This window comes from Girardinichthys multiradiatus, chromosome 23 (assembly GCF_021462225.1).
Source record: "Girardinichthys multiradiatus isolate DD_20200921_A chromosome 23, DD_fGirMul_XY1, whole genome shotgun sequence".
NCBI classification, from domain to species: domain Eukaryota; kingdom Metazoa; phylum Chordata; class Actinopteri; order Cyprinodontiformes; family Goodeidae; genus Girardinichthys; species Girardinichthys multiradiatus.
The window spans coordinates 42096023-42158441 of record NC_061815.1 but is presented as its reverse complement, the minus strand read 5'-3'; the positions used below and the strand labels follow the sequence as shown (position 1 = coordinate 42158441).

Sequence of the window (62419 nt, the reverse complement as noted above, 5' to 3'; positions counted from 1 at the left end):
CCAAAATGCCTGAAGTCCAGTGTCAAGTACCCACAGTCAGTGATGGTCTGGGGTGCCGTGTCAGCTGCTGGTGTTGGTCCACTGTGTTTTATCAAGGGCAGGGTCAATGCAGCTAGCTATCAGGAGATTTTGGAGCACTTCATGCTTCCATCTGCTGAAAAGCTTTATGGAGATGAAGATGTCATTTTTCAGCACGACCTGGCACCTGCTCACAGTGCCAAAACCACTGGTAAATGGTTTACTGACCATGGTATCACTGTGCTCAATTGGCCTGCCAAATCTCCTGACCTGAACCCCATAGAGAATCTGTGGGATATTGTGAAGAGAACGTTGAGAGACTCAAGACCCAACACTCTGGATGAGCTAAAGGCCGCTATCGAAGCATCCTGGGCCTCTATAAGACCTCAGCAGTGCCACAGGCTGATTGCCTCCATGCCACGCCGCATTGAAGCAGTCATTTCTGCCAAAGGATTCCCGACCAAGTATTGAGTGCATAACTGTACATGATTATTTGAAGGTTGACGTTTTTTGTATTAAAAACACTTTTCTTTTATTGGTCGGATGAAATATGCTAATTTTGTGAGATAGGAATTTTGGGTTTTCATGAGCTGTATGCCAAAATCATCCGTATTAAGACAATAAAAGACCTGAAATATTTCAGTTAGTGTGCAATGAATCTAAAATATAGGAATGTTAAATTTTTATTATGACATTGTGGAAAATAATGAACTTTATCACAATATGCTAATATTTTGAGAAGGACCTGTAGTTCATTTGGCTCACAAATTGGACAATGACCCAGTAAGATTAAACGGTTTGAAGCAGCATTTGCATTGAAGCCCAAATTAAAAGTGATAATTTGATCAGTTCATCAACCTTTACTTATGGTCATGAGCTGTTGGTGATGCCAAGAAGAAAGAGGTCACAAAACTAAAAGATGGAACTTACTCTGCACTGTGAACAGACTCAGCCTTAAGGATAAATTAGGGAGTTTAGCTGTTATGGAGGACTTCAGAGTAGAGTCACTGCCTCTCTGGAGAAAAAGAAGCCAGCCAAGTCGATCTGGGTATCTGGTAAGGGTGCCATCTGGATGCCATCCTATAGGATGGTGTTTATTATTATTATGATTTTCAGCGTATAGGTAATGAAAACAACATTTAAGATTAGAACATTACATATTAGACTAATAAAAATGCATTTTAAGACCGACATAAATTTTGTGCACACGTTGACTAGTGCTCATTAGTGTTTTTAAGTAAAACTTTTTATAGATGGTATAGAAATGAAAAGACAGAAGAGCAGTAGAGACTTCAAAATATAATTTCACCTTGAAGCAAACACAACACCCCATGGCACAAATTAATGTTTCCAAGCAACAACCAAAGTTTGTAACACAAACAAAATTCTTAGCCAACAGTGGAAACTCCTTCATGTACAAAAAGATGAATCATTTATATTTTCTGTCCACAAGATAATTATATGTGGGAATAAGTTTCAATCTTGTTCACTGAGATAAAAAAAAATAATAATTTAGGAATGGGAGACTCAGTTTCAAATACAACAGCAATGCTTCTTCATCAGAACCAGATTTTTGAGGCCAAAAAACTTATTTTCTAGCTATCAAGAGACATTTTACCCCACTGGGCCTGAGGACCACCAATAAAGATATAACAAAATTTGTCTTTAGTCTGTCCTTGCTTTTATACATTTCTGATCAATTAAATCTCAACCAAATTACAAAAAATTCACAATTTAAAGTAAAAGTTTTTTTTTTGAAGAAATGTATTAAAAATACCAAAAAAAATCACATCCAAAGAAACTAAATACAATTAATGCCCTCAGTGCAAATTAGAGTGTGAGAGTTCACAACTCCAAATAAGTCATTGTAAAATGACTTGCACAGCAACTGCTCACAATCACATACAGCAACTGATGTGGCCTCAACCAAGGCAATCCTGTTATGCAGGTGCAAAGGACAATTCACATTCTTCACACCCACAGACATCCCAACCACAGGTCCCTTGCACATAGAAACTTGTATGCACTGAATTCCCACTGCAGTAGTGCTGCAGTAGTTTCTGCCAAAGAATATCAAAGATGAAGTTCTAGGATTCTATTTCAGAATGAGGTTGTGGCGATGGGAGAAATGAAGATGGATGAGTATAAAAAGTGATTTAAATCAGTTTATATTAAAACATAGTAAGTTTTATTAACTTACAAAAGATGCAGTGCACCTCAAGGAAATCATTCCATCAGGAAAATGATTCAGAAACATTACATCAAAAACAAACGGTTTCTTTCCCAAAGCTGTGAAGTCAATCGTTCCCCTGCAGGCAAACACAAAACATTCCTGCTGAAGATCAAACAAACCACCAGTCCATCTCAGACTGTTTCAGCACAAGCTGCACTTTATGTAAATACTACATGCCACATTCCATGTACATATTTTCTTGTTTCTACATTTTTCAAGTGTCCTCTAAGGATGTTCTCTCTTCGTTTTTCAATAGGTGTCTATGTAGTACATGTGTCGGGGCTCCATGAAGGGCTTGACCTGAGAAACGTGGAACGTGAGGTGAATCCTCATGGAGTTGGGTAATCTCAGTCGTACAGCGACAGGGTTGATGATCATAGAGATTGGGAAAGGTCCAACAAATCGGGGTGCCAATTTCCAAACTTTCTGCCCCACCTGGTACTTAGGGGCAGGGATCCGTCTCCGGTTGGCCGTTCTTGACTGAACCAGTGACATTCTGATCATCGATCTCCTGGCCTTTCTCCATATTCTTTGGCACCTTAGGGCAGCCGCTTGGGCGGACGGAACATTAGCTTCTCTCTCCTGAACTGAAAACATGGGTAGCTGGAAACCAAACATAACATGAAAAGGGGACAAACCAGTGGCACTTGATTGCATAGAGTTCATGGCGTATTCAACCCAGGGCAAATTTTGTGATCACTTGGTCGGGTCAGACTCACATAAGATACGAAGTTTGGTTTCAGCTTCTTGGTTGGCTCTCTCGGTTTGACCATCAGACTGAGGATGAAACCCTGAGGAAAGACTAACAGAAATTCCCAAGAACAAAACTCCTTCCAGAAATTGGGGTCCTCTATCGGAAACAATGTCATTTGGAATTCCATGGAGCCTGAAAACGTCTCGAGTCAATATATCACCCATCTCCTTAGCAGATGGAAGCTTCTCCAAGGGCACCAGATGAACCATTTTTGAAAATATGTCAATTGTGGTTAGTAGTACAGAGTGACCATTAGAAACCGGTAGACCTGTCACAAAATCCATCGCAATATGTGACCATGGGCGAGAGGGAATTGGCAAAGGGTGCAACAACCCCGCAGGGGGGGCAACGAGAAGGCTTGGCTCGACAACATTGAGTGCATTCAGACAACCTGACGATTTCAGGAAGGATAAACTCCTCTTCACCTGCAGACTGAGATTCTCCAGGCTCTTGAATAGGGATAGGGCATCAGGTTTGCCATTTTTACTCCCTGGCCTGGAAGACAGGGAGAAATTAAAACGACCAAAAAACAAAGCCCACCTAGCCTGTCTGGGGTTTAGCCGTTTTGCTGATTTCAGGTACTCCAAGTTCTTATGGTCTGTCCACACCATAAATGGCTCCTTAGTCCCCTCCAGCCAATGTCTCCACTCTGTCAACACCAACTTGACAGCCAATAACTCTCTGTCTCCCACGTCGTAATTCCGCTCAGCCTGTGACAGAGTCCTTGAAAAATAAGCACATGGGTGAACACGATCATCCTCACCTCTTTGGCTTAATACAGCTCCGACCCCATTGGTTGAGGCATCCACCTCCACGATAAACTGTCTCTCTGGGTCAGGAGACCGTAACACTGGAGCTGACGTGAAGAGTTCCTATAACCTATTGAAGGCCTTCTCTGCATCCTTATTCCACACAAATTTCACCTTGGAAGAGGTAAGAGCATTTAGGGGAGTAGCAACCAGGCTGTAATTTCTAATAAACCTCCTATAGAAGTTTGCGAAGCCCAGAAATCTTTGAAGCTGCTTGCGATCAGTTGGAACAGGCCATTCCAATACGGCCTTAACCTTGGAGGGGTTGACAAGCACTTGATCTGGGGAAATGATGAAGCCCAAAAAGGAAATGGTAGTTATGTGGAACTCACATTTCTCTGCCTTGACCAACAACTGGTTTTGGAGAAGACACAGGAGAACAGCTCTGACATGTTTTCTGTGGGTTTCCAGATCTTGAGAATAAATCAGTATGTCATCAAGATAAACAAATACGAATTGACCCACCAGGTCTCTTAGAACGTCATTGACCAATGACTTAAAAACTGCAGGAGCGTTAGTAAGTCCAAATGGCATGACCTTGTATTCATAATGGCCCGTAGGCGTGTTGAAAGCCGTTTTCCACTCATCTCCTACTCTGATTTGGACCAGATGATATGCATTCCTTAGATCCAGCTTAGAAAATATCTTGGCTCCCTGGATCTGATCAAAATCTGTGTTCATGAGTGGTAAGGGATATCTATTTTTAACTGTTATCTCATTAAGGCCTCTATAATCAATGCATGGTCTCAATAAACCCTCCTTCTTCCCAACAAAAAAGAAACCAGCACCTGCAGGAGAGGAAGAGGGTTGAATGTGCCCTGCCTTTAATGCCTCATCAACATAACTCTTCATGGCCCTGTGCTCTGGACCAGACAATGAATAGGTTCTGCCTTTAGGGGGTGATGTGCCAGGAAGCAAATCAATAGCACAATCATAAGGTCTATGGGGTGGCAGAGCTGTGGCCTTGATTTTATTAAAAACCTCCTTTAAATCATGGTATTCTTGCGGTACCTTGGATAAATCCGGATAGGTCTCCTCAACCTCATTCTCCACACTGACCTCCATAGCAGCAGACAAAAGACAGTCAGCGGAACATGACTCAGACCAACCCAAAACTTCTTTTTTCTTCCAGTCGATGTGAGGGTTGTGTTTCTGCAACCAGGAGGCCCCTAGGACTACAGGAAGTTCAGGCGAATTAATGATCATGAAAGTTACTTTTTCTTGATGATTACCTCCAACGGTTAAGGTAATCTCCTCCGTCTTGAGATGTGAATTGTTCATGCTGTGACCATCCAAAGCTAGCACGTTTCTTGTGTCAGCTGACAGAATAAGTTTTATGCCGTTCTTATTTGCAAATGTTTCTTCCATGAATTCAGTATCTGCTCCTGAATCAATAAACACGACCCCCTGGAGAGACAAAGAAGGGGTTTGAAAATGGGCAGGAAACAAGGAGGAGGCATATAGTTGACTTCGGCTCAATAGAGACCTCCCTTCCTCTGCTGAGCCTGTCCTTTTAGTGGACACCTGAGTGCTAAATGTCCCTTCTCTCCACAATAAAAACAGAGCTTGAATCTTCTCCGACGATCTTTCTCCTCAGGGGTAATCTTGGTTCTGCCCAATTGCATGGACTCACAATTATCATTTTCCACAGTGAGAGGTGACCGACTCCTTCTCTCATACCGGTGTGCAGAAAGCTGAGTTAATGATGAGCGACCCTTCTCATGGCACTTCTCATTCCTTCTCTCTGCCAGCCGAATATCAATGCGAGCAGCCAAATCCTCGAGTTGTTTCATGGAAGAAGGATATTCACGGGTCGCTAGCTCATCCTTGATGTCTTCGTTTAATCCTTTCATGAATGCATCCATTTGTGCTGCCTCATTCCAACGGCTCTCTGCAGCCAACAAATGAAAGTCAATTATATAGGTCGAGACAGGTTGATCACCATGTTTGAGGGACAATAATCCTCTTGCGGCCTCACGACATGGAATGACCGGGTCAAAAACTCGAATTAGTTCCTTGGAAAAAGCTTCATAAAGATCACACTGTTATGCCATTCAGCAGTTCCCCACTGTTTTGCCTTTCCTGCCAGGAGAGATATAACAAACGCCACCTTGGAACGTTCAGTGAGGATGACGGCTGAAGCTCAAAATGAATTTCACACCAAGTTAGAAAAGCTCGACATTGGTCTGAGTCTCCCCTGAACATTTCAGGCAGAGAGAGGTGTGGCTCCCTTCCTGTTGTCCGTGTTACTTGGGCGGGGTTTCTTTGTGACGGTGGCGGCTCGAAGACCAGATTGCTAGAACGTAATGTGGAAATTATTTCCTCCATGCCGGAACCCAACCAGGAAAGGGTTTCATCAACGTGGGTACGCCACTGTTGTGCTGGCGATGGGTCCATTTTTGGCCAGATTTTTCTGCTATGAATCAGAAAAAGGTGGACCCAAGATTCAGCCAGACACAGTACTGAAAGTTTAAAAGGTTTATTCAGCCTCAGGAAAACGTCACACAGGTAAAACTCCTCACAGCTTCCAGGAATCATTGAGGCAGAAAGAGGGATTAGTGACTTGTAGTCTCTCCAGATTTTACAGGGATCAGAAAAGCCACTAACCTGCTTTTGTCTTGAGTGGAACTTGAAACCCAGAGGGGAAACCTCAGTGGGCGGCAGGCGGTGATCTCCACAGCACAGGTAAGAAGTGACTCCAGGCTGAATAATCCAAGGGCTTGGCTGCCTCAATAATCCAAGGACAGAAACAGGGTCAATGATCGGAACAAGAGGCGTCAGGCAAGGGGCAGGCAGAGCCAAAAACCAGATGCAGGAAACAAGGTCGACAACCAAAATCCAAATAGTCCGACAGGGAGCAGGCAGAGGCATAAATCCAAAAGGCAAGGTCAAGAATAATGATCAGACAGGAAGGAACGCTGGATATCTACTCACACAATGGCTTTCAAAAATCTGGCACCGTCTGCTTGTCAGAGTCGGTATATATCAGGGAAGACACAGGTGTATGGCATTCCACAGATTGCACTGCACAGCAGCAGCCACCAGGTGCATCTAATCTGCTGATTGCAGCCAGGGAGACAGGGTAGAGCAGACATGCCAGAATCATAACAGATAGTAAAGAATTACAATAGTCCAGCCTTGATGTAACAAATGCATGGAGTAGTTTTTCACTCCTAAATAGGATATTTAAATATTTTGCAATATTCCAGAGGTGAAAGAAGGAAATCCTTGAATCCTGTTTAATATGGGATTTAAATAACATGTCCTGGTCAAAAATAACATCAAGGTTCTTTACTTAATTACCGGAGATCGAGTTAATACCTCCACATTAAACGATTGACTGAGCAATTTTTTTTCAAAGACTCCGGTCCAAAGACAATAAACTTCTTGTGTTGAATTTAAAAGTGAAACATTTTAAGTAATCAAGGTTTTTATGTCTTCAAGACATGCCTGTAGTATACCCAACTGATTGGATTTATCAGGATTGGATCATCATTGCGTTCAATTAACATTTGCAGGGTCATGGGGGTTGTGGACCTTGGTTGGTCTTTATCCAGCGGGAATTTGGCCAAAGGATAAGTTTGGTCTTCTTTGCATGAAAACAAAACCAGAAAGAAATGTTTGTAAATCTGTCTGAAATTTGGAAAATGTAAATTGCTAGAGGGCTCTAATTAATTCCTGCTAACACGATCCTCCTGCTGCCTTTGTCTGTAAAACAAATCAGTTATCCCAGATCACCCAACAAATCCCTATCAAAAACTAAATTATGACACTTGTTAAATTAACCACATTTAACGTAGTTTCTTAGTGAAATGGTCTTAATTCTTTTTTTTTGTTTTTTGCTCCTATTTGTGCTGATTGTTGATTCATTTAGGCCATGAGTAGGCAGACATGGTGTGCAGACACACTCTAAATGGATATCAGTGCTGCATTTGATACGGTTCAGCATAATTTTTTATTGATTAACTCAAGAAGTCGGTGGGACTTTTTTGGTACTTTGAAAACTGATTCTAATCTTACTAGAAAGACCAACTCTATTTTTAGTCATATGGGAAATACAGTATAAATCTGAGCAAACAAAGATCACGTGTTGCGTTTTGCCCTTGGCTTCTGAAAGCCCAGGACACATTTCAATACAAATTTACCCAGGTAATTTCACTTTCCTGGGGCCTTACTTTCAGGTAATGGTCTAATGGGGTAGGTTTTTCCCAGGACTGTTAAAGGGGTGGGGTTGTGTGCAGCAAGGCATTGTGACACTAGCAGCGATAATGGCGGAGGTGAGTTTACAAAGTTAGAATTTTAATAGCATTAATTTGTCTCAAAAAGTAGTTTTAAGATGTTTTTAAGCAAAGCATAGACCCCCAAAATTACTTCTGTGCAGTCAGTTGATCAAGATTATGAGCCTAATTTGAAATGTGTTTTGGAGCAGCCAAGCTCCGCTTACAGACTGGTGGGCATGGCTGCTCCCATTGAGGACACTGAGATCCGGACCTGTTGTGTATATGATAAAAAAGGAATCAAAACAGTGCTTTCGAACAAAATGGTTATCTGAGTAGCTCCACCACGTTACTGTAAGAGACGATACAACTGTGTAAGGCAGCCAAACTCAATGTTTACGAAAAAGAGTGCAGCTTTGCATAACCTACCGCCAAAATAAAGACCAGAAGAAAAAGAGTGCAGCTGATGATGAAACGTAACAGAGGTAACTTGCTAAAAATATTTTACTTGAATTCCGTTCTTCTCCAAATAACAGTTCACTGGTCTTCATCCTTCATAACACTGTTTAAGTTTAGTTAGAATAGTTACCCCCCATTGACGACATTGTTTGATTTGTGTTGGCAAATTTTTTGTGAGCATCTGTGACAGCTAATGTTTACATCTATGAAATTAAGACAGACAGTATTTTTCTTTTTTTTTAGTTTGACTTTTTTTTACTGGTTTTATAAATAAACACTGATCATTTGTTTATTTAATCCAGACAATAAAAAAAGATTAAATAGATAGGGCTACTGTCCATCCGCTACAGCCAGGATACATTGCTGCGACGCATGTCCCTGTGTTGTTCAAAAAAAAAAAACTGACTGGCCTTTATTATATTCACTCTAGACTACTACTGACCAGGGATAGATGTGTTAAGTTATTTCAACCTGGAAAGACTCACAAAGAGAAGACAGGGATGCAATTAGAAAAGTTTATTAGAGAATGTATATTTATTTGACGCTCCGACCCCAGTGGAAGACATGAATGCTGAGAATGACATGTGCTTGAATGAACATCTTAGGGTTAGAATTAAAGATGTCTTCCCACAAAAAAGGGCTGAGGCAGGGCCCGAGGCTGGAAATAAGAAAGGAAGGGAAGTAGTGAGGTTGATAAAGATTTGAATAACGGGCATGAAGAAGGAATAGGTCAGTGTGCCTGACAAGACGTAAATGGGGCTGTGCCTGACAAGGCAGCAATGGGGCTGAAAATCTAAGAAGAAAGGAAAGAATTGATTTACGCCCTGAGCCTGGAGAGAAGGAATAGGTTAGTATGCCTGATAAGGCGTATATGGGGCAGTGCTTGACAAGGCGTAGATGGGGTTGAAAATCTAAAAGAAAGGAAAGTAAATAATTAACGATGATGTAGGAGAGAAGAATGAGGTGGAGAATGAGACGAATAGGTGTGGAGATGGAACAGATCGCAGCTGATGGATGTCGGGGGATGAGGACCTAGGATGATAACCTAAAAGGAAAATACAGGCTTGAAAGGCCATCCAGCACCAGTTAGTGCAGGGGCTCTTAGCTGATAGACTGTTGAGCAGCTTGCACAGATTGAAAGTCTGGTCGGACATACGAAGAGAAAGCAGTAGATGACCAGCGGCCGAGTTGTTGGAGAGAGGCGGATGAGACTCCATGATTCGCAGCTGATGTGGCTGCTCCAATTCTAAATTAATGACCTGAAAACTGGCTAGAAGGTAGCTTGCATTGAACTAGAATTTGTCTCAGATACTTAAGGAACCAGGAGGTGGACATAGGAACTGTGTGAGGAAGAGAGGCAAGCTGGATAGGTTGAGTTTGTGACGTTTATGAGCAAATTTAAACAAGTTTTTAAAATAGGTAGAGTGATGGGTCTTCGGGAGTCAGGCTGAGTAAGACTGTGTTTAGCAATGCCTTTAAGAAGAAGTTTAATAGAATGGTTTGCAAAAAGACTTGGAGTGGGTTCGGTGAAGGAGTCCTTAGAGAAGAAATTAACACCAGCCAATAAACTCCTAATGTAGGGGAGTTTGAAGTGGCGACGGTCAAAGCAATAAGTTATGAAAGCTAAATCAGTAGGAATACGGACAGGGAATAGAGAAGTGTTATGGGAAAGCCAGAATTTTCAAATGTTTGCCATGCAAAGGAATAATACCTAAAGGTGGAGGGAGCTAAACCTGATTTGTGATAATAATTGGCTGATTGAAGTAGAGGGAGAAGAGAGGGGCTTAATCGAACTTCAGATCTTTGAAGGGTGGAATCGGAGTTGGAGAAACATTGGCTGAAGGGCCGAGGCGGTGGAAAACTTAACATTTGGAAAGAGAGAGAGCATCGGCAAGTGTGTTAGAAAGGCCTGAAACATGACGGGCAGAGATGACAAAATTCTGAGAAACAGCTTGTCAGGTGATGCGGCGGAGGTAAGGCATGATGGATTTTGAGGAAGAGCGACCTTTATTAATTGCTTCGACCACTGCTGCATTATCACAGAGAACGGCGATGCGTTTTCTTTTCCAAAGATGGCCCCAAACACAGCAAGCGATGGTGATGGGGATAATTTCATAGAAAGCTGAAGATTTAGCTTGGGGAAAAGAGGGCGGCCATACACCTGCAAACCATGCGCCCTGAAAAAATCCCCCAAAACCCACAGACGGCACAGCGTCCGTGAAAAACTGAATTGAATCAGCTGAAAGGATGACATCGTCATGAAAGAAAGATATGCCGTTCCAGATTTGAAGAAGACAGGACCAGAAAGCGAGAACAGAACGGGAGCCTTCATCTAAAGAAACCAGATCGAGCAGAGAGGGGACTGAACTAGCTAAGTCCAGCAGACGCGAGATGAGAGAATGACCTTGGAGAATAATCCGCATGGCAAAATGAAGGTGACCTAAACGGGACAACAGCTGAGGATTAGAGATGACAGAGGAAGAAAGGAAAGACTGAGAGACCTCTCTAATGTGGGACAGCTTATCTTCAGGCAGAGAGGACACCAAATAATCAGAGTAAAGGGTGATGCCTAAGAACTTAGGCTTTTTGGCCAGGCCACGGTCTTTTCCAAGGACAGGGGCACACATATTTAAAAACTGCCATTAAACCTTCTGAGGAGCCGACATGGTGGTCAACATCAGGGGACGGAAGAATAAGGGAAACCAAATTTATGTATTGACCCTGGAGGATTTTTGAGCGGAGCCTGGGCGATACATTACCAAATATGGGAACATAAGGCCTACCTAAATACACAGGCAGGGGTGGAAAAAAGATAAATTAAAGAAATGAGTGTGAGTGAGCACCGTGAGGGGAGAGAAAGAGAAAAAAAAGAGAAAAATGGAAAAAATATGCCTCACCTAAAGCGGAGCCCGGTTAATGCCAGTGGAAGGGGCCAAGTAGCAGACTTAGCGTCAGGCTGAGCAGGGGGAATGGGGAGAGCTGACGTGGCGGGGATAGCAGATAAGTCCTGAAAGTGTTGGGTAAGGGACGCAATAGAACATTGAAGTGAGTCCATGGATGCTATGGACGAAGCGATGAGAAAGCTTGTTGTGCTGGGGGCTCTGGGAGAGGAGTGACTGACACTGAAGACGGGCCAGGCAGAGAGGCAACGGGAGCTGGAGAGGATGCTGGGCAACCTCAGCGGCGCTTCACCAGGGGGTTGGCAGTTTTCCTGAGGCGTTTACCGGAGGAAGTGAATGGTGGAGGTGGTTGCGAAGGAGAACCACGAGGTAGGGGCTCAACGAGCTGGTCAAACTGAGAAGTGTCCTGGTCGGAACCGGGAGAAATTCTGCTCACCCTGAGCTGGGATGAAGGGGAAGGATGGACACGAGAAGAACCCAGGCAAGTACTCCTTCGTGGAGGAACAGGTGGAGGAGGGCAAGGGCCCGACAAGAGGCCTTGCGGGGAACCATTAATATCAACGGACTCACAGTCGGACATGATGCTGATTGTCAAAGTTCAGCTAAAGAACAGAGGGTTCCATGGATGAAGATCTTTTAAAGCGGAGCCTTGAAGGGTGATTGGCCCGGGAGAAATGCGCACTTGATGCTGATTGGTGGAATAATTAGATGAAGCTGGAGGTGATGCTGAGTCTTCCATGTTGAATTTTTGTTTAAACTCCATTACAGTGATATCCAGGCTAAATTTGACTGCAAAGAATACAGTACAGAATTGCAGTTTCACTATTAATTGTGTATTGCTTAATAAAGCTTTATTTATGTTTGCGTTCTATTAAAAAAATATTTCAGTGAGTCAAATCTAAAATTAATTTAGACTTAAAGACAGACAAAGGCAGGTGGATAGTTTTAGTCTGTTTTTGATTTGTCAGGAGAGGAGTACAGAGGTAAGAACTATGCTCAAATCTTGTGTTTTGAATATTGGTGCAGTGTGAACAATCAACATTCATATAACCTAATTCATGTCATTTCAGTGAGTCCTCATGGTTTTGCCCCGAGTCCCCTGGTGCCTCAGATGATGTTGTTCCCCATGAATTCAAACACACAACCACATGCACACACACAAATACATGTTGCATGGCTCTCTGCGATTTCTTGTTATGTGTTTGTGGTGGCTGAAAGTGAATATAAAGCGTTTAGTAGTGTTGGGACCCACAGCCATGGTTACAACAGGAAATGCGGTACCGACTTTTTTGGAACTTCCAAAATAAATTGCATTAACCTACTTCCGGCACAGCCAGGGAAAAGAGTACTTCCCATGAAGCCACTATCTGTATAAAAGAACCCCCTTTCCAAGGAACTGATCTTTTCTACGCAGGTTCCTCCAAGGGGTCCAGACAGAGAGACAAGCGCGCTAATGTCTTTTTGCTGGCAAACAGACATGACTCTTCAAACTGGATCCAAGGGTGCCATACAATCAGCCGATCATATGCACTAAGTTAAAAGCGAACAGTTTCCAGAGAGTTCCCAGCAAGCCGAGTGAAGCAGTTTCCAAAAGGAGGACAACAGGGACCGCATCACCGTGGTTACAGTAACTGTGCAGTTGGTTGGCGGACAGAGTAAGCCGTCCTTCACCCACAGCTGCTGAGGTTAGCTGAAGCTAACTCTTAAATATTTTACTATTTCCTTAATAATATTTCTTTAAATATTATTTGAATAAATAAAGGCAGCTAATGAGACACCGTTGAGAATAGAAGGTTGGTTTTATTCAGCAGATCATTCTTTAAAACATTATTTTATTAAAATAATATTTTATCTGATCTTGCATTGTGAATGGTTGTCTAAACGTTTTCTGATTATTGCCTAAGTTGGTTTCAAGACTAACTTCACTTCATTTCCAGATTCTTCAAGATAATCCTTGCTTCTCAAACATAAACATTGCATGGTAATGTTGCATCACTTTTCTGGTCATGGTTTCAACCATCTTTAATCAACTTGTTTATATTGTACATAGCCCATTAGTCTTCGTTATTCTTTAATTCTGCTTGGTAGTTTAGTTGGATTGTTTTAGCATAGTAAAGAGTTTGTTGATTGAAATATGTTTGACTTTGAGTTGACTTATTTTTGTAAATAAATTCTTGTATTTTAAGAAATTGTGTGAATTCATTCCATGTGAGTGCAGTTTTGCTGTTCAATAATGTCAGAGCTTGGCTCACCGTTTTCGATTTTGTCCTGATACCACCGCCTTACTGGGCTGGTATTCACAGGACAACCCTTAACAGACCGAAATATTATTTGATAAATTATTAAAGTATTAATATTAAATATTAAATAATATATTCAGATTCATAGTCACAACAGTAGGTATGTGAGAAATAACTGCAAGTACAAGAATATAAAATGTAAGAATTTTCACTGTGAATTTTTGACATTTTAAGTTAATGTAGGCATTATTTTACCACAGTTCTGTAGGAAAATATTTTAACTGAGTAACACTTAATGATCAAACAGCGCTCTTTCACTTTTCCTGGTACATAAAATATACACATTTCCCTAAAACTGGCATTTCATATAAACCTAACGTAGTGGAGTGTGAACTCTTTATTATTTTCCATTTTTCATGATTTTATGCAGACAGCTCAGCAGGAAGAGAGACCACAGCTCCAGGTTTGTATGCAGTTTCTTAAGCTCCTCAAGGGAGTAAGGGAGTATAGCCATCTGCTGGACTCAACATGTAGTGCAGTTTTCTTTACAACTTCCCCATATGTCATCAGGCTGATTTAAATAAAAAGTCCATGGCCTTTCTGAGCAGTGTGAACAGAAGGCACCCAAATTCCCCAGGATTTACCTGGGTAAAACAAATCCTGGGGCTTTAAATCCAGGGACTTTCATTGGAAAAGGGCCTTATGTTTTTTGTCACCACAGTACCCATCAATCCCTAAGTAAGTGCACTATTAATATCAGTGAGTGGACAGAAACTCCTACATAATGGAAAAATGACATAATGTCATTGTTTTCTGTCCAAAAATGTTACCAATATTAGAGATCAGCGATGGGTTAGACTCAACTGGCTAAAAACTACAGGGCAAGGCAAATAAAATAACAAGTGTGATTATGGACTCAGATTTAAATTTGAACAGTCACATCAAGTTTATTACTAAATCATCCTCTCTATCACAAATACATCAGACAGCTGCAGTTTATCCAAAATGCTTCTGCTCGAGTCCTGAGCAACACCAGGGAAATGAATCATATTACACAAGTCCCTAAATCTCTTCAATGACTTCCTACACAAATATCCTATAAGTTATTATTTCACAGGGCCCTGAATGATCTAACACCATCTCAAAGTGACTGTCAGGTACGAATCATTCAGCCCCCTTCGGTCATTCGAAACCAGATACCTCAATTTTTTAAAGACTATAATGAAGAAAGGAGAGGTAGTATCTATTTGCTCTGGAATCAACTCCCTGAAAACACAAGATGTGCAGAAAATGTTGACTCCATTGAATCAGAATTGATTATAATACAGGTCCTTCTCAAAATATTAGCATATTGTGATGAAGTTCATTATTTTCCATAATGTCATAATGAAAATTTAACATTCATATATTTTAGATTCATTGCACACTAACTGAAATATTTCAGGTCTTTTATTGTCTTAATACAGATGATTGTGGCATACAGCTCATGAAAACCCAAAATTCCTATCTCACAAAATTAGCATATTTCATCCGACCAATAAAAGAAAAGTGTTTTTAATACAAAAAACGTCAACCTTCAAATAATCATGTACAGTTATGCACTCAATACTTGGTCGGGAATCCTTTTGCAGAAATGACTGCTTCAATGCGGCGTGGCATGGAGGCAATCAGCCTGTGGCACTGCTGAGATCTTATGGAGGCCCAGGATGCTTCGATAGCGGCCTTTAGCTCATCCAGATGTTGGGTCTTGAGTCTCTCAACGTTCTCTTCACAATATCCCACAGATTCTCTATGGTGTTCAGGTCAGGAGAGTTGGCAGGCCAATTGAGCACAGTGATACCATGGTCAGTAAACCATTTACCAGTGGTTTTGGCACTGTGAGCAGGTGCCAGGTCGTGCTGAAAAATGAAATCTTCATCTCCATAAAGCTTTTCAGCAGATGGAAGCATGAAGTGCTCCAAAATCTCCTGATAGCTAGCTGCATTGACCCTGCCCTTGATAAAACACAGTGGACCAACACCAGCAGCTGACACGGCACCCCAGACCATCACTGACTGTGGGTACTTGACACTGGACTTCAGGCATTTTGGCATTTCCTTCTCCCCAGTCTTCCTCCAGACTCTGGCACCTTGATTTCTGAATGACATGCAGAATTTGTTTCATCCGAAAAAAGTACTGTGGACCACTGAGCAACAGTCCAGTGCTGCTTCTCTGTAGCCCGGGTCAGGCGCTTCTGCCGCTGTTTCTGGTTCAAAAGTGGCTTGACCTGGGGAATGCGGCACCTGTAGCCCATTTCCTGCACACGCCTGTGCACGGTGGCTCTGGATGTTTCTACTCCAGACTCAGTCCACTGCTTTCGCAGGTCCGCCAAGGTCTGGAATCGGCCCTTCTCCACAATCTTCCTCAGGGTCCGGTCACCTCTTCTCGTTGTGCAGCGTTTTCTGCCACACTTTTTCCTTCCCACAGACTTCCCACTGAGGTGCCTTGATACAGCACTCTGGGAACAGCCTATTCGTTCAGAAATTTCTTTCTGTGTCTTACTTTCTTGCTTGAGGTGTCAACAGTGGCCTTCTGGACAGCAGTCAGGTCGGCAGTCTTACCCATGATTGGGGTTTTGAGTGTTGAACCAGGCTGGGAGTTTTAAAGGCCTCAGGAATCTTTTGCAGGTGTTTAGAGTTAACTCGTTGATTCAGATGATTAGGTTCATAGCTCGTTTAGAGACCCTTTTAATGATATGCTAATTTTGTGAGATAGGAATTTTGGGTTTTCATGAGCTGTATGCCAAAATCATCCGTATTAAGACAATAAAAGACCTGAAATATTTAAGTTAGTGTGCAATGAATCTAAAATATATGAAAGTTAAATTTTCATCATGACATTATGGAAAATAATGAACTTTATCACAATATGCTAATATTTTGAGAAGGACCTGTATATCACAGGTTTCAATTAAAGGCAAATGCTTATTTGAGCACTTCATGACTTCATTTTACTGCCATTTTCTTTTAATATGAGGAGAAAGGTAATCTCTTAAATATTTTTCAATTCTCAGTATAGCCATCATAGTTCCCTGGTCATCACGAAGACAACAAACATTCTGTATAGGTTTGCCCACATAAATTATGTAATCTCTAGCCAGTGTTGCAAATGAAATTGGTGAATCAACAAACACCACAGATTCATCCATTGATCAACTTTGTCACGAAGTTGTTGCTGACAGCTGAAGTTAAAATCTATCAAACTGCTAGCATATCTGAAGTCAAAAAAATCCCTTTATATACAGGTCCTTCTCAAAATATTAGCATATTGTGATAAAGTTAATTATTTTCCATAATGTCATGATGAAAATTTAACATTCATATATTTTAGATTCATTGCACACTAACTGAAATATTTCAGGTCTTTTATTGTCTTAATACGGATGATTTTTGCATACAGCTCATGAAAACCCAAAATTCCTATCTCACAAAATTAGCATATCATTAAAAGGGTCTCTAAACGAGCTATGAACCTAATCATCTGAATCAACGAGTTAACTCTAAACACCTGCAAAAGATTCCTGAGGCCTTTAAAACTCCCAGCCTGGTTCATCACTCAAAACCCCAATCATGGGTAAGACTGCCGACCTGACTGCTGTCCAGAAGGCCACTATTGACACCCTCAAGCAAGAGGGTAAGACACAGAAAGAAATTTCTGAACGAATAGGCTGTTCCCAGAGTGCTGTATCAAGGCACCTCAGTGGGAAGTCTGTGGGAAGGAAAAAGTGTGGCAGAAAACGCTGCACAACGAGAAGAGGTGACCGGACCCTGAGGAAGATTGTGGAGAAGGGCCGATTCCAGACCTTGGGGGACCTGCGGAAGCAGTGGACTGAGTCTGGAGTAGAAACATCCAGAGCCACCGTGCACAGGCGTGTGCAGGAAATGGACTACAGGTGCCGCATTCCCCAGACCTGGGCTACAGAGAAGCAGCACTGGACTGTTGCTCAGTGGTCCAAAGTACTTTTTTCGGATGAAAGCAAATTCTGCATGTCATTCAGAAATCAAGGTGCCAGAGTCTGGAGGAAGACTGGGGAGAAGGAAATGCCAAAATGCCAGAAGTCCAGTGTCAAGTACCCACAGTCAGTGATGGTCTGGGGTGCCGTGTCAGCTGCTGGTGTTGGTCCACTGTGTTTTATCAAGGGCAGGGTCAATGCAGCTAGCTATCAGGAGATTTTGGAGCACTTCATGCTTCCATCTGCTGAAAAGCTTTATGGAGATGAAGATTTCATTTTTCAGCATGACCTGGCACCTGCTCACAGTGCCAAAACCACTGGTAAATGGTTTACTGACCATGGTATCACTGTGCTCAATTGGCCTGCCAACTCTCCTGACCTGAACCCCATAGAGAATCTGTGGGATATTGTGAAGAGAACGTTGAGAGACTCAAGACCCAACACTCTGGATGAGCTAAAGGCCGCTATCGAAGCATCCTGGGCCTCCATAAGACCTCAGCAGTGCCACAGGCTGATTGCCTCCATGCCACGCCGCAGTGAAGCAGTAATTTCTGCAAAAGGATTCCCAACCAAGTATTGAGTGCATAACTGTACATGATTATTTGAAGGTTGACGTTTTTTGTATTAAAAACACTTTTCTTTTATTGGTCGGATGAAATATGCTAATTTTGTGAGATAGGAATTTTGGGTTTTCATGAGCTGTTTGCCACAATCATCCGTATTAAGACAATAAAAGACCTGAAATATTTCAGTTAGTGTGCAATGAATCTAAAATATATGAATGTTAAATTTTCATCATGACATTATGGAAAATAATGAACTTTATCACAATATGCTAATATTTTGAGAAGGACCTGTATTAGGTAACCGTGCGCAGCTCACTTTGAAAATCTATTCAAAGTCACATGAGAGAGGGCCAGAAGCCTAGAGGTGTAAAATTAACTTGACACGTTACAGTGACCATGCAACTTTTTCTACAAGCTGATGAGGCATGTTTCCTGTGACAAGGATGGAACGAGTGTCCCATCAGGCTCTGAGTCTGATGGGAAAACAAGACAAAGATAAAAGAAGTGGTTGCACAAACTTCCATCTCAGAGGATGAGAAAAAGACACAAAGACTCAAATACAACTACATACACACCATCAGACAGAAATAGCAATTTTTTTTTTTTATATGTTTTAGAATTTACATCATTCATGTATGAGTTAGAGAAGCAATTACATCATACCATGATTCTACAATACTTTATACTTTTAGTATCTTACAATAGATTTAAACTAAAAATATAAATTCTACAGTGAATCTTTCTTATAGTGTATGGTTCTGAGTATTGGGGGGCTGTGTTGTCTTGGGTTCCCACTCCTGGTAGGTGTGTGATCTTGCTTTTCCCTGAAGCAAGATCACAAGAAAAAGGACAACTAATGCAAAACAGGAAAATTATAACTATCAAGCTTGATTTGTACCTAGTGGTCATGCTTTGGCTGCTGAGGATTAGCCTATAAAAGCTACAGGATGCCACCTCCATGTGGACCTCTTTCCTGTATGGAGAGCTGTTGAATACAGTGTAAACTGATTGGGAAGATGAGCTTGAGAGTCTGAACATGCTGATCTGTGGTGACGGCACAGCTGCCAACCTGCCCAAAAGTGGATGGTCCAGGCCAACTGGACCCATGGTCTAAACATACAAATCTGAGAGAGTACAAAAAAAAACTCAAGAGCTCCATCTCAGTAGCTACAATCCTCAGTTAACATGTTAAATTATAAAGTAGATAATAAGATGATTAGAAAAACACAGAAAAACTGTGTTCTTCTGAAATTGGTGAAGGACAAAGCTTCTTCTCTCCAAAAAAAATATGACAGCACCATTTAAGTTTGCAAAGTTCAATCTAAACCATGTTCAACTTTGCAAACCTGATTTATGTTCAATTGTGCAAACTTAAAGGGTGTTGTAATATTCTTTTTACATATTTGTTTTCTTTTTACCAAATTTGCTTGCTTGTTTTAGAATAAGGCAGCCAGATTTGCTTGTTCTAAAAGCAAATCTAGCAATGCTTTTAGAACAATGTTCCGTGGACTGGTAGACAGTAGGTCAAATGATGCTCAGTAGCATGTTTAGAGAAAACCAAACACCTCATACAAACAGTCAAGCATGGTGGTAGAGGGGTGTTTCTCTGGGCTTGTTTTGCAGCTGCAACCCTGGGCCCCTTGTGAAAGCACTGCAAGTCATTGAGTCGACCATGAACTCCTCTGCATATCAAACTATTCTCGAGTCAAATGTAAAGCCATCTACAGGTCCTTCTCAAAATATTAGCATATTGTGATAAAGTTCATTATTTTCCATAATATCATGATGAAAATTAAACATTTATATATTTTAGATTCATTGCACACTAATTGAAATATTTCAGGTCTTTTATTGTCTTAATACGGATGATTTTGGCATACAGCTCATGAAAACCCAAAATTCCTATCTCACAAAATTAGCATATCATTAAAAGGGTCTCTAAACGAGCTATGAACCTAATCATCTGAATCAACGAGTTAACTCTAAACACCTGCAAAAGATTCCTGAGGCCTTTAAAACTCCCAGCCTGGTTCATCACTCAAAACCCCAATCATGGGTAAGACTGCCGACCTGACTGCTGTCCAGAAGGCCACTATTGACACCCTCAAGCAAGAGGGTAAGACACAGAAAGAAATTTCTGAACGAATAGTCTGTTCCCAGAGTGCTGTATCAAGGCACCTCAGTGGGAAGTCTGTGGGAAGGAAAAAGTGTGGCAGACAACGCTGCACAACGAGAAGAGGTGACCGGACCCTGAGGAAGATTGTGGAGAAGGGCCAATTCCAGACCTTGGGGGACCTGCGGAAGCAGTGGACTGAGTCTGGAGTAGAAACATCCAGAGCCACCGTGCACAGGCGTGTGCTGGAAATGGGCTACAGGTGCCGCATTCCCCAGGTCAAGCCACTTTTGAACCAGAAACAGCGGCAGAAGCGCCTGACCTGGGCTACAGAGAAGCAGCACTGGACTGTTGCTCAGTGGTCCAAAGTACTTTTTTCGGATGAAAGCAAATTCTGCATGTCATTCGGAAATCAAGGTGCCAGAGTCTGGAGGAAGACTGGGGAGAAGGAAATGCCAAAATGCCAGAAGTCCAGTGTCAAGTACCCACAGTCAGTGATGGTCTGGGGTGCCGTGTCAGCTGCTGGTGTTGGTCCACTGTGTTTTATCAAGGGCAGGGTCAATGCAGCTATCTATCAGGAGATTTTGGAGCACTTCATGCTTCCATCTGCTGAAAAGCTTTATGGAGATGAAGATTTCATTTTTCAGCACGACCTGGCACCTTCTCACAGTGCCAAAACCACTGGTAAATGGTTTACTGACCATGGTTTCACTGTGCTCAATTGGCCTGCCAACTCTCCTGACCTGAACCCCATAGAGAATCTGTGGGATATTGTGAAGAGAACATTGAGAGACTCAAGACCCAACACTCTGGATGAGCTAAAGGCCGCTATCGAAGCATCCTGGGCCTCCATAAGACCTCAACAGTGCCACAGGCTGATTGCCTCCATGCCACGCCGCATTGAAGCAGTCGTTTCTGCCAAAGGATTCCCGACCAAGTATTGAGTGCATAACTGTACATGATTATTTGAAGGTTGACGTTTTTTGTATTAAAAACACTTTTCTTTTATTGGTCGGATTAAATATGCTAATTTTGTGAGATAGGAATTTTGGGTTTTCATGAGCTGTATGCCAAAATCATCTGTATTAAGACAATAAAAGACCTGAAATATTTCAGTTAGTGTGCAATGAATCTAAAATATATGAATGTTAAATTTTCATCATGACATTATGGAAAATAATGAACTTTATCACAATATGCTAATATTTTGAGAAGGACCTGTACAGTGATGTGACAGACAGACAAAGTCCTGCAGAAAAAGGAATAGTGAGAATTATTGTTGCTTCGATGAGATGCTGGATTATAGGTGTAGTTAATTTTTTACACATCCTCTGGACAGACGAACAATGTTTAGAATCTTTCTGATGTGTTTGAAGATAATTACTTGTTTCTGAACCCAAGCAGCAACTTTTTTTACTAATAATTATCTTGACTAACTGCCGGATTTTTCACTAAAAGTAGAATGACTCCGGAGCTCCGTCAACCCATCCTTTTTTAAACGTTGGTTATTAATTCAACTTTGGATGTTTCCAACAACATATGCACCAAAATTCCCTAAATACTTCGAAGTCTTCTGCCAAGAACATGAATGACTGAAATTTGTCTGTGACTAAGTCTGTGACACTTTTTATAAGAAACCATCCATCATCCCTGCATGATTTTTTGGCACACAGACTAGATAAACATTTGGACTTTCACACATCCCAAACTCCCAATGTTTACAGCAGTAAAAGAGTTTGTTGTCACCGGCTGTACTTGAGGGAGTCAACGCGTATTATAACATTTTCTTCAGACTATTCTTATTTAAATGCACATTCCCAACTTGGGACCCTTACTATTCAGCAGGCTCTCCTTTTCCAAATGTTAAGTCTGCTCACATTTTATACAGTGCACGAAGCAGGGATTTTTCTGAAATTATGGGCAAACAGTGTCACCTTCAGAAACAAAACAGCATCAAAAACAAACAAAATCAAACATGTTAAAGTGCTGCCAACATGCTTAGAGCAGTAGCTAAAGGTGATGTGACGATGGAAAAATTGAACTAAACAAGAGCAGCTTTGCAAGATTCTTCAAAGGCAATTACAGTGAAAGGTTGTTTTAAATAAAAAATAAACATCAGGTGCCTGGCTGTCAAGAGACAAATTTCCCAGTGTGTGTGAAGCAATTGGTAATGAGTTAACAGCGTTTGTAACGTTTGATACTTTTAATCTGAAAAGGCAGTCAGAGACTCTGCTGCTGAAGTCTGAATTTAGATTTTCTCCTGAGGAACATGTTAAGGAAATAAATGTTAATTAAAGAGGAAAAGTGTGTTTACAATCACAGCTGGAGAGAAAACATACACATGTTGGAGGAATATAAAATCGACCCACACAGAAGACACAGAGAGGAATCAAAATAAATTGAGAGAAAAAAGGCAAAAACTATATCTTGTTTTTCAATAACTTTACAGCATAAGCTTTTTATAGTGGCAGCTTACACCATGTTGTAGAGTATCAGAAAGGGGCAAATGATTAAAAGGCTAATCAAAATTAAATCACATATGCACTGTTTTTTAGTTCTACCAAGTAGAACCTGTGATAATTTCTTTGATCTTATTGTTAATTCAGGGCAAAGTTTTAACAAGGAGAGGGCAGCTTATATCACTGAAACAGAAGAGCTGAATTTTAGTTGTGTTTGAACTTACTCTTCTGTAGTCGACCATGATTTGACCCCAAGAAAACTGCCATTATCGCATTGTAACCAAAGGGCTTTACAGACAGGCATATTGGTGCTAGTACTATTGTGTCCAAATCAACCTGACTGATATTCTGCAGGAATTACTAGTATTGCTCTGAAGAAAATCTGGCTTCTTTATCTGAAGAAGACTCCTTCAGACTGCTTGGGATGAATGAAAAAGAAAATGTTAAATCACCATGACCCCCGTGTCATGCCAACAGTAAAGCACCCTGAGCCAATTCATATGTGGAGTTGCCTCTTGACCAAGGGACGGGGCTCACAAACAGTTTTGCATAAAAACACTGTCATGAATAAAGAATGCTACCTAAACATCCTCCTTCAGCAACCTTGCCCACAATGCCTGCAGAAGCAGCATGGTGATAAACAAAATGTCACCCTGGGTATCCTGGTGTTCATTGATTTGGTGAATTGATTATTAGAAGTTCTAGAAACTTGCTAGATGTGTACTAAACTTCACTGTGTCATAAAAAAATAAGATCTAGAAACACTGTAGGAGTAAACTTTCTAATAAGCTAAATTTCTGTTAGTCTCAACACTTATTGCAATGACTGTAGACTAAATATTAAAGTCTTGAAGTGCTGATTCAATTTTTGTCCGGTTATGTGGGTTGTTTGTGGAGACTGGAACTCAAGGGCAGGATGGTGAGTTTAATGATTTAATAGAAACAAAAGACAAAAACATTCAGCAAAGCACAAGGAGAACAGGACATGGAGCATGGACAGAGGAACAATGAGGTAGAGTGGAAACAGGGAAACTGATGGAGGGAGACTAATTTACACTGAGGGAGCAGAACTAAGACACAAAGAAACAAAGAAACAATCAAAGCAAGGGGAAAAGTCTAACAGAGATCTAACAGAAACACTTCCAAATGTACAAAGAACAAAAAACAGGAATAAACTAGGAACCTAAACACAAAGGAATGAACTGATATGGCAAAACGCTAATAAAATTAACAGCTGGGTATGGCAAGACCTATTAGGAAAAACAAGAAAATGAAAATGCAAACATCAAGCCAAAACCTAACACCCAAAGAATTGTAACAATTTTGGCCTTTTTTTTTTTTTTTTTGTACAATTTCTGAGGATTTTTCACTTAGAATGGAGGAATTTTCAGTTTGTTTGTTTTTTTTTTTTTTGTTAAAAAGAGGCAAGAAAACTCCAACAAAAATCAATAACATCATTAACTTCAAGAAAAAGGAAGAGGTGCTCAAATGGCAGATTTTTGGACTGCTCAAAATCTTTATTTTTATGGTATGCTATTATTATTATTTATTATTATTATTGTTACTATTAATTGTATTATTGCTATTATTATTATTATTATTGATTGTATTATTATTATTATTATTATTATTATTGTTGTTTATTGCATTATTACTGTTGTTATTATTATAACTTATTGTATTATTTTTATTATTATATTAACTATATTTAAAAAATAATTATTACTTACACTTAATCTCTGTAAATTAATAATAGGCCAATTATATAAATAATAAAGATGTTTTTACTACTAAGTTGGATAGCCTTTTGGTTTTCTACCAAGCCCATGTTTAATATAAAATGTATTATGTGTGTAGATTTTATGGAAATCTTCTCCAGGAGGAACAGACAGGTGGAGAATGGTTTACCTGTGGAGGATCTCTGATCAGCACGTGCACTCTCACTAGCATGATCACATGCGTAAGAAAAGGTAAGGTGAGAGAGCGCGCGGATGCTTAAAGGCGCGTAAACGTGCTGTGCTCAGACTCAGGCGCTCAGAGAGGACGCTGAATGATGTTGAAGTCTGCAGACTGAATGACTGATGGAGCGCACATGTGAAGCTGAATGATGCTGAGATCATGAACAGCGGAGCAAATAGGTAACCGATAACAGGACACGATTCACAATGGGTCAGCTGAGCTGCTGTTGTCCAGTTTAGATGGCAGATGTCTCACAGAATGACTGGGGAGATGTTTGGCGTCACAGAATGTGTCTTTGCCACTGAGCTTTAGAGACTGTCGTTAAACGTTCGCAGGTGGGATAAACCAAAGAAAAGAACTTACGTCTCCTGAAGTGTCCTGTCACACCTTTGGAGACTCGGGCGCGTAAAGACCGAACCGCAGCCGAGCGCGAAGCTATGCGCACACTTTAAGGCTGCACCTAGTCTGACCTCCCTGCATTATGCTGAATGGACCCACCTTCCGCCGCTACGACCCGATGCGACTGGTCGACCCAAGGCACCTCCCGCAACTGATGTCCCTGGAGGACCATGTGCCCACCATGGCGGTAGGGACCCTGGAGCCGCGTAACTCCACGGCGACGGTGGGCGAGGAGGGGGCCCCGGGTCAACAGCAGCACTCCTTCCCGTGGGTGGCCACCGTGCTGGCCGGCGTCCTCATCACGACCATTGTGGTGGATGTTATCGGGAACCTGCTGGTGATCGTGTCCGTGTTCAGGAACAGGAAACTCAGGAAAGCAGGTAGCGAAACATGGCAGAGAGAGTTGAACAGACTGAGCTGAAACGTGCAAAATAACCTCAGTTTGATTATGTTTATAGCCCATTTTATTCACTTGTGATTTTATATAGTATTAGAAATCCCCTATAATAATAGTTTAATTTAATAATTAATCAAGAAAGGCATTTTTTCCCCCTGCAAGATTCATTTCAAGATGTTTTGTTTAACTCAAAAAACATCCTGTATTAAAAATAAAAAATATGCAATACAATTAAAGTATAAAGTGTGGAATAATGCTGTACTCCCTAAATTACATTAATTATATATACTTTGGAGTTTTGTGTCAAAAGAGAGTTGCTACTAATTTTTTAAACATGCAACATGAGTGATGAGTCTTGAGATGATCCTCCTGAAGGATTGGTTGCAATTTCATCTTTCCTCTTTGCCCTTTTTGTTGTCTACCAAGAGGAGAGATCCCCTGGCTGGCCAAACAGTTTCATGACGGTTTAAACTTCTGAAGCAGCTCTTATTGTCTTGCTAATAAGTTTGTAAACCTGATAGTAACCTCATCGTGATTAAAATGCTCCACCACTGTGCACAGGAATACGAAGATAATTACAACTAATTAAACATGCATGAAAATGATTCCTCTATCATCTCTCATTAAGCAGCTGCAGAACAATCTGAAGCAGAACATATAACATTAAAAACACTTAGAGTGGATGCTCTTCCTCTTATTGCTAATTTGACAAAATCAAATAATGATAAGTAACATTTATGAGTTTGGCAGCATGCAAACAGTGAGGGAGGCTTGACTTTCATAGTAGCTTTGCAGGCATGAACAAAAATCGAATCAATCCATCTTTTTGTAATAAATAAGAAATAAAGTGCATTAAAGGTCATACTAATTCCAAAGACAACAGAAGAGAAGCAGAGGAGGAAAAAAGCTATGTCTCCTCCCTGAAAGCTCAAATCAAGAGGCACTTAGTGAGACACTTTACCCAATCTGTGTTAACGGAGATTAACAGGAGGTTGCACATGCAGCAAGGGTCGTGTGCTAGCCAAGAGCAGCACAACCTTTACTGCGCAAACAAGAACATTTCTACCATAAAAGTATGAATAAACAGTACTTTAGGGGAGGTTTAACATTAACTGAGAAATAAAAAACTGAATGAAAACCTGATTTGTATGCATGTAAAAATCAAATATTTAATCCCACAGTTTGGGTTAAAACTCTGTATGTTCATCCAGGATTTATAAATTCTGTTGTTGTTTTAGAGCAGCTTGAAAGTAGAGATGCAACAATTATCCTTTTCCCGGCCAATACCAATTTTCTTTGAGGTCTGAGCTGCCGATAACAACTATTACACACAAAAGAGAAAAATGCAGTTTTTTTATACAGGTTGTAGCTTTGAATGAAACAGAAAATAAAGAAATTACAAGATTTTTTCCATAGATGCATAAAAACAAATGTCCATTATCAAAAAAAGTAAATTCTGATAGTTGATGCATTTCTACTGAAAATGGTGCTACTTCTTAGTTTTGAGGCATTTAATCAACAGGAAAAGAAAATCAGTAAGACCAGCCAAAAACTGATCAAAGATGATGAGGAAAAACATACAGATTAAGATATCTCACTGATTAATGCATGATTGGTGAATCTTCATTTTAAAGGTTTCAGTTGCTCTGTAGTTGTGCGATCACACTCTTTAGAAAACAAAAGCAGAGACCCTGGCAGATGTGAAATACCCACCTGAAACTGGAAAGGTCAGCTCTCCTCCGTGAACTGGCTCAATTGCTCCATGAAGAGAAGTGTCTGGCAGAAAATTTCACACCTATGAGAGACTGAAAGGTCTGTCTGAAATTTCTCTGCAGAGATAGAAACGAATAAATAAATTCTGCACTGCATGATCCAAATATGTGTATTTTTGGATAATAATGAACATTTTTGTCGAATAAGCACAGAGCAGCACTGAATCATATTTAAGTTATTAAAAAATGACAAAATAAAGCAATGCTCCAACTTTGCCTGAGCAATGAACGTTTTCAGGTATTTTAGTTTGCGCTTCCATTCTCCACAGAGACCCACAATATTCTGCTGTGTTTTATCATTCAAAAAATACATGCACTGTTTTATTTTAGTGTCAAGATAAAGAAACGATCCAAGAAATCTACCCCAGAGATAATCATTCAGGAAACCAAAGGATAGAGGTTCTGGGAAGTTTTGGGAGTTTTCTTGTTTATCCCAGACAATTTTGTGGTGCCCTAATCTCTGTTCTTCTAATACTGCTAAACTATCCCTAAGTCAATAGATAAAAGCTAGTATGTATCACTTCCTCAATAGCTGTAGCAGCTCCAAATATGTGAATTCAATTTCTTTGTAGTCCTTGAATCCAAGGGCAGGAATGTTGCGACCAAAACTGGAAAACTTTATGGACTGCTTCCTACTTTCATACTTTCATCCTGTAACTTTGCTTTCTGTTCTCTCCTCTCATTTGTTCTCCACACTTTCTTTTCATTCATCTCCTCAACCCATCCTTCAGTTAATCTCATTCCCTCCTGTTCTGTCTTCTCTTGTACTTCCAATTTCATTCATTGCTTTAAGACTCTCCTTTTCAGCCACCCACTCAGATGTCATTTTCTCATTTCAATGACTCTCTTCAATGCCTCTTTGCTTCTTTCCAAGGTGCCCAGTCTCTCCTCTCAATTTCAAACTGCACCTGTTGAATTATTCTCATCATTTCTTTCTTTTCAATGCATCTGACATATTTCATCCGATCATCACAAAAGTGCTGCTACTTTTCATCATGTAACTGCCACCAGATCTATGAAAGTCTGTTAGAGTACCTTTCTTCATAATGTGCAAACTCTCCTTTTACTGGCTTCATCTGCAGGAAAAAATGAATCTGTAATTGTTAACATCCAACGGGTCAGAATACTCAGCTCAGATCTCTGTAAAATCGGATGAGGGAGGATTGATTTGTGTTTAGCATGGATCGGTCCTGGCTCGCTGCCCGATCCCGCCAAATTAAACTTGTTTGCTGTGCCTGAAACTATGAGCTGCTGCGCTCTAGCTTGATATCAATCCGATCGAGTCTGACTGTTTTATTGATCTTCTGGCCAGTAGATCAGCGGCGCTCAACCTTTTCAGAGGCCAATGACAATCCTGCCTGGATAGAGTAATTCTTAAAAGACTAGGCTGGTTGATGAACTCACGATATCACCCAGAGGTACCCATAAGCATGCGTTTCATCTGTCGCTGCTGAACAGCACTGCCTCACAGAAGGACAAAGGAATTTTTATCCATGGAAATATATGTTTAGATCGTTGAGCTTGTCAGGCAGTTTCCATGTGGAATGACAAGTGGTGGATGGTAGGTGCGATGTGGCTCTCTGCCCAGCACGGCACTGCGTAAGGGGCCCCATTTTGTTTTATATAATGCACCGTATGAAAATGTTGCCCTACACTGTGGCAGCTTGCAATTTGGCATTAAATCAAAGAATAATCACTGCTTTTAAACAAATTTACAGTGCATTTATGCAAAAGTCTTTTTTAAAATGTAAAATATTTACAATAATCAAACCTGAACTGTATTTTTCTACTGAAAATTCATCTTATGACGCACAAGACCAAATGTCAAACAGATGTTTTTATTGACATATCAGAGTATATTTTATAACCACAACTGTCTATTGACAAATGCAAAATATAGTTGAACCTCAGAATAAAACTTGCATTGCTTAAAAATGCTAATTTGTGTCAAAATTGGCAATGTGAAATATTTTTTAAAAACGAAGGACATTTAATTAATTTGTGTCAACGTTTCACATATCAGACCTAAATGTGCACAACCCTCAAATCCCTTCAGTTTTCAGCATACCGGGGGAATCATTCCTCCATAATGACATTGCTAGAAGTGCTTTATGGTTAAATTTTCATGAAACATGAAATAATAATTACAGTAAACACTATGTTTGTGAAACACTGTCCTGTTCGAGGAATTTTTACTGGCATGATGAAGACAACTGAAAAATGGAGGACGTTAAAGAGCTATTTGGGAGGACAAACTCCGTCCATTACGACTTCACTCAAGTGATCACAGAGTGCTCTCCATCATATCTTGCTCCGGCCAAATAAAATGGCCTCAAATTTTAGCAGCACCAGCTTCCCTGATGTTACTTTAAAAATGTTTACAGTAGTTGCAAAATCCTTTCCAGGCTTAAAATTAAGGGCATGTTCCACACTTGAAATGACAAAAACTAATCAAGAGTATTATAAATAAAGCATTGTTCTTATTATGGTCCGTCATTTTGGCGCTAGTGCTGCTGCTTCTTCTTCTGCTGGCGGTACGCAACAGATTCAGAGGTGCATACCGCCACCTACTGTACATCATTGTATAACTCCACCCATTATATTCTATGTTTTAGTTTTGTAAAAAATAAGAACAATGCTTTATTTATAATACTCTTGATTTCCCCCCCCCCCCCCCCCCACCCCTTTTAGACTGAATTATCTTTCCGTCATCCAATCCCGGCACTACGTTTACTGGCGGTGAGGAGTGTGACAGCGCATGCGCAACGCAAATCGACTAACTCTGTGCTCCACTAACCTGCCAGAGATCACGTGACGCCAAGTCGCTGATGTAAATCCGTATTCTCATAGAAAAGAAATCGTCTTCACAAACTGTTATAGCATATTGTATTCATAAAGAATAAACCACAACTGTAAACTTGAACTTTGTTTTTGAAATTTCTTGAAGCTGTAACATTTTATTTTGTATTCTTATAGAGAAAATATACAATACCTCTTTTGGATTTTACTTATGCACAACTATTGACTAATATGCACACATTTCCGTCTTTACATACACATTGTTTTTGACAGCGTTCTTACCCCATATTTTTCAACCACACTTAGACGTTCCTTGACAGCAGCGGCATCCCTTTCTAAGTATATTCCACAAAATCTTTAAAAGAAGGTGGCAAAATTGATTTGCCTTTGTGGAACATTTCTAATTTAAAATGTTTACTGAAGTTTACTTTGGTGATCCGAGTCCAATTACATCACGAAATTGGTTGCAATCTTTATGTCTTGGCTTGTGTGAACGTTTTTAGGTGGAGAGTAATAACATGCCGATAATATAAAGCATCTGTAATCTAAACACATCTATATATTTTGTATTTATTGTTTTTAACTCCTAAAGTACAATAATAGAGTCCGATAAAAGTGGAAAAAAATGCAGAATTGCAAAATCAAGATAAAAAATGCAATCCTTTCTTCTTCCACCTCCGAAGGCTTTCTGATAAATACTGTTTCACAAGTAAAGACCTTTGAAGAAGGACCATGTGACAGGAAAAAAAGAAGAGAGAGAAATTCTAGGAAGGAGAAGAACGAAAGCTGAATCAGACAGCTGCAGAACAGCAGGGCATTGGGTTCGTTACAGAAATACCACAAACTGAGGGGATTCTTCATTGACCTTCATTTCCTTCTTTACATCCTTGGAGCTCTCTCTGAACATCTACACAAGGCCCTGCAGCTCTTAGCCAGGGAGATTATTCTGTAAATAAGTTAGTTCTCTGCAGAAGATGGCCGCCAGTCATTTGGAGGCAACTGTGATGACCAGATTTAAGCATATATGAACAAACACACCGACAGCGGATGGGATTAGATTTGGAGGCTTTAAAGAAGTGAATCCATCCATCACAGCATCCTTTTAAATCTTTTGTTTTTTTATATTAATGCATCTATCTAATGGGTAAGAATATTTTCTGACAAAGCAAGAAATAAATTCAATACTGGTAAAGCAAACATACTGTCAGGATCAGTCTCTGTTCTGGGTTTTGGTTCTTCGTTGGTTTCTCTGCACTTTTCTTTCTGTGTTCTTCAAGTTACTGTTCATATTGGATTAGGTGCATGATTTATTCTTGTGTTCAGACTACTGTCTGGATTCCTGTGTTAGAGGTGTTCGTTTATATTTTCCTTATAGATCTGGTTCCCCCGTGTTAATGTTCTTTAGACTCACTGTTCACTTGCTTCTGTTTACTTAGATTTTTCCTGTTACCTCCCTGCACTCCCTTCTCATTAGTCAATCTACCACAGTTAGCTCCTATCTCTATGTTCCACCAGCTGTTCCTGATTCTCTCCCTGATTAGCTTCCTTAGTTCATTGGTCCATTACCCAACCTACAGTGCCTTGCGAAAGTACTTGGCCCTCTTGAACATTTCAACCTCTTGCCACATTTCAGGCTTCAAACATAAAGATATAAAATAAAATTTTTTTGTGAAGAATCAACAACAAGTGGGACACAATCATGAAGTGGAATGATATTTATTGGATGTGTCAAACTTTTTTAACAAATAAAAAACTGAAAAGTGGGCCGTGCAATATTATTTGGACCCTTTACTTTCAGTGCAGCAAACTCACTCCAGAAGTTCAGTGAGGATCTCTGAATGATCCAATGTTGTCCCAAATGACTGATGATGATAAATAGAATCCACCTGTGTGTAATCAAGTCTCCGTATAAATGCACCTGCTCTGTGATAGTCTCAGGGTTCTGTTCAAAGCGCAGAGAGCATCATGAAGACCAAGGAACACATCAGGCAGGTCCGAGATACTGTTGTGGAGAAGTTTAAAGCCGGATTTGGATACAAAAAGATTTCCCAAGTTTTAAACATCCCAAGGAGCACTGTGCAAGCAATCATATTGAAATGGAAGGAGTATCAGACCACTGTAAATCTACCAAGACCCGGCCGTCCCTCTAAACTTTCATCTCGAACAAGGAGAAGACTGATCAGAGATGCAGCCAAGAGGCCCATGATCACTCTGGATGAACTGCAGAGATCTACAGCTGAGGTGGGAGAGTCTGTCCATAGGACAACAATCAGTCATACACTGCACAAATCTGGCCTTTATGGAAGAGTGGCAAGAAGAAAGCCATTTCTCAAAGATATCCATAAAAAGTCTCGTTTAAAGTTTGCCACAAGCCACCTGGGAGACACACCAAACATGTGGAAGAAGGTGCTCTGGTCAGATGAAACCAAAATCGAACTGTTTGGCCACAATGCAAAACGATATGTTTGGCGTAAAAGCAACACAACTCATCACCCTGAACACACCATCCCCACTGTCAAACATGGTGGTGGCAGCATCATGGTTTGGGCCTGCTTTTCATCAGCAGGGACAGGGAAGATGGTCAAAATTGATGAGAAGATGGATGGGGCCAAATACAGGACCATTCTGGAAGAAAACCTGTTGGAGTCTGCAAGAGACCTGAGACTGGGACGGAGATTTATCTTCCAACAAGACAATGATCCAAAACATAAAGCCAAATCTACAATGGAATGGTTCACAAATAAACGTATCCAGGTGTTGGAATGGCCAAGTCAAAGTCCAGACCTGAATCCAATCAAGAATCTGTGGAAAGAGCTGAAGACTGCTGTTCATGAACGCTCTCCATCCAACCTCATTGAGCTCGAGCTGTTTTTCAAGGAAGAATGGGCAAGAATTTCAGTCTCTCGATGTGCAAAACTGATAGAGACAAACCCCAAGTGACTTGCAGCTGTAATTGCAGCAAAGGGTGGCGCTACAAAGTATTAACGCAAGGGGGCCGAATAATATTGCACGGCCCACTTTTCAGTTTTTTATTTATTAAAAAAGTTTGGCACATCCAATAAATTTCATTCCACTTCACAATTGTGTCCCACTTGTTGTTCATTCTTCACAAAAAATTAGAATTTTATATCTTTATGTTTGAAGCCTGAAATGTGGCAAGAGGTTGAAAAGTTCAAGGGGGCCGAGTACTTTTGCAAGATACTGTACCTCTGTATTTATACTTATTTTCTGTTCTCATCACTGGTTCGTACTGCTGACATCCTTGTTTCCATGTCTTTGTGTTCTTACCTGTTACCCTGCCTGTGTTCCCTGCTGTAAGTGTTAGTTCAGTTCTCAGTTTAAGTACTTATTAAAACCCTTCGAACTCACCATGAACCTCCCGTCCTCCTGCTTGCACTTTGGTCCTGCTTTACCTCCACACAATATGACATATTCCTCCAAAGATTAAAGATTCTGTAGGTAATAAAGTCGATTTTCTAATTTAATGAAATTAGAAAATTTCCTCAGAGCAGTTGTTCAATCCAGCTTTTTTTCCATTGGAGGCTGCTGGCTAAAGTAGAGCCAATTCTTTCTCAGCGGCATTTCGAAACAGTAATCCACACCTTTGTTACATTCGGCTGGATTACTGTAATCCATTTTACAAGGAAATCAGTGATTCCCCTATCACTCAGCTTCAGAGGGTACAGAATGCTGCGTCTTTTAACTGGTACACAACAGTTTGATCACATTACCCCTATTTTAGCCTTCCTGCACTGGTGCCTGTATATTTTAGGATTCACTTTAACATTCTTTAATTTGTTTTAAGGGCTCTTAATGGCCTTGCCCTGCCCTACCTGTCCGAGCTGCTACATCCCCACACACCCTCCCGTTCCGTCAGGTCAGCTGATCAACGGCTCCTCAGTGTACTGAAGATGAAGCATTAGATCAGAGGAGACCTTGCTTTTGCTTTAGACATTCCTAAATTATGGAACAACCTTCCCTTGGACCTCAGACCGGACCCTTCTCTGTCTGTTTTTAAATCTCTTCTCCATGGCCTTTGACACCATCTGAGATGTTGACTTTTAAATAGTTTTTACCTCTTTCCGACTGATTGTATGACTGTTTTATTATTTTAATATAGGGATGTTTTAATTACGTTAGGTGCTATTGGTTATTTATTGGTCTGTTTTTGTATTATCGGAGCAGTGTTTAATTTATTCACTTTGGTCCTGTGGGTGTTTAAAGTGCTCTATAAATAAGGTTGGTATGATATGGACCATTATACTTTATCCACTTATATCCCTTATCATACTGAATATTGTGTTTGTGGAAGCTCAGTGGTGTAACTGTGTACAATAACTCTGAACTAAACACTTTTTAAATGACGAATCTGTATAGGGGCTCAACGTTTTTCTGACAGCAAATGCTGAAAAGTGTCTGAAACGATGATGAAAACACTCCCCATTGTACCTGTCATAAATGGAAAACAACGTAGCGAGATGTAAAAACCTAGTTTGCAAGCACCGTATGTTTGGCTTTTTTGTATTTTTAAAATGCTCAAAAATAGTTTTTTGTGGTTTGTCAGTTTTGTTGGAAATATACAAAAATGTTACTACCACATTTTGAAAGAACATTAAAGTATAGTGTGAAACTAATATAGAAATTAATCTATATCTGTCGAATCTCCTGATGCTGAAGAAGCACCCCTCTGCTTCCATTCCACAAATAAATGTTATGTAGACAAATATACTACGGGGAACACTTGCCAACGTAAAATAATCTCTAGACTCGGATTATGAAATAGAAGCAAATTGTTTCTTTGTGCCATGCTGCTAAGAAAAACTAACTGTCTAAAGACCCAATATTAAATGTGGTTCTGTTACATTACTTGTTGACACCACACCTATTCATCCCTTGAGTTTAGGAGCTTAATCTGAAAATTTTAAGAAACTAGGCCAAAAATATGTGAAAAAGCTTCCAAAGTCAAAGAGAAACGTTAAAGGTTTGGAGAACTGCTTATGAAGTCTACATCAAAAGACTGTTTTACTGTTCATAAAGGAAACAGAAACAACTGAGGATTGACTCTGGACACTCATAGCCCAGCAGATCATCTTTTAGGCACTTTTCACATATGTTTATAACTACAGAATTAAAAAGTCACTTCTTGCTTTACCACAAATATATTATGATATTATGGTAAACTTTGCTGTGCCTGTGAATACAATCTCGATAGCTCTAAGACATCCTTCCTTAGCTCTACTCTTGTCACATTGTCATCTCTCTGATTTCTTTTCTAATCAGAGTCCTTTCATGGTTGCTCTTAGACCAATCAGTTTTATAAATATGAGGTTGATGTTTGATATAAATGTATGTATTTACATATTTGAACTCTGCCAAAACTGCTGATTGGATCAAATTGTCTTTTTGTCAAACTTGTTTTATCTTGTCTTCTCTCATTTCTGCTTATATCTTAAAAAATAATTCTAACTGTATCTCCAGTTTTTGCTGTCATTTGTAGGTTAAAGCACCCCCCCCACACACACACACACACACACATTTGAAGATTGTCTATGATTGTGAACATGCATTTTGTCACTAGATGCTTTATAAACAGATTTGAGTTTATAGTGTTATACCATGTTGTGTGACACTCAACATTATCGTCTCCTCTGATGACCTTTGTCGCTCTCATCAGCCTATGTTTGCTGTGTCACCTTTCATAATTTGTAAAAACGTTTAATTGGTTTTCTTTTTACAGTGGCTTTCTTTCTGCCACTTTGTGACGCGAATGGCCAATAGTTTTCTTGACAATACATTCTCTGACCTGAGCTATGGATCTCTGCAGTTCCTCCAGAGTTAATGTTCTCTTTGCCCTGCCTGCCAGTTTAGGTGGTGGTGAAGGGAGTTTTCCTCTCCACTGTCGCTACATACATGCTCAGTATGAGGGATTCCTGCAAAGTCAATCCAAGCGGCTGCCCATTGCTACGTGCGTGAGTGAATGCTGCAAGCCACTGACTTGATGCAATCGGCTAGGTTTCCTTAGATAGAAAACCTTTTAACAAATTTCAATAATAAACTGTATCCGACTGCACAGTTTAATAGTTAGAATGAATTGGAATGTATGTACCTGAATTGAAATCTGTATGATGCCATTGAATTGACTTTGTAAAGTGACTTGAGACGGCATGTGCTGTGAATTGGCGCTATATAAATAAAACTGAATTGAAATTGAAGTTTAGGTAGGCTTGCAGTTCTTCCATACTTTTTCATTTTTGGATAATGGATTAAAAAATTTCCCCTTGAGATGTGCAAAGCCTGTGCTATTGTTTTAATATTCAGCCTCCACTTTAAACTTTACCACAACTGACCTGTGTGCTGTGGTGTGCAGTGGAAACCCATCATTAAAGCTTAACATTTTCAACACCGGGTGACTGCTTTTCTCTGGCAAGGTCACAACTGGTCAGAGGGTGAAAGCAGCATTCATAAACTTTCTCTGGGTTTTCAAATAATACAGCTTTTGATATGTAGTAGTTACTGTAGCATGTTACAGGTGTAAATATAAAAAAGGATTGTAACACAGATAGTGCAGTGAACTAGCCAGGATGAGAGTCAGCTCCTCTGAGGCTATGGTTCAATTTTAGCCAGTTTTGATTTTTCTATAAATAACTGTAAATAATAAAACACTCAATTCCACAAGGTTATGGGACAGAGGTATCTACAGTGTGCAGACTTTTGTGTGTTATGTGTAGGGGTAGGGTCTACACAAGGATCTCGCACCCTACTATTACAATTTTAATTCCAAGCTTTGACTAGGCCACACAAAACATAAATGTTTTTTTTTTAGCCATTTAAAAGTTGACTTGCTGAATGTTTTGCCAATGTGAGTAGGGAATTTGTGCAACTTTTGGTCAGCAGTTTTTGTTTTTTTCCTGGGATCCTTCAGTGAATGCAATTTTGGCCTGGTCTCTTTCTTATTGTTGAGTTATGAACTCTGACCTGAAATTATGCTAGTGAGGCCTGCAGTACTTTAGATGTTGTTTGTTGTTATGGGGTATTTTGTGACCTCCTGCATGAGTCATTGATGTGCTTTTGGAGTAATTTCAGTCATTGCTGAAAATTGGGGAGGTTAATCACTGTTAACTCTCAAAGCCTTTGAAATGGTTTGTCATACTAAGTATGTTGGACTTATTCTTGAATTTCTTCAGATCAGGGTACAATGTGTTGCATTTTAAGATCTTTTAGCCTACTTCACGTTGTCAGACAGGCTTTTATCTAAGCGATATTTTTTCTTTATTCTACAGATATGACAGTAATCCGGCCTGTGGGTGGCTGCTGAAATGCAAACAAGCTCTTCATAAAATGTAGTTAATCACAGTATAAGTTAAAAAAGGGGCAATTTCTCACACAGAGCCTGGTTGTTTTTTGTTTTTTTTATCTTTTCTCTTAATTAATGAAAGTATTATTTGAAAGGCACATTTTCGTTTTGACTCATGTTACCTTTGTTTAACAGTAAAATTTGCTTAATCTGAAAAGTGGAACCAATCAGCAAGACAGAATAAATCTTATAGATTCTTCTGCGAACCCTTTTTCCCGATACAATAATTCTATTTATATCTAAAAATATACAGACCGATATACTGTTTCATTCATGAGTGAATAAAGGATTTATGGTTTTGTCCCTTTCGGACCTGGAGCCATGACTGCCGGCATCTTTACCCAGTGGGTAGATATTTGTGCCATTGTTTTCAAGACAAATAACCAATAATTATATAGTCATTGCTGATAAACATAACTGACAACTATTTAGTCTAAAATCCAAAGATCTGGGTTTGTCATTATATTATCTTCCTAGCTCTGAGGCTCACTTTTTTGTTTTATCTTTTTCTCCATTAAATTTAGCCTCTTTGAGGTTTGTCCGAATACAGTAAAATCTTTTGACTTTGAGGTAAATGTATTTGCTTGTATTCTTTGCCAACACTGGATGCTAAACTTCATGGCGAGGATGTAGGAAAGGTTTCTTTCTGATGACTTTTGCATAAAGGTCATTGAAATGCAGGCATGACGGCACACTAGAAGAGTGCGGCAATCTCCAAAGTCTCTTGAATTCTCATTTTGGGCATTCATGCAGGAGGTTTGATTCTTTCTTTTCTGCGGCTATTCTAGACCTTGAGTTCAACTCACAAATGGAGAAAGGCACGTATAAAACTATTTTGCTGTCTACACATTGATCGGAATCAGAATTTTCCGAGCATAACTTTAGGTTTACTCTTAAAATGCTGCTTTAATTTTTTTCCTTGAGTGTGTGTAACAACAGATCAAAGTGCATCATCTAAAGGCTGTGTAGATTTGTTCTTTTTTGTGAAAATACAGGGGTTGGACAATGAAACTGAAACACCTGTCATTTTAGTGTGGGAGGTTTCATGGCTAAATTGGACCAGCCTGGTAGCCAGTCTTCATTGATTGCACATTGCACCAGTAAGAACAGAGTGTGAAGGTTCAATTAGCAGGGTAAGAGCACAGTTTTGCTCAAAATATTGAAATGCACAAATTATGGGTGATATACCAGAGTTCAAAAGAGGACAAATTGTTGGTGCACGTCTTGCTGGCGCATCTGTGACCAAGACAGCAAGTCTTTGTGATGTATCAAGAGCCACGGTATCCAGGGTAATGTCAGCATACCACCAAGAAGGACGAACCACATCCAACAGGATTCACTGTGGACGCAAGAGGAAGCTGTCTGAAAGGGATGTTCGAGTGCTAACCCGGATTGTATCCAAAAAAACATAAAACCACAGCTGCCCAAATCATGGCAGAATTAAATGTGCACCTCAACTCTCCTGTTTCCACCAGAACTGTCCGTCGGGAGCTCCACAGGGTCAATATACACGGCCGGGCTGCTATAGCCAAACCTTTGGTCACTCATGCCAATGCCAAACGTCGGTTTCAATGGTGCAAGGAGCGCAAATCTTGGGCTGTGGACAATGTGAAACATGTATTGTTCTCTGATGAGTCCACCTTTACTGTTTTCCCCACATCCAAGAGAGTTACGGTGTGGAGAAATCCCAAAGAAGCGTACCACCCAGACTGTTGCATGCCCAGAGTGAAGCATGGGGGTGGATCAGTGATGGTTTGGGCTGCCATATCATGGTATTCCCTTGGCCCAATACTTGTGCTAGATGGGCGCGTCACTGCCAAGGACTACCGAACCATTCTTGAGGACCATGTGCATCCAATGGTTCTAACATTTTATCCTGAAGGCGGTGCTGTGTATCAGGATGACAATGCACCAATACACACAGCAAGACTGGTGAAAGATTGGTTTGATGAACATGAAAGTGAAGTTGAACATCTCCCATGGCCTGCACAGTCACCAGATCTAAATATTATTGAGCCACTTTGGGGTGTTTTGGAGGAGCGAGTCAGGAAACGTTTTCCTCCACCAGTATCATGTAGTGACCTGGCCACTATCCTGCAAGAAGAATGGCTTAAAATCCCTCTGACCACTGTGCAGGACTTGTATAAGTCATTCCCAAGACGAATTGATGCTGTATTGGCCGCAAAAGGAGGCCCTACACCATACTAATAAATTATTGTGGTCTAAAACCAGGTGTTTCAGTTTCATTGTCCAACCCCTGTACATAAATGACACCTGTGGGGTAAATACCGTGGGTGCTGTTACAGGGTAAATGTTTGTCTTTTTTAATGAATGCTTCAGCTTTTCTTAGCTGAGGTTAATTTGGAGTAAGACAGCAAAACTCTGTGACCCATGGAGAGCAGAGGAGAGATGCTGTGATAACAAGAGCAGCAGCTGGCAGAGAGCCCAATAAGCAGGGAGATGTGCTCTCTGGTGTGAAGGCTCGTCCTGTGCAGCTTTTACAACACGGAGTCGTGGCCTCTCTCCTTCCCAACAATGGATCTAATGGAGCTGACCTCAGCTCAGACCTCATCCTGGCGCCGCCGCTGTAGCTCCAGAAATCAGACGTGGCCACACCGCTGTGATTTATTTTGTCTAATTTCCTTTAAGCGCACAACGCTTCATCATTTGCTGTACCTCTGTTTATTCTTTCAGTGTAGGTGAAGATGCATTACCTGCTGGAGGCCTTTGAAACAGAGCTATGCTGCTCATCTTTAACTCTCAGACCCACACAGTAGAAGCACAAGTATAATAAAAATGTATCTCTTGAGTTTACTTGTCATAGGAGTAAAATTTAGTCTGTGCCCTGAAGCCACCCAGTCCAAATGTGTTTGATTTTAGGCTGCACAGATGGTGGAACCATTAAAGTTTTCTGAAGCTGGAATCTAAGTTAAGAAGAATCCAAGTTCTTTAAAAAAACACAAGGTTGAAGTCCCAATGACTTTGGATCTAATCAAAGAATATTTGTGTCTTCAGAATATCCCTAACTCGTAAAAACTATCTGGAAATAAATAGAGCTGGTGGGATTCTTTAAATCTTAAACAACATGAATGATATTAAAAATACATTCAATTATGATATCTTTGTGGAATATTGCCATGAAGATAATAGTTGTGATTAATCTGTTTTGCAGATATCAAACACCATATCTGCAGTCACCCATATAGGTGGTAGAGTGATGGTCTCTGCTTCAAGACCAGTACAACTTGCACCTCACTCTTGGTATTGGGTGTCCATCCAACTGCCCAGCTTTGTTATGGGCATAAAAGCATAAATGCATATCACTTGACATATATTAACCTACTAAAAATTAGGTTTGGAAATTATAAACCTGATGCAATAAATTTTGTAACTGTCACATTTTCCGGGTCAGGGGAGAGCTTGACATTGGTTTCTTAATGGTCCTCTGGTTGACATTTCCAGGTACAATCAGCTGTTTTTCATTTGCCTCCATGTGAAGCCGTCTAATATGGTTCCTCGGGTTTATCATGCTTCAAAATATTTTATTTTTGCTTTATACAGCCAGCATAGGTTGTGTATCTTGTCCAAGTCATTGTTTCCTTTCCTGTGAATGGAGCTTTTTTACTCTTTTTATATTGCGATGAATATTGTGGTTCAACAAATTTTGCTGCTTGCCTAAGTACAGGAGCCCTGATAGTTTATTTCTCTTGTCTTTTAAGATTCACCATCCATAATAGAAGGAAACTGATTATTCTATCCTATAATTCATTACGGATTAATCTTTCAATGTGATCTAGGATATGAAATATGCATATAAATACTTCAAACAAGAAATCCATGAGTGACAGTGAGGCAGAAAGAAACTTCACCTTTCTCATTGCAGCAACAGAAATCACATGTTGCTGTCCCAATTTGAATATTGTTTACAAAGTAAACAAATGACAAAAGTTAAACATTATTCTAGAGGCTCATGGCATCTTATGTTTTTTTCTTAAACTGACTAATAGATGTAAAAATTTCTCAAATCATTTTCCAGCTCAGTTCATAATTTTACCTAATTATTTCACCAATCCTTTATGGGAGTCAGGGAAAATTGTTATTAGTATTTCTTTAAAGGTATTGGCTTTTCATTCAAAACATACTTATCAAAAATCACTTAATTGTTTAAAATTTTTCACATGATGACTCCCTCCTCGAGCATCTAGTCTAAGTCTACCGGTGTGAGTCTGTTCGTCCGTCCATCTATACATCATCTTCTGCTTATCCGAGATTGAGTTGTAGAGATAACAGCTCCTGAAGGTCAACCAACACTTTGATCTTCTCAGCAACATCTGGGAAGTTCTTGGTTTGCCCCTCAGGATGTGTCTGTTGCTTCTACAAATGAAGGTAAGCAGAATGCATGGTAATCAGATACCAGAAAACACCCCTCAGAACAATCAGCACCTTAATGTGGTGGAGGCCTTTAAAGAGTCTCATGATTCTGACAGCTGTATTGTCACCCCTTGGTACGCTCGCTCATCACCCCTTAGTACGCTCTCATCGCTAATTTAAACAGTTTTGTGATAGCAAACTTAAATAACAGCTGCATTAGCTATTTTAATTTGTAAACATTAATGACTATCCAAATATTCAATTTTTATCCACTTGCTTTCTTTGGTCTTCCATTAATTTTACCCTCTATAGGAGAAATAATATGTGTGCTTTCCTGCTGATCAACTACCTATCTGACCTTCTCAGGTAAAAGCTTTTTTGTGCGACAAGGATGTAAACATACTGTAACTCTTAATGCATAAAAAAACCAAATCCGATTTTGGAAAGGATTCATACTCTGTTGGAACACAAATGTTGCCTGAACAGTTGTGTAATTAGAACGTGCCAGAGCAAGAGCTCCATATACAGGGGCTATTGGTCCTTGACGCACCCCCCCAACCCGACCATTTCACATCCTGTGATTACAGACCACTAGTGCCACAAACAGTCTTAATCTAAAGTCTAAAACAAAAGCTTTATAATTAGAATGCATCAATAAAATGGCACTATATCCATTATAGTCGAGATTAATTGCACTCTAAATACTATAATTAACTTTATTACCTAAAAACAATGGCTAATGATATTTTGATATATTTGTTTGGTTTTAATAACTTTTTGAGTTTTCAGAGAAGATGGAGCTTTTTAGATATAATTATAGCTTTAGAGCTAAAATAAAATGGATCTATAAGGCTGACTTGACAGGAGGCAACAACAAAAGAAATGCTGGATATTATTATTAAAAACTAGGCACAATTTTTATTTTGCTGTTTTTGACTTTTCAACCCACCCTGCAATGAAACATATATTGTAGCATGTTCTACTTTAACATTATGATTACTGATGACCTCCCATCACCTACTGTGGCACGTGGAAGTGAGTGTAACATGTTAAGCAGGATGCATATAAAATTGTCTTTTTTATAACCAGATAAGGATTTGACCATAGCTTTCAGCAAAGCTACCAAAATGTGGTTACAGAAGGGAAAATAGGTGCCAGGGATCAGTTAATGCACCTGGGATGGAAGGCTGTCTTATGTTGACAAACTGAACACAGGCAGTTACTGAAAGGTGTCAGATCCCATCATCCTCTATTTCATTATTTTGTCCTTAACTCTTGTCTCAAGTTGGTCTCCACTTGTTTGTTTTTTCAGATGTTAGGTTGAGAGGAACACAAGCTGAATGCAACATTACTGCTACTTTATTTTTGTAAACCAGATTTTTCAAACAATATCTGCATTATTTTTTAATTATAAAATCCAAAGTGTGTAAAGCTGCTGGCTTTAAAAAAAACTTTTTTATTTTTAATTACTCACTATCGGGCAACTGTATCTCTCCACTGTACTTAGTGTTAAAATAAAATTTTAAATTTAGGTCGGCCAGGGGTTGGAATAATTTTGGGCTTAGCTATTGTAGTCTTTCAATTCTCTCATTCTGTTGTTTATAGATTTATTTACACATATTTATATCATTTTCTTCTGTTTATTCATAGATATGAATATGTAAATATATTAATCTATCATACCTGTTCATTTTCTCCAAATAGAGACTAATTTTTAATTTAATTTAATTAAATCAATGCTCATATCATTTGTGAACACATAATGAAATAGTTTAAAGTTATTAAAGTGAGCAATTCATACCTTACACATTTTGTTATAATGAACATTAGTTTCAAGACTAAACTTTTCTTATTTCAGGTCCCAGTACCAAAATTATTTTCATTTGCTAAATACAGAATAATTAGAGGGCATATTATTTACACTCCACCGAGAGTACGATCCCTTTAAACAATTCAGGAACGCCCAGGTCGTAATGTAAACGTAAAACCCCAGAATAAAAGCACCTCGTGAAAATCTTGGCTGTATCTGGTAAGAGTGTCAGTTAACCAAATCCCTTAACGACATAGGCTCAACTGCCGCTCAGCGAGGAAGAAGCCAAAAACAACATAAACAAGCCAGATTATAATTTATAAATGCAATATTTTATTATTTATTTAAATTACGTACAAAGTGGCTTCAGAACAACAGTGTTTTTTTTAGGGGCAATCTCAAAGCCTTGACATTAATCTTATGGAATATGTGTGGAACCCTAAAAGGTGTGTGAGAGCAAGACAGTCTAACAACCTGACTTTGTTACACCAGGTCTGCCAGAGAGAATTAGCCAAAACTATACCAAACTATCATTAGAAGCTTGTGGAAAGATAACCAAAATGTTTGACCCAAGTCAATCATTTGAAAACCAATGTCATGAAATGTACAGGGGTTGGACAATGAAACTGAAACACCTGTCATTTTAGTGTGGGAGGTCTCATGGCTAAATTGGACCAGCCTGGTAGCCAGTCTTCATTGATTGCACATTGCACCAATAAGAGCAGAGTGTGAAGGTTCAATTAGCAGGGTAAGAGCACAGTTTTGCTCAAAATATTGAAATGCACACATTATGGGTGACATACCAGAGTTCAAAAGAGGACAAATTGTTGGTGGACGTCTTGCTGGTGCATCTGTGACCAAGACAGCAAGTCTTTGTGATGTATCAAGAGCCACGGTATCCAGGGTAATGTCAGCATACCACCAAGAAGGACGAACCACATCCAACAGGATTAACTGTGGACGCAAGAGGAAGCTGTCTGAAAGGGATGTTCGGGTGCTAACCCGGATTGTATCCAAAAAAACATAAAACTATGGCTGCCCAAATCACGGCAGAATTACATGTGTACCTCAACTCTCCTGTTTCCACCAGAACTGTCCGTCGGGAGCTCCACAGGGTCAATATACACGGCTGGGCTGCTATAGCCAAACCTTTGGTCACTCATGCCAATGCCAAACGTTGGTTTCAATGGTGCAAGGAGCGCAAATCTTGGGCTGTGGACAATGTGAAACATGTATTGTTCTCTGATGAGTCCACCTTTACTGTTTTCCCCACATCCGGGAGAGTTACGGTGTGAAGAATCCCCAAAGAAGCGTACCACCCAGACTGTTGCATGCCCAGAGTGAAGCATGGGGTGGATCAGTGATGGTGTGGGCTGCCATATCATGGCATTCCCTTGGCCCAATACTTGCGCTAGATGGGCGCGTCACTGCCAAGGACTACCGAACCATTCTTGAGGACCATGTGCATCCAATGGTTCTAACATTTTATCCTGAAGGCGGTGCCATATATCAGGATGACAATGCGCCAATACACACAGCAAGACTGGTGAAAGATTGGTTTGATGAACATGAAAGTGAAGTTGAACATCTCCCATGGCCTGCACAGTCACCAGATCTAAATATTATTGAGCCACTTTGAGGTGTTTTGGAGGAGCGAGTCAGGAAACGTTTTCCTCCACCAGTATCACGTAGTGACCTGGCCACTATCCTGCAAGAAGAATGGCTTAAAATCCCTCTGACCACTGTGCAGGACTTGTATATGTCATTCTCAAGACAAATTGACGCTGTAATGGCCGCAAAAGGAGGCCCTACACCATACTAATAAAGTATTGTGGTCTAAAACCAGGTGTTTCAGTTTCATTGTCCAACCCTTGTATGTCAACATCAGATTTTCTTTTCTTATTTGCACTGCAGCAGACTGTTTACATAAAATAGTGTCGGTCCGAAAGTTGCTTACTAAATTCACAGAAACCACCAATTATATCCTGTCATGGCATTAGTTCAGGTAAATGTAAACGATCAAGAAATTTCCACACCTCTAAAAGACCACAGCAGATCTTCCAAAAGTGTAGGATGCTGGATATTTTTTTTTCTAATTTAAGGTCATCTCAGTTAAGTTGCACAGGTTTCTGGGTTTTATAACAGTTGTATGGTGAATCTCATGTACTCTTGCAATTCTCCACCTGCTGCCTGTGCAAACAGGCAGAGAAAGTGGCCAGCAGAGATTAGACACAGAAACCTCAGCAAACAATCCTGGAAAAATAATTGGCACGGCTGTCTCCAAAAAGAGGAAATTAGGAGGGGAGAAAGAGGTTTTCATCCACGCTAGAGAGACTGTACTTTTTCTTTTGGAGTTTTAAACTTTTTAGTTTTATACAGTATTATATATATTATATGTTTCACAGACAGTATTAAAATGTTTAATGTAAATCATCACTACAAGATTAATCATAAACCTCCAACCAGAACTGATACCTATAGATTGGGTACCACCCCATGTAGCATACAGATCAATTAAGTTGTAGATACTTATGACCTCAACTTATGTATGTAGTCCACCTGCCCACAGAATCTGCCTTTTTCATAGCAACCACTCCACCAATATTGTAAAGACAAAAGGGCTGTCAAAGGACATCAGGAAAAGAAAAGTATCTGCACAAGGCTGGAATAGGCTCGAAGGCCATCAGTAAGACACTTGATAAGAAGGTGACAATAGAAATACAGTATGACCATCAATCAACTTTGGACTAGAACACCAAGATATTGCCTGATGTCATGAGGATAATCCTAAGAAAGGAAAGGTAAAGGATCAGCCCACCGCTACATGGGAGGAGCATGATAATGATCTGAAGACAGGACAGCTGTCACCAAAAACACTGTTGTTAAAACACTGCACTGTAATTGATTGAAATCCTGTACTAGAGAAGGAGAATTTGGGATCTCCAACTTAAGTTCTCGCTGTTCTGTAACTTTTAGATGCACCCCTATTCTAACAACTGAATCAAATGAATGACTAAATACAGGCCTCTTCAAAACTTCATGACATGCTGAGGAGGTGACTTGATTGAGGTCATTGGAGGCTGCTATTAAAAGTTATGGAACAATGGCTCTCAATGACTGGAATTGGAGACCAACTGATATGAATAATTATAATAATAAGAAGGCAGTTAAGCCAAAATTATCTATACCCCTGGCACATTTAGGTTTAATCTTTTAATTTTGTTTCTGAATGGAAGTAATATTAACGTTTTGGAGCGGCTGAACCAGAGTATTGCGTAGAATAGAGGACCTGTAAAAGATTAGGGTGATGGAAAGGAGGGCTTTCGACCTCAAAGACTTGGAACTCCTGACTGAAGAAATATTGTTGTAATAATATCAGTTAAAAAATGCAAAAAGTTGGTCAGCAATTATATGTGCATTTTCACATTGAGTTGTTTAAGTATGAAAAAGAAAATGAAAAATAATGTTTCATTAGTTTTACTGGACTTTCATCAGTTTCCCCAAGACTCTGTTATGTTCTACTAAAATGATCTAATGGCTCAACCAATGCATGGATCAAAGGCTGCAAAGCTTCTCTAGCTACTCGCTCGCAGCAGCGCAGCTGGTCTGCTGACGCAACGCGTCCGTTTGGTTAGCATCAGTTTCTGTGATCTGAAGTCCTCCTGTGACAGGCAGCAACATGAATTCAAAGCAAATGTCTCTCATCTCCAATTTTCACTATAATAATGTTTTAATCTATATTCTGCATTGTTTTTTAAATGAAATAAGGCTCTTTTTTAGTCTTTGTTTTAAGAATTTCCATGTTTATTACCATACACTTTTAGAGACATAGTTGAGCTTAAAGCAATTTAATTTAAGAATATTCATCCTCCTTGAACTTTCCCACATTTTGTAATGTAACAAAACATAACATTGTATTGGGTATTTTGTGACAGACCAACCCAAAGTAATGCATAATACTGAAGTGAAAGGAAAATTATACATGGTTAAAATTTGTATTTTACAAATAAAAAATTGTTAACATCAATTTTCAAGTTTTACCAAATATTCTCTATTAGATTCAGGTCTAGACCAATCTGACAAACGAACATTTTGATCTAAATCTTTCCACTGAAGCTCAGGCTGCATGTTTCGGGTCGCTGTGCTGCTTGCAGGTGAAACTCGGCTCCAGCTTTAAGCCTTTTAGAACCTTTAACAGGTTATCTTCTAGGACTGTCCTGCGTTTAGCTCCATCTATCTTTCTATCAATTCTTTCCAACTTCCGTGTCCCTGTTGAAGAAAAGCATCCCCACAGCATGATGCCTTCAAACCATCAGTCATTGTGGGCATTTTATGTGCTGGGGATTATGTCTTTCACACCGAAAGCAGCATGTGCAGGAGTTAGCTGTTACCGGTATAGGAACAGACCAAAAATATTATAAACTGCACTGCACTCTGTTTATCTACTGCAGAGTAAAGTGCAAAAGAGGCAGAGTTTTGAAAATAACATTTGGATAATGGATATGTTTTATGTGCAAACCTTCTGTGCTGATGCTTTTGACTGAAATAACATGCTAGTGAAATAGACAGAGAGGAAAAAAACAAGGGAGAGAAAATTATGATGAGACGCTCTGATCCAGAAAGCGGTGTGGGGCTTGTAAAGGAGCTCTGGTTCCACACTAAGTGGCTTCGGTCAGCTCGGCCTGCAGCTGTTTGGTAGACATCCCGTGTTTAATGGCTGCATGAGTATGCGTCACTGCAAACTGTGGTTAAAGTTCAATAAATTTCAACCGTGACCAGAGTGCTCCACCAACCTGTGCGCTCTACACACAGGTGGTGGTGCCAACCTGCTCGCACAGTCCAAAGCCACTGTGGTGTGATGCAAAACTCATGAGAGAATTTAGAACTCAACGTTAGTCTCACCTGACCAGAATGCCTTCCTTATGCACTATGTTGCTAAAAGTATTCGCCCACCCATCCAAATAATTGAAATCAGGTGTTCCAATAACTTCCAAGGGCACAGGTGTATAAAATGAAGGACCTAGGCACACAGATTGGTTATAGAAACATTTATCAAAGAAAGGGTTGCTCTCAGGAGCTCAGTGAATTCCAGTGCGATGGGAAACCACCTGTGCAACAAGTCCAGTCGTGGAAATTTCCTCACTCCTAAATATTCCACTGTCATCTGTCAGTGGTGAAAGCAATTGGGAACAACAGCAACTCAGCCATGAAGTGGTAGGCCATGTAAACTGATTTGAAGTATGTTTGTCACTTTTGATGTGCTCTGAGCTTGAAAATTGCATTTCTAAAATTCACAGCCTGCTGCTGTGTCAGGGCAACGTATCTTACTTTTGCCATGACAACTTGCTCTCATTTTCCTGCATGATCAACAGACTGTCTTGGAATTAGATATCAATGAGCCACGACTGCCCCCAAGTCGTCAGATAAATTTTAGAAAAATGAATCAGAAAGTCCCCACTGATGTAAGCCTCTTCCTTGTTCCTACGCAGCTTCCTCAGAACCATGGTTTATTGTTTTTGTATATGTCTAGACAACACATAATGAAAGAAATAATTTCAGCAAGCTTGTTCAGGTCAGTGACTGAAACCTCAAAGTTAAAGCAAGCCTGTAACATCTTCTTTGACTGCTACATCCACTTCTGCCTATAGGTAGGAATGAGATGAAACAGGCAGTGATCAGAAAGTCCCAAAGCAGCCATGGTGACAGAGCGATATGCATCTTTTAAAGCTGTGTAACAATGGTTCAGTGTGGTTTTTTTTTATCCATGGTGGGACACTTAACATGCTGTCTATATTTTGGAAGTTCATCAGAGAGGTTTGCGCTGTTAAAATCCCCAGATTCCACCTTCTCTGTTTTTACCTGAGAGCTCCGGGGTCGGGTTTGATCAAAACAGCTCGAAGCCCGGCATCGGTAGTGCACAGTCTGGGGTATGCTTACCGAGCAAAGTTTAGGTAAAAGAGAGGGCAGCAGGAAGTCTGAATTTTTAGAGGCCTTTGCTCGTTTCTTTTTGAGTTCAGAAAAACTGTAAGTCTTAGAGTCTCACCCAGTTTTCAGACAGTAGGACACCTATATTAAGAGAGCCAAAGTTACTTTCCTTAGAAACTTTGCTCTCACACAGATTCTAACATGCTCATGTTGGGTTCTAATATATAGGCTGACAAAACAGAAATGGGAGAATGGAAAATGCATCAATAAACGAGAGAGCACCATGTTTTGTCAAAGCAAGTACTGTACTCTTGGCTCAGAACATGGAATAAAAATGTGACTAAATCTTCATGGACTACATCCATAATAAAGATCATGCCAATAAAACATCATTAACTTAGAATGATAATAGTAACAGCAGCAGCTCAGTATTAAAGCTAGGCTATAGTATGAGAAGCTTAGTTGGGTTGCTTCTCAAGTTTAGCTCAAGAACACTGGACGTGAAGAAAGTAGGATTAAACATCCTCCAACAAGCCACAACAAAAATGTGTTGATCTCTGGGTCTTTCAGAACCACGTCACAAGGCAAAACTGGACAGAAAATTAAAGTATTGTGTCTGCTTTCAGCCCTTAACTCCAATCACAACCGGTATTCAGTTCTCAAAAGCAGGTGAAGAAGTTGAAGCCAACACATTTTGATCAACTCCAAACACTAAAAAGACATGACAGGTCACAATCATTGAGTATTTAGTTGAGAAGTTGATATTGAGCTTGTCAGAGAAACCTTTGGTCAGAACCAAAGGTTTGCTTCCTGTACAGAGTTGATTGTTTTAAAATGCAGGTGTTATCCTTGCCCAGAAACCTGAAGACGATTTGTGTTTTGCTTTTTTTTTTATCTCTCCAATCGTGCTCATAGAAAATGATGTGGCCATAAATCATCTGAAATCATATCATGTTGCTCACTTCATGTCTTAGTATAAATCTTAAGTGTTAGTGAAAATTACATTTATATTTATTGGTGTCGTTCAACCCAACCTCTTCCTGTTGCACAGAACAGGTTAATTCCCTAAATGTTTTACTATCAGCCATTTGATCACATGGCCAGTTTGCAGTGCCGTGTGAAAGTATTCATACACTAGAAATGATCACAGTGAATTTTATTATTTTTTTCATGATAGAGCAACACAAAATAGTGCATAACTGTGAAGTTAAAAATTATACATGGTATTTAAAATTCTTTATAAAGAAAAAAACAGAAAATTATGTGTCTGTCCATTTGTATTCATTCCCCTGGAGTTAATAGTTTATAGAACCACTCTTGGGTGCACTCACAGCTGTCTTTTGGGGTATCTTTCTATTAGCGGGACAATCTAGAGACTGAACTTTTAGGCAATTCCTTTCACAGTACTATTCTAACTTTGGCAGAAATGACTGCTTCAATGCGGCGTGGCATGGAGGCAATCAGCTTGTGGCACTGCTGAGGTCTTATGGAGGCCCAGGATGCTTTGATAGCGGCCTTTAGCTCATCCAGAGTGTTGGGTCTTGAGTCTCTCAACATTCTCTTCACAATATCCCACAGATTCTCTATGGGGTTCAGGTCAGGAGAGTTGGCAGGCCAATTGAGCACAGTGATACCATGGTCAGTAAACCATTTACCAGTGGTTTTGGCACTGTGAGCAGGTGCCAGGTCGTGCTGAAAAAGGAAATCTTCATCTCCATAAAGCTTTTCAGCAGATGGAAGCATGAAGTGCTTCAAAATCTCCTGATAGCTAGCTGCATTGACCCTGCCCTTGATAAAACACAGTGGACCAACACCAGCAGCTGACACGGCACCCCAGACCATCACTGACTGTGGGTACTTGACACTGGACTTCTGGCATTTTGGCATTTCCTTCTCCCCAGTCTTCCTCCAGACTCTGGCACCTTGATTTCCGAATGACCCCATGATTGGGGTTTTGAGTGATGAACCAGGCTGGGAGTTTTAAAGGCCTCAGGAATCTTTTGCAGGTGTTTAGAGTTAACTCGTTGATTCAGATGATTAGGTTCATAGCTCGTTTAGAGACCCTTTTAATGATATGCTAATTTTGTGAGATAGGAATTTTGGGTTTTCATGAGCTGTATGCCGAAATCATCCGTATTAAGACAATAAAAAACCTAAAATATTTCAGTTAGTGTGCAATGAATCTAAAATATATGAATGTTAAATTTTCATCATGACATTATGGAAAATAATGAACTTTATCACAATATGCTAATATTTTGAGAAGGACCTGTATGTTTATGGTCATTGTCCTGTTCGAACGTGAACATCCTCCCTGAACTCAATTTGTTTGCAGCCTCTAACAATCATCTGTGACCACCTTCCCTATTCCTAATGAACAAAAGGATCCCCACAGCTTGATGCTGCCATCGTTATGTTCCAGTGCAGTGTTAATTTTTCTCCATACACATAAAAAAGGTTTAATTTTGGTCTCATCTGACCAGAGAATCATCTTCGACAAGAGTGCTTTGGCCTCTACATGATTTGTGCCAAACTGCAAATGGGACTTATGACTTTTTTCAACAACTGATTTCTTTTTGCCATCCTTCCTTAAAAGCCAGATTTGTGGAGTGCACAACTAGTAGGTTTGTGTGTATTTGTATCCACTACATTCGCAATGAAGCCCCTAACAGGTTTTGGTGCAACCAATTACCTCCAAAAGTCACATAATTAGTGAAATGAAGTCCATCTGTGTCACTAAGTGTCACATGATCTGTATAAACACACATTTTTTGAAAGAATCTAGAGGCTGCAACACCACAATGGAAGAGGCATCACACCATGAAGATCAAGGAGCATCTCCAAACAAGTCAGGGTCAAAGACGTTGAGAAGTACAAGTCAGGGTGGGGTTGGAAGAAATATCCAAATCTTTGAGGTTCCATCAAAGCACCATCAAATCCATCATCTTCAGATGGCATTATAGCACAACACTCTTGCCAAGAGAGGGCCTCCCACCAAAACTCACAGACCGGGTAAGGAGGGCATTAATCAGAGGCAGCACAGAGACCAAAGGTAACCCTGATTGAGTTGCAGTGGGAAAGGGGCATTAAATACTAAATGAATGGGTAGATGGCTTCAAAAATGCAGCTTTTCCAGAGTTACCATGAACCTCTTGGCCACTTTTCTGACTGAAGCTCTCCCTAAATGAACAGTCAGTGTAATCACATGGTGTTCTGTAACAAACCTCTGAGGGCCTTCACATTATAAGAAGATTAAATTACACCCAAATGGATTCTATTTACTTCTTTGTTGATGGACTGAAGACCTTCAGATTTGTGTTTGTAAAAATGTTGAAAACCATGTATCACATTTCTTCCATTTCATACGTCTGCATTACTAAATTAAATATATTGAAGTTTGTGCCTGTTTACATGCCAAAATGTGAAATGTTCTGTAGGCTTTGTTGGTAAAAATGGTAATAGCCATGTGATATTTTCTTTCCACCTCCAAATTATACATTACCTTCTGTTGGTCTTTCAAATAAATAGTAGTTAATATAAATTCAGGTTTGTGGTTCTGTAAAATAAGGACAGAATAACAACACTATGCCCCTTCAGTAACCAGATGAGCTAAAGTCTCCGAGATATAGTTTGTTTTTTATTTTTTTTAAGAAAAAAGGAGGAAATAAATAAAAAGTGTAATCTTGACAGACAGGTTTTCTGACTCCTCACACACTATTGATTTCAGTTTTCTAACCCCAAACTCTGGGCTCCGTGCAGTAATCCACATCCAGAGACACAACCTGACAAACAAGCGGCTATTTTTACCTCCAAACTGCAACCTGAAGTGTGTCTGAAGGTGACAGCAGTGTTTGCTGCTCCACTTCAACAGGGATCCGGCAGCACCAGCAGCAGCCGTCAGAGATGCCGACACGATCAAAGACCTTAGTGGTACCACATTCCCACTACCGGGCGAATGCACTGAAACATTCGCTGTGTAGTGAGACTCACATTTCAAAGCAGGCTCTCTGCAGTATCCAGAAGCTTCCCCCATGCTGGCATCTTCCTGTTTCTGTAAGACAAACATACGGACTCAGAAACACTAAAAGAAAATCGTTCACAGAACTTCTCTCTCGACAGAGCAGATGATCAGATTAGATATTTGTCTAACTCTGTGCATAAATTTGCATTTCAATGTGTAAAAACCAATAACTTTGAAAGTACTGTAACTTCTCAGTGCCTTCAAAAGGCAAAGATCACAACATGCTGATAGAGATCTTTCCCATTAAAGTCTCCATTTGTCTTAATGAACAGAATGATTAAGAGCAGACTGTGTTTCATTTATCATTAGATGGTTCGGGTGTTTCTACCTGCAGATTGTGTAACTGAAGAGCTTAATCTCTACATTTAGGTTCAGCAAAGTGCAGTACAGTGCAGACGTCTTAATACAGTTCACATTTATGTTTTCCTTCTGAAAGACAGACCTTTGTGTAATCTTTTTAAGTGACCTTGATCAATAGTTTTCAAGGCTATCTGAAGAAGTGATTTCTTAAGACTTTGGCTGCTTCAGAGAAATGTTTGTTTTTCTTAGTTTGTTTATGCACAAAACTTTCATCATTTGAGCACAAAAGAGTTCCTGAAATACAGGAACAAAGGTTGTCTTGCAGAAAATTTTGAAGAGAATGCAATAAAAAAGAACTACACCATACATCCACACTTAAAAAACGTAATTAATTAATTACCTTAACAGTGTTCATAAATAATGAGGGTAACTGCAAAGGGTTGGCATTTTCATTAAAGGAATCTTCAGGGACCATCATTCTAAGTATTTACAGCAAGAACATCTCTAATGAATAACAATTACTCAAGAAATTGAACCGCTAACGATGTCACCCTTTTTTTTCTGCCATATTAACATTTACCTTCAGCAAACACCAGAGGATGGGATTTTTCTGCCAAGGGCAAACGCAGTAATAAAGACAGAACCACTAACTAATACAAATTAACTGGTGGTTAACAAGTCCCCTGTCTCTGTTCTGTGCACCGCGGCTCTTTGCTCAAAACTTGTGATGTGCAGCAGGGTATCAATCGGAATATTAACAGTGAGGATTCCTCATAATGAAGATAGAGTCATGGGGGAATAAACACTGATTTTAGGTTAAACAAGGTGTTATTAAGGCCGCCAAGGTTAATGGCGGCCTCTGTGTACTTTGATAAAAGCTTCAACCACAACATATTTATTACAGTATCAATCAAGAGGTGAGGCGCACTTTATACACAGTAAGGCAGTGCAGACCAGCTCACTCTTTAGTCACAGTGCATAATTAGACTTAGTCAATCTGTTCATGATTGGAGGTCTACTTGAGGTCTAAAATCAAAGGTTTTATGGGCAGTTATGATCAAGAAATACAGCTTGGAGCTGTATCAAGAAATATTTTGCTGTATGCATCGTATGAAGAAGGCTCTCAAAATCTGTAGAGACATACAGTAGTTAAAATACATGTAAGAAAATCTCATAAAGATGCAAATTTACATGGATGCCTTGTGACTTTATTTTTGCTGGAATACCTTGCAGGAGAATAAAAAACAAGAATTCAGATATATGAAAGTAGAGGCAGCATCAGTGTGAACAGTAATGAAATAACTGAACCTCAGTGAGGTTGGTTCAGTGTTTACAGAGGAAGTATTGTTCTTTCACCCCCATTCTCAAGTGTTTTAGGGGAAAATTGCTGCTCATTCGGCTCATTTCATTTACTCACTGACCAAAAAACTAGGAGGAAAAGTCCTTTTGACATAATTTGGTACAGATTGACGCAAGCAATAGATATGTAAGCTTTTTAATTCACAAAGAGTGATATGTGAAAGGGGCACCAAAAGGCAAACTATTGGTGTTACAGGCAGTCATCGGAGCATCCGAAAGGCAGGCAGGCAGTGGGTGAAGTTCACCTCACAGATGTATTAGACAGTACTACCAGCACTTGATGGAGCTGGACAGGAGTCACATTGTGGCTTTGCATGAAGCCAGGTGGACAACTGCGAATTGTGCAGTTAGTTGCTCAGCATGTGGTTAATAAAAGTGTCAGAGTGGCCTGCTGTCATAACTAATGGGTGTATAAGGGCACCCACACATTCTGAAAGTCACTCAGTACAGACCACACCAAGGAAAGATTGTGCACCAAGAATTACAGAACCTAATAGTATTTATGTCTCCCAAATTCAGGTCTTGGACTCTTCAACACAATGTTACTCCGATTTGTGTCTCTATGAGACTTGTCGACAGTCGATCACAGGGAGAAGTATGTTGCAACAACGAAGACACAGGTTTCACACCAAACCTATACTGGCTTGAATGGAAGCCATAACGTACTGATATGGGAGCATCATTGTGTCCTTAACTTTTCCATTTGATCTAATATTGTAAATATGCTCACATGATCTTTCAACTTGTACAGATTCAAGTTATGTCCACTTCTCTGGGTGCTTTCAGCAACATTGTGTCTTCTGCAGCATCTCTGATGTATTTGATTGTGTGGTGTTTAAACTGTTTGTTTGCTTGATAAAAGCGGTAAAATCAGTCGCAGTCTTCCTTTTCTTCGTTAAAGTTTGTTTTCCTCTGCTCTGTTATCTGTTTCAGTTGCCTGCTTTTCTAAAATATGCAGAGAATCCTGTGTTTGGTCAAATTTTCTTCATGCTGTTTAGTAAGAAAAGTATTTTCTACAAATCTGAAACAAAATAACAAAACAAGATTCCTCAGGAATGGGATCAAAGTTTGGATGCACTCTCCGTTGATCCAAGAGAGTGTACTTTGAAACAGTCTGCAGTCACCAAGCAACATGCTCCTGGATGAGCTGCATCTAAACTCTCAGTAATGTTTTCACAGAGGCAGAAAAGGACCTACCACACCGGAAACCATGACAATGGAAGATAAACATAATTTCCACACATTCTGCTCAACAGCTTCACAATGCTGTGTGAAGTTTTGTTATTTAGTAAGGCATCTATAAGCAGCTCCAACTTCTCTTTAATACCATCTTTATCATTAATCTCCCTGAAGCTCATCAGTGCACTTCAATAGTGCTATCAACAGGGATATTTAATATAACTCTAACAAGCACCTTCTGTATGAATTCAGTCCAGCAGTGAGCACTCTAACCACTTCTGCCATCTCAAGCTGACTTCACCAATATTAATGTAAGGTGTTGTTGCTCCCTGGTCAAGGTATAAACACTGCCTTACTAACCACAGTTGCAGGTGGACTCAATTTGATTTTTCAGCTGTTTTCTCAGGCAAATACAATATTTTTTTGGGCAGTTAAAAAGCTCCGACCCCGCTGATGTGCCTTAAAGGTCTCTCTTACATAGGAAAGATATGTTTTGAAGGCCTGACTTATGAGTTTAACATTTACTTGCTGCCCTAAGGGAACTGTGCTGCATGTAAATTGTTTGCCCCTCCCTATTATTGCAACTGAAAAGCTAAGTTTATGAAACTATCCCCAGTCTTAACAGGATTGCGACCAAAGTAGGGTACATGTGCACATCTTAAACATACAGTGTTCACTCACGAGTTGCAATGAAGTCAGTTTATTATGCAAATAAATAAGTTACTTTTTACACAGGTCCATCCATCTATCAATTATGCCCCTTTTCCACTGGCTCGATTTGGCCTACCCGGAACAGCTCCGCACAGCTCTGCACGTTGTGTGTTGCATTTCCATAGACTCGCTTTCGCTCCGCTGAAGGGAACACCTCCTGGAGGCACGGCTTTAAAGCATCATGTGTCATGCTGCATAACCGCGAATGAAGCACTGCCTCGATGTGCGGTAGAAATCTTGGCTGGCCATTTCATCGGCTACATCAGCAAACACCTTTTCATTCCTTGTCGCCCCATCCAGCTGCCACTGAATATTGTAGTCTCCTATGATCGCCAGAAAAGCTTGCACCTCGTCGTTGCTCCAAGGGGTGACTTTTCTGGATAACTGTCCGGACTCCATCATATGTTTCTCTCACTTGCTTGAATGCACGGTTGTTTTTTTACGCTGGTCGACTTATGGCTGGCCGCGCCCACGGCCAGTCAGGGAATAGCCATTTGTTGACGTCACGTACAGTACCGACTGGGCCTCGCTTAGCTCTGCCAAGAAGAAGGTACCAAAAAAGTAGGTACGGTACTGAAACAATTTTAATGGAAATGCTCGCGAAGCAAGCCGAGTGGAGCCGAGTCGGGCCAAATCGAGCCAGTGGAAAAGGGGCATTAGATACTAAATGAATGGGTAGATGGCTTCAAAAATTACATTTCTGCCATGGCTCTGGTAAAGAATCTCTACCCCAAACAAGATAGGGTTTTTTTTCTGGACCAATCTGGTTGAATGTGACCCCTTTCAAACTTCATCAAGTGCTTGTAATGCTGTAAAATGCATGTGAGGTGACCTCTGTGTCTGGTGACCTTAACTCACTGTTCAGACTGACTGTCAAAAGCTTCAGTAATCACCTGTAACACTATCGAATGATTATGAGGATCATTCCTTCCGAGTGCTGTTATTTTCTGGTGAGTGCTGAGTGTTTTCTTTCTGTATAAAACAAGTGGAACATTTTAGTCGAGTCCCTAAATAATGCCTTTTAGAGTTCGTTTTGTTTTTAATGGCTGTTTATTAGTTTATTAGACCACAGCTCAAACACCATGCAAAAATGTCTAAACATGTATAGCCTTTCAATTGCTTGTTGTGTTGACACCAGACTAGCTACAGATGTCACTCGAATGTTGTAGTTACAATTTATTGTGTTTGTTTCCTTCTTTACAGCAAATGGTAAATGGAGTGAACTTATATAGCACCCTCCCAGTCATACAGATCACTCAAAGCGTATGGAAGGTTTTGTATCTGTTTTTTGTTAGGCAGAATTTATTTTTGGGCATTTAAACGTCATTTACTCAGGCCCAGAATAATTTACTCTCAAATTTTCACATCCACATCATCCTCCAGGACCTTTCTGTTAGTTGATACCAAGATTAGCAGTTTAGGCATTGTACAAGTTGAGAAATGCCATATGCATTTTTTTGGAAAATAGACCCTTGGGCTTAATAGGTTAAAGAGACTTTGTTCTCAACCTCTACCTAAAATCCTAAGACGTACTGCATTTATTTTAATTCCAGGACGAGATGCAAGTAATTTATTTACTGTTGTTGTTTATGTACTAAACTGATTTCGAGGCCTTAAAAATGCTAATTAAAATAAGTTTGATGGGATTTGTTTAAAGAACATAATGTGCTCTGTTTTTATTTTAAAATGTTTGACAAGAAAAAAAACAGTGAGCACAATGTTTGGGTCTATTGAAGTCCAGGGTATAAAACCACCTACACAGCTCTTTTTTGCAGTCCACTTACGTCTTTATTAAAAATGCACATTAGTTTACCCAGGTTCCATTAAAATGTAGTAAAATGTTACTTATTTGCTCACCAAATAACATAAAACTTGACTATTTATTTGATTTACCATAGCATTCAGTTCCCCACATTAATCTGGAAGCATTTAAATATTTGTTTTGCACAATCAATACAGATAAAAAGGTTGCCAGTTGTCTTATCAAAAGTATATGATGATATTATTCAAATTGGATAGGACAGCCTTATAAATTGATTTCAAGCAGCTGTCAAGTCTTTTAATTTTCTGTATCCAAACATGTGCCTGCAGAGGCATGAAGGATGTATTTAGTTTCTTTTGGAAATCGATCTGCTCAATGAACTGCAATGGCAGCCTTCTGTTTCTTGGTGAAAATTTAAAATAAAAAAACAAGCAAACCTGCACTGCAACCACTGAGTCCGTTCATTACACTCAAATGTTTGCATAACATTAAAATTTTTGAGGTTCACCAGAAAAGTGACTTTTGAAATCCCAAAACCCAAACAAACTCAGTCAATTCATTTAAGCAGAGCCTGAGTTTGTTTTGAGCTTTTTAAAGCAAAATAAAACCCCACTTATTATAAATTAACCATTAAGCCAAATTGACACTTATAAATAACAGCTTATTCCTTTTTATTGTTAATCTAAAAATATACTGTAAAAGCTCATTTCATGTAGTGTTCACACCAGATCTGACCTTTTACCACATTTGATAACTTTTACTAAGGCCATTCAAAATGCTGATGGTGTTCTAAAACCTAAAGATGTTGAAAGGTTTTTTATGATGCAAAAGTGTTATGCTCAAAAGAAGTGAAAATTATCAGAAAACATTTTAAAATAGTATAGAATATAATATTAAATATTGATTAATGTGAAAAGAAACTGTTTAATCATTGAAATGATGTAATGTTCACAAACATATTTAATTCAAAAAGCATAATTACCTTAAATAATAATATTATTAATATTAATTTCTTAATTAAAAACTCTCCCCTTTTTCCCTCTAATAGTGGTATAAATTATTTAAAATCATTGTTTTTATCTTGTTTGGTGTTTCTTTTTATCTGATCAAATCACTGGAAGATAGACATTGGAGTGATTAGAAAATATAATCCTTGATCTTGAGAATTATACCTCCAAAAATCTTGAAAAAAGTAGTAGCAGATGTTAAGTGTTATCTGCTTTCCTTTTATTGTGGTGGTCTGAGATGTTCAAATGTTGTTGCTACAGGACTTTAACAACTACCTTGCGTTAATTTTAAACCACTCTGCATCAGATCTGTCTATTTTGCTACTACGCAGACTGTTTAACGTGGCCTTGATCACAAGTTTTTGGTACTTCTGAAGGTCTACCAAGGTTTCTTCTTTGACTTGGCTGTTTTTTCATTAATTTTACAGTCCAGTCATTACTCAATAAGTAAAGTGAACAATTCCTTTACAAACCATGGAAAAACGTCCTTATACAGGACCTTTGATCACCAACTATATGCCAAAGTTTCTGCCAATGCGTCCTTGGGTATCACATTATTGCAGCTAAAATCCTGGCATGTTATCTTTGTTATTGTTAATTAAATAACATTTATGTTAAGACATTTTGTTTCTTACAAGTAATGGCTTAACAACCCGAACAAATGTATCTAAAATAGTCAGGCAATCCGTTCAAAATGAGTGATAAAGCAACCAAAAAACGTTGAAAGACCTTAGAAAGCCTGGAGAATTATTGACCAAGAACACAATTACAGGAAAATTAGACTTTTTGGAAGAAAAAAAAAAGGGATGAATTAAAATCTTTGCACAGTATACAGTTGTGTATATCACTTGTTAAACTTGTGCTTTTTCATTGTCTTCTCTTTTTTGTAGGAAATGCCTTTGTGGTTAGCCTGGCCTTTGCTGACTTGGTGGTTGCCATCTATCCGTACCCACTGGTCCTGACAGCCATCTTCCACAATGGCTGGATTGCAGGTTATATCCACTGCCAGATTAGCGGCTTCCTCATGGGACTCAGTGTCATCGGCTCCATCTTCAACATAACTGGCATCGCGATCAATCGTTACTGCTACATTTGCCACAACCTCAAGTACGACAAACTTTTCTCCAGCAGCAACACGATATGCTATGTTATGCTTGTCTGGACGCTCACAATCCTAGCCATCGTGCCCAATTGGTTTGTGGAGTCGCTGCAGTACGACCCAAGGGTGTACTCCTGCACCTTCGCACAGTCGGTTAGCTCACTGTACACCATCACAGTGGTGGTGGTGCACTTCATTCTGCCGATGAGCATCGTCAGCTATTGCTACCTACGCATCTGGATTCTGGTGATCCGGGTCAGGCGGAGGGTCAAGCCAGACTCGCGGCCCAAAATCAAGCCGCACGACCTTCGCAATTTTCTCACCATGTTTGTGGTGTTTGTGCTTTTCGCTGTATGCTGGGCGCCACTGAACCTGATCGGCCTGGTGGTGGCGCTGGATTCCAGGCTGAGCCGGGCCATACCAGAGTGGTTGTTCACGGCCAGCTACTTCATGGCGTACTTTAACAGTTGCCTCAATGCCGTCATCTATGGTGTCTTGAATCACAATTTCAGGAAGGAGTACAAGAGGATTGTTCTGATTATCTTCAAGTTTCACTGCTGAGATGAAATTCTCATAGAGTAGATACACGGAGTAGTGTTTTTTAACATTACTCCCAAAAGACAATTATTGAAAAGCCATGAGCAAAATAAATAAAAGAAGACGAGAAAAGCGGACTAATAAAAACACCACTGTGAAAGGAAGAAGCAGGAACATGTAGTATGAAAGAGAAAAGCTGTGGAACTTAATTTTCTGTATGAGAAGAGGAAGATAAAGATGAAGTAAAATAAATGACACCATACCGATAGTTATCAGTGCTGCCTTCAGGGAAACCGAGACTTTTTTCAAATGTAGCAAGTCAGACTGAGACCGAACACTGGAAGTAACTCTTAGTAATTTGTCTCCTCGTGACTGTCTTTGATAAGAAGGTATTTAGCTATTGTTAAAATTTTAAAGTTATTGGCTGCTCATGTTTTTAACCAGCATCACAATTCCTTGGAATATCCAAATATTTTGTCCATCCTCCTCTGCCTGATTAATTTTGATGCAGAACATGCTGCTAAACTTCTCTGAAACTGTGAGCTTGTGCAAGTGATTTTATGAATTGTTACAAAAAATTACAAATATAGGTGCTTCTGGGATAAAAAAAGTAAAAAACAAAAAAGTATAAAAACTAATCAGGGTTTAATTTTCTCACCTTAGTTTGTTAATAAAATTACTTTAACATTTAACAAGAGATCAAGAAAAGAACAAGACTTGAAAGGACATGAAATAACTTACTAATGTTCATTTGCAGAAAAAAACTATCAAAAAGGAAAAATAACTTTTTAAACAATTTTATATTTTTTAACACTCCAAAACAACAGAATTAGCTATTTCACTTCAGATATGAATTACAATGATCAAGTTTAGAAATCAAATACCACAAATTAAGACTCA

At 39.7% G+C, this 62419-nt stretch overlaps 1 protein-coding gene across 1 annotated transcript; it reads left to right on the top strand.

The window, feature by feature from the left end:
* The first annotated feature begins 24759 nt into the window (after window positions 1–24759).
* Window positions 24760–61872, top strand: mtnr1al (melatonin receptor type 1A like). The gene is made up of 2 exons (XM_047354098.1): window positions 24760–25496; window positions 60774–61872. Exons 1-2 carry the CDS (start codon window positions 25199–25201, stop codon window positions 61541–61543), a joined length of 1068 nt encoding a protein of 355 aa, XP_047210054.1. The 5' UTR covers window positions 24760–25198; the 3' UTR covers window positions 61544–61872.
* The last annotated feature ends 547 nt before the right edge of the window (window positions 61873–62419 follow it).

What these genes read in the sequence shown, in the direction of transcription:
- mtnr1al (XM_047354098.1), top strand. Translation starts at nt 25,199, where the DNA reads ATGCTGAATGGACCCACCTTCCGCCGCTACGACCCGATGCGACTGGTC. An exon ending in CAGGAAACTCAGGAAAGCAG is followed by an intron (nt 25,497 to 60,773) that starts GTAGCGAAACAT and finishes TCTTTTTTGTAG; the next exon opens with GAAATGCCTTTGTGGTTAGC.